Source organism: Schistocerca americana, chromosome 8, assembly GCF_021461395.2.
Source record: "Schistocerca americana isolate TAMUIC-IGC-003095 chromosome 8, iqSchAmer2.1, whole genome shotgun sequence".
NCBI classification, from domain to species: domain Eukaryota; kingdom Metazoa; phylum Arthropoda; class Insecta; order Orthoptera; family Acrididae; genus Schistocerca; species Schistocerca americana.
This window is the reverse complement of record NC_060126.1, coordinates 146057665-146129753: the sequence shown is the minus strand read 5'-3', so window position 1 is coordinate 146129753 and position 72089 is coordinate 146057665. Positions and strand designations below refer to the sequence as shown.

Here is a 72089-nt window from a genome sequence, read left to right as displayed (position 1 = left end):
CCAGGGCATGCAGCTTTACTGGATTGCAGTAGGTACTGTGAGATGAGGAAGCTTGCACTGGATAGAATAGCATGGAGAGCTGCATCAAACCAGTCTCTGGACTGAAGACCACAACGACGAACAACCTCAGGTCATGCAACTCAGTCAGTCAACCCTCATAAGAATAACTGCTTGCGTATGTGCCAGAGATTGAACAACTCGTTTTTGGCTTGCTCAATTTGTGTAACTCTTTCTCTTGAACAAATCTTCCAATTTTTTCGAAATGAGATCTACCGATTTCCGTCCCATTCGGATCATTCCTTCGTGCTGCGGCTTTTTTCTTTTTTGATTTTTCTACTCTTAGAGTGCAGTTCAATACGAGTCATACAGAAAAGTGATTTTGAACAAAACTTGGAGACATATTTTTCAGGGAAGGGGTTAAAACGGTGTCTGTATGGTTCACAAAAACCTGCCCCTTGTAGAGAAAACCATTCAAACGGTGTTACGTGAGAGGCAATTTTTTTATGTCCACAATTAATGCGTTTGTCGTCTTAATATTTCCACTAAATACGACAAATTAGCTCTGACACATGGATCTGCTTACAGAAAACAAGCTGTAAAGGGGAGACTGGAATAAAATACTCTAATGTAAAAGTACTGTCGCTATAAGAACTTTAGAAACCATACATAACATCAGAGGAGAAAGAAAAACGTTGGCCTGTTGTATCCAAATATATGCCTTAGTTTGCTAGGCCAATTTTGAATTACTTTTGCTACATAAAAAGCCGAATTTCGAGGATGCTGTAGCAACGATAACACACGGACACAAAATCCTTCAGTAGGAGATACATTTGAGGCTCCTTCAGTGCGAATGGTTAAGTTCTAAATAAGACTGCAAGATACTGTTGTTTTCACTATTTTATAGAGTAACGAAGCTTTGAGATATCGGCAAGAAAAAATGAATGTCCCAATTAACGCCACGTATTACAGATACAAAGTATTGAGCTGTCTCTGCCTCTGGTTTTTAAGCAACTCACAACACCTTCAAAAACCACGTGCGAGGTTTTCATATTCTCTCGCTCGTTACGTACAAAGTATTTAGTCCTACAGAAAAAATGAAGGTCTTTTTGTAGGCAATTTCGTGTACTTAAATTTTGTACTCTAATACGTTTTCGCAAGGGCGATGATTCCCGCTATCCAAGAAAAACGTACAAATGCAACTATCAAACGCGTTTTCCTGATTAACTCAAATATCGTGGCCGCCAGCGAAAACGTAACCCAGTACAAAATTTAACTACAATAAGTTTCCTACGAAAAGATTGTGCAGCGAGCGAGAAAATTTGAAAAACTAGCTTGTGGAATGTGCAGCAGGTTGCATGCAACCCGTAGCAAGGGGCAGATGAATCAGCCTATATACAAGTAAAATAAAGCTGACTCGGAAAATATTTGTGAGACTGACTTGGAATGATACTTCTTACTTTACAGTAGAAGTGCCCGTCCTAGAAAATGCTGGAAACCATGATTTTCAAGCACTAATGGGTTTCTGACACAGCATCTCCTGCATTCTCTGTCCTGAGTGCTTCACTGTTTCAGTACTCTTCAGTGAGTGTGAGGAGCAGACGGGTTTAGCGAACGGTTGGATGAAACACAAAATGGTGCTCTCGATAAAACGATACGTGATTATTATCAAGTGTTACATGATGTACAGTATGCGGTACGGTCTGCGCAAGACTGGAACCGGTTTAGCAAAATCCTCAGCAAAGTTTGAAACGCAAAACTTAGTGAATCAGTTAACGTAGAGGAAGGTATCAATGATCATAAGGCTGTGATAGCACCCAGGACAACGTGTCTTACAAAGAATGTTAAGAAATTTAGGAAGATATTTTTGCTTAGCTAGAGTGACAGGATATTTCGGTTTGTTTCTGCAGTCGGCATCAAATATTCTGTGCTGGGACGAAGATGTAGTAGAGAACAAACGGAAAAAAATTCAAAGGCATCCTCTAATATGCCCCAGACAAACATGTCTCGAGTAAGGTCTTAATAGATGGGAAAGATCCTCCACGGTTTAATAGGCGTGTTATGAAACTGCTACGTAAACCAAGAGTACTTGATCTCATATTCAAGAGAAGTAAAAAACGTAGGTGACAAACAAAAGATGAACGAAGCGAAAATAAGCGTAAGGAGAGCCATGAGGGAAGCGTTCAATGACTTTTAAAGTAAAACATTAAATCTTTGTCAAACGATCTGAGTACAATCCCTAAGAGGTTTTGGTACAATGTAAATTCAGTAAGTGGGTCAAAATAATCTATTCTTTCACTCAGTGACCATACTGGCACCGAAGCAAAAGGTAACAGAGAGAAGGCTGAAATGCTGAATTCGGTCTTTCGAAATTGTTTCACCGCAGAGGATCGTACCACGGCCTCTCATTTCAATCTCTGTACGAACATCGAAATTGCAGATATTGAGATAAAGATACGGAACAGAAAAACAACAAAAATCATTTTTTAGTGGAAAGGCTCCAGGACCAGATGAGATACCTATAAGATTCTACAAAGATTATGCAAAAGATCTTGCTCCCCCCTAGCAGTAATTCATTGTAAATCACTTGAGAAACTATATGTTTATCACATGGATTCTATGAAAATAGCACTTAAGTGGCTGGCAAACGGTTCATCGAACCACCTCACACTAATTATCCATTATTCCATTCTCGAACAGCGCCCAGAAAAAAACGAACACCTATATCTTACCTTATTTTATAATTATGATCGTTTCCCCGTAGCCGGCCGCTGTGGCCGAGCGGTTCTATGCGCTTCAGTCCGGAACCGTGGGACCGCTACGGTCGCAGGTCCGAATCCTGCCTCGGGCATGGATGTGTGTGATGTCCTTAGGTTAGTTAGATTTACGTAGTTTTAAGTATAGGGGACTGATGACCTCAGATGTTAAGCCATTTGAACCACACGACATTTTTGTTTCTCCATATGTAGATCGGCGTCAACAAAATATGTTCGTATTCGGAGGAGAAAGCTGGTGATTTAAATTTCATGAGGAGATTCCGCCGCAACGAAAAACGCCTTTGTTTTAATGATGTCCCCTTCAAATCCTGTATCATATCAGTGACACTCTCTCCAATTTTTAGCGATAATACAAAACGTGATTCTCTTCTTTGAACTTTCTCGATGTCCTCCGCCAATCCTATCTGGTAAGATTCCCAGGACGCGTAACAGTACAAAAGAGGACGGACGAGCATAGTGTAGGTGTGTCACATTTTATAAGTGTACTGCCAATAAAACGCAGTCTCTGATTTGCCTTTCCAACAACATTTCCTATGTGTTCTTTCCAATTTAAGCTGTTCGTAATTGACATTCCTATGTATTTAGTTGAATTTACGACCTTTACATTTGACTGATTTATCGTCTGAATTTTAACTGATTCCATTTTGCACTCATGTGTGTGACCTCACACGTTCATTATTTAGAGTCAGTTGCCAATTTTTATACTGTACAGATATCTTTTCTAAATTGTTTTGCAATTTGTTTTGGTCTTCTCATGACTTTACTAGACGATAGACGACAGCATCATTTGCATACAACCTTAGACGGCTGCTCAGACTGTCTCTTAAATCGTTCATATGGATAAGGAACATTTCTTGTTTAACTTTCATGAACCCCATGCGAAAGATGCAATGGGTCAGTAAAATGGTCGCACATGATTTGATGAAAACTACGTTTCCTTACTACCTGAGCATTTCTGTTACCCTTTCGCATGGGCTGTAGAGATCGGTTACTAGCCTAGCAGCGCGGTCCTGATTGTCTGTTGTCATGCATACCTAATGGGCACTCCAAGCGCTGGGGGAATAACCTGTACTACACTTACTCACGCTAGCATCTAGTATGCGATTTTCTTTAAAGATGCACTGAATTTTCCCAAAACACATCCAACGAAACTAATTCTTGTATTTGGCTTTCCTAATACCGATTTTATGTGATGTCCCATTACACATCGTCTCTTACTATTACCCGAAAATGCTTACACACTACGACCTGCTCAAAATGTTCACTACTGATCCTTTGAGAAAACTACCACGTTCTTTCTCTTTGTTACAGAAATTATCTACATTTAAAGAGAATTGCCACTCATGATACTAAGCAGAATTTTGTCAGGTTTTTTTTGCAATTACTAACGGTAGCCGGACACGATACAATTTTGTACGAGCTCCAGGGAAAAATCTTAAGACTTTTTACATAAAACAAACGGTATTAACATTCCACATCTGTATTTCTCATGTCTACATGTCCATTTCTCAACATGTTCACCCTGGCGACGAACATATTTCTCCCAACGAGAGACTAGTTTTTTGATATCCCCACCGTAGAATGTTTGACTTTGTTGACGGAGCCACATCCGCACCTCTTTTTGCATTGTTTTATCACCATCAAAAGGTAATCCTTGAAAGTGTTCTTTAAGTTTTGGAAATGGATGAAAATCGGAGAGGGCCAAGTTGGGACTGTGTGGAGCATGATCGATGGCAGTGACCCCAAGGCGTCGGACCGTTGCGCATGTCCTGTGTGGTCTGCCATTGTCATGCTGAAGGATAAGGTACGCCATGTGCGACGGTCTCTTCGAATTCGATACACGATTACAGCATGTCATGTCTGACGCGCCGACATAGTTACGTTGCTCACCACCATGTTACAGTTCGGGGTCCTCTAGCGGTAAATGGCTGCAAATATTTTGAAATGATAAACAAAGGTGTAGAATGTTAATAACATTTGTTTAACATAAAAATCCTTAAGAGTTTTCACATAAAGAAATCGGCGGCATTACTTTTCGACACGCGGTTGTACATAGCAGCATCGTCAGCGAACTACCTTAAAGGGCTGTTGATCCACCCTGACAAATCGTGCGTGTCTGTTAAGAAGCCCAAAGCCCTATTGAACGTTACTTTAGGTTCAGCGGAATATTCGCCTTTCAGTACAACGTACTGGATTCTACACACATCAAAAAACGTTTTGCATCATCCCGGTTCCCAGAACCCCTGAAAATAGACGTTCACTGTGGATATTGTATCACAGACACAGTCCCTTTGACTGTTGAGAGATGTCACTAAACCCGCCCAAAGATGTAAGCAACTATGCACGAGCGGCGCCTATTAGACGGCCGATCAGTTCCAGTCATTCCACGAGGAAGGAGGTACACGGCTCGTCTTGCCTGTAGTTCAACCATGCCTAGGCAGTCAATACTGCGGCTCGATCGCGTCCGCATTGTTACTTTCTGCCAGGAAGGGCTCTCAAGAAGGGAAGCGTCCAGGCGTGAACCAAAGCGATGTCGTTCGGACATGGAGGCGATACAGAGAAGCAGGAACTGTCGATGATATGCCTCGCTCAGGCTGCCCAAAGGCTACTACTGCAGTGGATGACCGCTACCTACGATCATGGCTCGGAGGAACCCTGACAGCTACGCCACCATGTTGAATATTGCTTTTTGTGCAGCCACAGGACGTCGTGTTACGACTCAAATTGTGGGCAATAGGCTACATGATGCGCAACTTTACTCCCGACGTCCATGGCGAGGTCCATATTTGCAACCACGATACCATGCAGCGCGGTACAGATGGGTCCAACAACATGCCAAATGGACCGCTCAGGATTGGCATCACGTTCTATTCACCGATGATTGTCACATATGCCTTCAACCAGACAATCGTCGGAGACGGTCAGGCTGAACACCTTAGACACACTGTCCAGCGAGTGCAACAAGGTGGAGTTTCCCTGCTGTTTTGGAAAGGCATTATATGGGGCCGACGTACGCCGCTGGTGGTCATGGAAGTCGCTGTAACGGCTGTACGATACGTGAATGCCATCGTCCAACCGATAGTGCAACCATATCGGTGGAATACTTGGGAGGCATTCCACTTGGTGGACGACAATTTGCGCCCCCAACGTGCACATCCGTGAATGACTTCCTGCAGAATAACGACATCGCTCGACTAGAGTGGACAGCATGTTCTTCAGACATGAACCCTATCGTACATGTCTGGGATAGATTGAAAAGGGCCGTTTATGGGCGATGTGATCCACCAACCGCTCTGAAGGATATACGCCGAATCGCCGTTGAGGAGTGGGGCAATCTGGACTAAAAGTGCCTTGATGAACTCGTGGACAGTATGCCACGACGAATACAGGCATGCATCAATGCAAGAGGACGTGCTACTAGTCATTAGAGGTACCGGTGTGAACACCAATCTGGACCACCATCTATGAAGGTCTCGCTGTATGGTGATACAACATGCAATGTGTGGTTTTCATGAGCAATGAATAGAGCGGAAATGATGTTTATGTTGATCTCTATTCCAATTTTCTGTACAGTTTCCGGAACTCTCGGAACCGAGGTGACGCAAAACTTTTTTTTTATGTATGTATAAGGAGCGACCAAAACTTTTCTATTTGAGGGAATTGCTGCAACGAAGCGCGATTTCGATGCGATTATACAATCACCAATAAGTAGGTAAAGGCTTAGTGTGTCAATTGTGTTTTAAGACGTGTGTATGGTAAATGAGTGTATGTGAACTATAGCGACGTTATCACTAAATGCATCCAAACAGGACCAATGTGCTGTTGTTCTTTTCTTGGGTGCCGAGGACCAAGCGTCGGAAGACATCCGTTGGAGAATGAAAAACATGCATGGAGTAGTGTGTCTGTCGAAACCACTGTTGTGCAGTGGAGCGCGAATTTCCGTGCTGCTCGCGATTCGATACAAGACGGTACTCATTCTGGAAGGCCAGCCTCATATGTTATGAACAAGTGGGAGGCACTCTAGTACCCGCCTTATTCTCCTGATCTCGACCCACGGAATTATCACACATTCAGTCCCTTAAAAATGGCCTTAAGGGGTCGACGATCCTTGACGGACGAGGATTTTCAGCTGGCACTACAGACTCCTTGTCACATCAGGACACAGTGTTTTACGAAACGGCAATCTTCAACTTGATGTGTCAGTGGGATGTTGCCTCAGTGCCTGACTAGCGTGTGGATTACGGACTGCACAGCCTTCGACTAGAAGCTTTTTGATCTTCCCTTATGTTAGTCAACTACTCCTCAACCCAAACACATATTTGCCAAGACACTCCATATGGTCGTATGTTGGTTAGTAACCGATGATATGATGTAGAGTGGAACGCCTTACAGATATCTGCAAAGACAGGATCTGTGTGATTCAGAAGTTGTCAAACTCCGGAGTAAAAAGTATGGAGGTAAATACTCATTTTGTTCTATAATTATTTTTGTCACATAACGCTTTTTTCGCCTTAGGCAATAGCTCAGAGTCGACATTAAGCTATAGCGCCCCTCCACCCCATCTTCTCTCCCAGCCCCTTCACGTTTGTTCTGGGTAAGTCATCTAAAATACCAGAGGAAGACCAGAGCATAACACAGCCAATAAAATCAAACCTTGTGAAGCACGACAGTGGTCAAACCAATCTTCACGCTGACGACAGTTTTATTTTACTGTACAGTCGGTGATTCAGATGCTTCTACCCATGGGTTTTATGCAGTCTGAAATGCCTTCCAAAACCACATGAAACATTTGCCTACTCAGTCTCTACAGAAACAAATGAGCCTTTTTGTAGGAAATTTAATGTCATTAAATTTTGTACTGTGATACGTTTTCGTCGGAGGCCTTGGTTTCTGAGATATTCAAGAGAACCAAGTTTGAAGCTCATTTATGTACAGTTTTCTTGAATTTTTCATGTTTGTACAGTTTTCTAGAATAATTCGAAAATTACCTCCTCTAAAGCAAACGTATCCCAGTACAAATTGGAAATACATTAAATTTCGTATTGGAAGGTCCTGTTCATTTTTCTGTAGGATTAATAGTTTGCGAGAGAAAAAGAAAATCTGACACATGGTCTTTGAAGGTGTTGTCATTTGCATAAAAGCCATAGGTAAGGGCAGCTGAATCACCTTGTATACATTAGATACTTAGCCAATAAAACTTGAAAATGGCACACGGCCGAAGCTAGCTACTCTTTACGAAATTATAGATTCACATTCTCAACAGTCAAACAGCAGAGGAGCAAACCATAACGGTTTCATAGTGCAAAATTTTTGGAGGCTATGGAACCCAAAGAATCCTTCGGCGAGATCGTAATACAGGATGGTCAGAAACAGACTGAAAAGCTTGGAAGGAGTTTGCATTCTTTGTGGAACTAACATTTCTGGAGGAAAGGATACTGCAGAGACATGGCTTAGTCAAAGTCTGTGGAACTGTTTTTACGAGTACAATGAATTTTCAGTCAGTAGTGGAGCGTGTCCTGACTAGAATCTTCGCGGTAGATTAAACCTCTGTAATGGAGCTGCGTTCGATGCTTAGTCCTTTGCCGTCCGTGGGAAAGCGCTTTACCAACTGAGCTTTCCAAGCCCGACTCTTGACCCTCCCTGAAAACAATCTCCCAGGGTTCTGCTACGACATGTCTCTGCAATACCCTTTCTTCCAGAAAAGATAGTCCTGTGAGGTATGCAGGTGAACTTTTGTGAAGTTTTGAAAGGCAGAATGTGCGGTACTGGTAGAAGTAAAAGTCCGAGAGCAGGGGGGGGGGGGGGGGGGGGGGGTTGGGCTTTGAGTTGCCCTTGGATAGCTGTCGGTGGAGCTGGCCGAGGAAGAAGCGTGCAGTAACAGTAGACTCGAAGCAAAGATAGACAAAACGTACGTAACTATCACCAACCTTCAGCAATAGCTGGAAGCAAAAAGCAACAGTTTCATTTATCTCCTCTATCAGTATGTTCACTTCGCGATATCCATAAAATCTCCTACCCTACAGGACTAGTTCATGTCTCCCACGATGCAGAACTGAAGTATGAGAAAACACAAACATTACTACTTTATAACAGCTACGGTTACTACGGACTAAGCATCTCAATCATCAATTTTACGCCGGCCGGAGTGGCCGAGCGGTTAAAGGCGCTACAGTCTGGAACCGCACGACCGCTCCGGTCGCAGGTTCGAATCCTGCCTCGGGCATGGATGTGTGTGATGTCCTTAGGTTAGTTAGGTTTAAGTAGTTCTAAGTTCTAGGGGACTTATGACCACAGCAGTTGAGTCCCATAGTGCTCAGAGCCATTTGAACCATTTGAACCATCAATTTTACAAACAAAACTAGAAACAGTACCACAAGGCATTTGATACTTTGAACTTCAGAGGTGAAACGATATGCGGCCGCAAGATTTAGAATCATGAAATTTAACAAGAAACAAGAGTTCAAAATAAAAGTAAAGGAAAAGATCCACAAATTATTAATTTGTAATTATATCAATTAAAAAATATTTTTTGTCGTTTGTTATCCGCCGGTCTGTCAATCCATTAAGACTCCCCTTTTCTAAGGGACAGATTAGATACATCAAGTTCAAATTTATGTCACATGTTAAAGTCAACAGTTCCTTGTTGATGTAAGAAATTTAATCTTCTCAGTGATTGCAATCAAAAGATATGACCATTGACGTCACATATTTTGATATTCGCAGAGTCGCTCGTCAAAAACTATAGGGTACTTCCCGTTGACCCAGAATCATGAAATGTGGCAACAAGCAATGTTTCACTGTACAATTAAGGGAAAGTATCCGAAAATTATCTTCGACTTAATCTCGAAAGTCTTAGAATTCCCGGGACCAGTATCTTGCCTGTATCGATATCAATAACAGGCAGAAATCGTCGAGTTTCTAGATACCCAGAATGGATGAACTAGCTATGTAAATAAGTAAGTTTGTATAGAACCCTCGCTGCGGGAAGCTACTCGAACTTAACGGATTATTTCTATTATTATCATTATTCTATTAATTTGCCTTAGCTTCCATTTTTCACTGTCAGTCTGCTGGACTAAGCTGAACAGTATTAATGTATTACGACGACGAATAGATTTAACCTATGTTGGGATGTCAAGAGACCCATGTCTCCATAGTTTAATCTTCCAGGAATCTTCAGTGTTAGATTAATTGGATCAGCCAATCAAGAGGCCCAAATGATTCCGTTCCGCTGAAACTATGTTTTTGTCTAGTGACTTTATCTTGGGGTAATGTACGATGTTTTGCACTGGTTTCGCTTGAGAGAGTGAAATAATTGTAGTTTGACAACGCGGTCATACGACACGGAGCAAAAGCCCATATCGCGAAACGACTTCATCGATCTTTTTAAAGGAAGAATGCATGTACTTGCCTTAAACGATGCAATGACATCAGATGTGCCACTAAGGCGGAAGCCTTCTTTAAATTGTTAAAGAGTATGGGAAGCTGTTCTGGTTATAGTCTACCACAGCTGTTATATGTTTAAAAGGTAGACACGCATGTTTGTGTGAAAGTATTAAGCTGTAATGCGTTTGTCAACGTACTCTGTGACCCAGACAACTAAATTTCCAATTTCCAACTTTTAGTCTCACTGCCACAGACACCAAATTAATCTAATCGTACTTCAAATTAATATAATGAACCAGCAAACTGGAACGTACCTGACGATGGTACCATGAAGCCGAAACACATCGCGCTACTTAAATACTGGTAAAAAGTGACCGAAACAGGTGAAATTACTTCATAAATATACAATAAGTTGTAGACATCGACATATTCCAAGAATATGGATAAATTCAAGACGTTATTTTTATGAGCAACCACATAAAAATGGCACATCGCCAAACCAGATAATTGTGTGAAATAAATGACTGTGATCTTTATACGCCAAGGTGTAAAATGGAATTGTCTTTTAATAAATTTGTGGCTGTAGCATCCGATATGAAAAAACATATTGTGTCCGGTGTACTGACCGCCGCTTCACTTCGCTCGGGGTTCTTCCCGGTCAGCCATGAGGTGTGGAACCGTAGAGGTGACAGGGTAATGCACATTTTGGTAACAGCCTCTTGTTCGACTTGCACTGTGCAGATGTTCTCGTTTTCGCTGGACGGGCAGCGCCTGACGGAGCTGCTGCGACTGCTGGCAGCGTCTCGTCAACGATTCCCGGACAAAGAAGGCCACAGAGCTCGCCACCATGTCACAGCTACGAGGCTGCACCGATTTCTGCAGGTAACTTATGCTCAGCAGAGTATCGCACCTCTAACGATATTTGTTAAACCATACGTCAAGTGTTTCCGAGATAAAAGCGCATAAGGCTGCAATGGAAAGGAAAGGAGCGTATGGCATTGTTGGCCGGGAAGCCCCATCCAGGGAAGTTCGGCCGGACCGAACCCGGGACCGCTGCATGGGGGGCAAGCACGTAACCACCCAGCTAAGCTGGCGGACGTAAGGTTGCAAAAAGGTGTAGATCAAACTTTCGTAATGAGAACGGTAAACTATACACTTACTGACATTATTCTACACTGCTGGCCGATAAAACTGCAACAACATGAATATGGCGGGAAACAAACGTCAAAACGACAAACTGTGAACTACATACTGCTTGGTTGTACAAATGATTATTATCCCTTTGCTACAGCACGAAGTTGGTAGGATTAACGCCGTATACACTATGTGATCAAAAGTACACGGACACCGTAAAAAAACATACGTTTTTCATATTAGGTGCATTGTGCTGCCACCTGCTCTCAGGTACTCCATATCAGCGACCTCAGTAGTCATTGGACATCGCGAGAGAGCAGAATGGGGCGCTCCACGTAACTCAGGGACTTCGAACATGGTTAGGTGATTGAGTGTCACTTGTGTCATAGGTCTGTACGCAATACTTCCACACTCCTAAACATCCATAGGTCCACTGTTTCTGATGCGATAGTGAAGTGGAAACGTGAAGGACACGTTCAGCACAAAAACGTACAGGCCGACCTTGTCTGTTGACTGACAGAGACCGTCGACAGTTGAAGAGGGTCGTAATGTGTAATAGGCAGACATCTACACAGACATTCGCACAGGAATTCGAAACTACATCAGGATCCATTGCAAGTACAATGAGAGTTAGGCGGGAAGTGAGAACTCTTGGATTTCATGATCGAGCGGCTGCTCATAAGCCACACATGTGTCCTCCTTCGTAGCGTAGACATTCTCCTGTAACCATCCACATAAACAGAAGTCTAATGAGTTAAGGTCGGGTGATCCGGTAGTCAAGTTAATGTCGAGGAAATGTATTATTCACATACTGGGATACTTGTCTGGTACAGTGAATCGGTGAACCATCACGTTGCAGGTGCATCTGCCGTCCTTGCTCTAATGCCCTGTCTTCCAAAAGTGCAAGTAGGTCTTCAATCAGTAAATTTGTGTATGCTGCAGATGTCGCACAATTTGGCAGGCACTATCACGAGGTCATCAATCATTCCACACCAAACGTTCACTGAGAACTTAGCTTGTAATCTTCATTCCCTAGTGTCACATGGGTTCCCCATCGCCCATGCATGAGAAGTTCGGATATTAATGATACCATTGCATATAAATGCAAGCTCATCTGCCAGTGAAGTGTATTGCACGACGTTCTATGTACAGCCAACCATTCACAAAATAGTTGTCTGCTTACTGAGTTACCTGGATGGAGATGTTGCACAGGCTGCACATGGAATGGATACCAGCCCTCGGAATGTAACACACGCCACACTCGTGTTTTTGGAATATAGAACTGACAGCTAATGCACCGTTTACTGTTTGTGGGATTCCGTTGTAATATTGCAAAAATATTTTCCCTTTCCTCTGCTGATTAGACGGCCTAACATTCCGATGTTACATGTACAATGAGTAGTGTTCCGGATTCACGTAATGTTTGAAAAACCTAGGAAATACCATGGCACAGGGTTTCATCGATCAGTGGAACGTCTGTGGCATTTTCTCATACCCGCACATTAAAGAAACTGTAGACAAACAACACGTCCGTGTATTCTGCATGTGTGAATGTATTGGTATTCATTGACAGAGTGGACTTGCTCAATTAAACAACGCTCAAGCACAACACGCACAGAGCCTCACGACTGCTCATCCAACTCACGATTGCACGCTGCTTACGCTTGCAATTGTTGCCTCGGTGCAACGTTGCAGTGTTGCCATCTATTTGAGAACCCCCACAGCTCTTGTAGGATGAATCAGTCATCCGTCCCACCATTATTCTGTCCATCACAGTGCCTATACAGTATTTCAGTTAAGTAATACTCATACTTGTCTTCATATCCAGTGATGATAGTGTGAGTTGTGTTGGATCCGTTCCAGTTCCGTAAAGATGGGAAATCGAACACGTGTTCTTAGGACTTTCACGGTTTATTTTCAAATGAGACACCTCACAAATCACAATATTCCTCCTGAATCATCCTGTGTATACACTGAAGATCCAAAGAAGTTGGTACAACATCGTATAGGGCCACAGCCAAAACACAGAATTGCGGCAACACGACGTAGCATGGACTCGACTAATGTTTTAAGTAGTGCTGGCGGGAATTGACACCATGAACGCTGCAGGGCCGCCCATAAATCCGTAAGAGTACGAGGATGTGGACATCTCTGCAGAAAAGCAAGCTGCAAGGTATCCCAGATACACACAGTAACGTTCATACGTGGGGAATTTGGTAGCCAGCCGAAGTGTTTAAACTCAGAAGAGTGTTTCTGGAGCCACTCTGTAGCAATTCTGGACGCGTGAGGTGTCGAATTGTGCTGCCATAATTGACCAAGTCCGTTTGAATGTATAGCGGACATAAACGGATGCAAGTGATCAGACAGGAGCCTTACGTACGTGACACCTGTCAGAGTGGAATCTAGACGTAACAGGGGTACAAACATCACGCCAACTGCACGCGCTCAACACCATTACAGAGCGTCCACCAGCTTGAACAGTCTCCTACTTACATCCAGGGTCCATGGATTCATGAGGTTATCTCTATATCCGTACACGTCAGTCCCCTCGATACAATCTGGAACGAGACTCTTCGGACCAGGCAACATGTTTTCAACCGTCAACAGTCCAATGTTAGTTTTAACGGACAGAGGCGAAGCGTAAAGCTTTGTGTCGTGCAGTCATTAAGGTACACGAGTAGGACTTCGGCTCCGAAAGCCCAGATCGATGATGTTTCGTTGAATGGTTCACACGCTGACTTCTGTTGATGATGCAGCAGTGAAATCTGCAGCAAATTGCAGAAGGGTTGCACTTCTGTCACGCTGAACGATTTTCTTCAGTCGTCGTTGGTCCCGTTGTTGCAGGATCTTTTTGCGGCCGCACTGATGTCGAAGATGTCATGTTTTCGGAATCACGGTAAACTCGTGAAACGGTCGCACGGGAAAATCCCCACTTCATCGTTACCTCGGAAATGCTGTGTCCAATTGCTCGTGCGCCCACTATAACACCATTTAAGTAATTTAAATCTTGTTAACGTGCCCTAGTTTTTTTAAGTTTCTATCACCAATCGCAACGTCAGAATTACCGCTCTGGTGTCCTTACCTGCCCGAAAGCTAATTTGATCGTCTCCTAACGGATCCTCAATTTTCTTTTCCATTCTTCTGTGCGTTATCCTTGGCAACAACTTCGATGCATGCACCTTTAAGCTGACTGCATGGTAGTTCTCACACTTATCTACCCTTGCTACATTCAGGGTTGTTTGGAAGATCTGTATATCCTAGTGTATTGTAACTGTGGTTAAACCGCTATCATTATTCTTATCATTCTGCGAGAATGCGCCGCCTTTTGCAGGTGACTTACCGGATGAACTCGGCCTACTGGAGCGTGGCGCCCATCATCAGGATCGTGGCGGCTGGGAGCGCGTCCCGCGCCAGCAGGGACCTGGTGATCCCCCTGTGGCTGCCGCTCGACACCCGGGCCTCGCCGGCCTACGAGACGCTGTACTGCCTGCAGCTGGCCTTCGGCTGGACCGTCTCCGAGACCACGGTGCTGGTGGACGGCTCCCTCATAGCGCTGATCCTGCAGGTGGCCGCGGAACTCGCCGTCCTCAACGACAGGCTCGCCGCCACCGCAGCGGACGTTGGACAGGATGTGGCGGGGGCCACTCGTGTCCAGGTGTCGCCGGCGTCCCCATCGTCTTTGGTGGTTAGAGAACGGTCTGAGTCTTCAATCACCACCATGTCTCGAAGTAGATATGCGCCCGACGAAATGTATCAACAATTGGTGGACAACATAAAACACCATCAAATGATTATCAGGTAAGGCACGCTTTAGAATCTCTTGTTGCTATCGTCATCCGTAAAATCCATAAACAGAAGCCTAAGGCTTTCTTACAGACCATTGTGGGAGTGATTTCCTTCTTATAAATTTTAAGTTGACAAACCAAAATAACTCGAAAAATAAGCTTCACACGAAAAATAGTGGAGAATCCAAAGTTGATTATTTTCGAGGGTGCTAAAATTGGCCTGCCACCCAAGCCCACTAGGGGTGGGACGTGAGGCAACTTTAAAATTTCAAATGTGAACCCCCATTTTTATTGCAGAATCAGATTCTACATAAAAAACTACGTACATTTAGTCTCAAAACATTTTCTTTTTTTCATTCTTGGTAGTTGGCGCTGTAATTCAAGAAAATCCATGTTCTCATTTTTGCCTGGAAAATGGTTATGGATAAATAAAAAATATTTATTTACTTCGTAAATTTTGATTCGCGAAAACTAAAACTCTCCCTCTCTCCCCATTGTGTGGACTTTCAGAGAAAGGAATTAGAGTTTTACATATCTTGACCCAAACGAAACTTATCCGAATCTGTGGAAAAATTAATATTTGGGTCAACATTTGTAAAACTCTAATTCGTCTCTCAAAGTCCACACAGTGGCGACAGAGGAAGAGTTATAGTTTTAGCGAATCAAAATTTACGAAGTAAATACTTATTTTTTATTTATTCGCAACGATTTTTTACGAAAAAATGAGAACATGGATTTTCTTGAGTTACAGCATCAACTACCAAGAATGAAAACAAATGTTTAAGACAAAATGTACGTACTTTTTATGTAGAATCTGATTCTGCAATACAAAATGGGGGTTCACATTTGAAATTTTAAAGTTACCTCACGTTCCACGCCCAGGGGTCTGGGGTGGCGGGCTGATTTTGGAGCCAGCAGATGTCCCCCTCGAAAATAATCAACTTTGCATTCTACACATTTTTCGTGTGAAGCTTATTATTCGAGTTATTCTGGTTCCTCAACTTAATATATACACTCCTGGAAATTGAAATAAGAACACCGTGAATTCATTGTCCCAGGAAGGGGAAACTTTATTGACACATTTCTGGGGTCAGATACATCACATGATCACACTGACAGAACCACAGGCACATAGACAAAGGCAACATAGCATGCACAATGTCAGCACTAGTACAGTGTATATCCACCTTTCGCAGCAATGCGGGCTGCTATTCTCCCATGGAGACGATCGTAGAGATGCTGGATGTAGTCCTGTGGAACGGCTTGCCATGCCATTTCCACGTGGCGCCTCAGTTGGACCAGCGTTCGTGCTGGACGTGCAGACCGCGTGAGACGACGCTTCATCCAGTCCCAAACATGCTCAATGGGGGACAGATCCGGAGATCTTGCTGGCCAGGGTAGTTGACTTACACCTTGTAGAGCACGTTGGGTGGCACGGGATACATGCGGACGTGCATTGTCCTGTTGGAACAGCAAGTTCCCTTGCCGGTCTAGGAATGGTAGAACGATGGGTTCGATGACGGTTTGGATGTACCGTGCACTATTCAGTGTCCCCTCGACGATCACCAGTGGCGTACGGCCAGTGTAGGAGATCGCTCCCCACACCATGATGTCGGGTGTTGGCCCTGTGTGCCTCGGTCGTATGCAGTCCTGATTGTGGCGCTCACCTGCACGGCGCCAAACACGCATACGACCATCATTTGCACCAAGGCAGAAGCGACTCTCATCGCTGAAGACGACACGTCTCCATTCGTCCCTCCATTCACGCCTGTCGCGACACCACTGGAGGCGGGCTGCACGATGTTGGGGCGTGAGCGGAAGACGGCCTAACGGTGTGCGGGACCGTAGCCCAGCTTCATGGAGACGGTTGCGAATGGTCCTCGCCGATACCCCAGGAGCAACAGTGTCCCTAATTTGCTGGGAAGTGGCGGTGCGGTCCCCTACGGCACTGCGTAGGATCCTACGGTCTTGGAGTGCATCCGTGCGTCGCTGCGGTCCGGTCCCAGGTCGACGGGCACGTGCACCTTCCGCCGACCACTGGCGACAACATCGATGTACTGTGGAGACCTCACGCCCCACGTGTTGAGCAATTCGGCGGTACGTCCACCCGGCCTCCAGCATGCCCACTATACGCCCTCGCTCAAAGTCCGTCAACTGCACATACGGTTCACGTCCACGCTGTCGCGGCATGCTACCAGTGTTAAAGACTGCGATGGAGCTCCGTATGCCACGGCAAACTGGCTGACACTGACGGCGGCGGTGCACAAATGCTGCGCAGCTAGCGCCATTCGACGGCCAACACCGCGGTTCCTGGTTTGTCCGCTGTGCCGTGCGTGTGATCATTGCTTGTACAGCCCTCTCGCAGTGTCCGGAGCAAGTATGGTGGGTCTGACACACCGGTGTCAATGTGGTCTTTTTTCCGTTTCCAGGAGTGTATATATATATATATATATATATATACAGGGTGTCCCAGCTATCTTGTCCACCCAAAATATCTCTGGAACAATAACAGCTATTGGAAAACGACTTTCACCGGTATCAATGTAGGGCTGGGACCCATGAATGTACATATTTGGAAACATTCTAAAACGAAAGCATATATGTTTTTTAACACAAACTTATGTTTTTTTAAATGGACCTCCTATATTTTTTCTTCAGCAATCCATAGCATGACAAAGCACATACACAATGGCGTTGATTGCATCGCAATATTCCCATTACATCCCGAGATATTGAGACGCGAAGTTGACGCTTGAAACACCCGACATGCGCTGCTAGCGCACGTCCTGAGGCTCAGGCGTGAACCCCATGCTGCCCGTAATCGCGATGTGATTGACATGTGTAATCGCACCTCCAAACTTATCTAGAGGTCCGAAACGAATAATACGGTCTGCTGCGATTACGGGCAGCATGGGGTTCACGTCTGAGCCTCAGGACGTGCGCTAGCAGCGCATGTCGGGTGTTTCAAGCGTCAACTTCGCGTCTCAATATCTCGGGATGTAATGGGAATATTGCGATGCAATCAACGCCATTGTGTATGTGCTTTGTCATGCTATGTACTGCTGAAGAAAAAATATAGGAGGTCCATTTAAAAAGCATAAGTTTGTGTTAAAAAACACATATGCTTTCGTTTTAGAATGTTTCCAAATATGTACATTCATGGGCCCCAGCCCTACATTGATACCGGTGAAAGTCGTTTTCCAATAGCTGTTATTGTTCCAGAGATATTTTAGGTGGACAAGATAGCTGGGACACCCTGTATATACAGGGTGGTCAGAAAATGTGTGAAATGCTTGTAGGGATGTTACAGAGCAGGTTGTACTGAGACATAAATGTTAACAAAGAAATTCGATACATTGCTCCGTTTCCGAGTTATTTAGCATAGAATTTAGCCGCTCGGGGCGTTGCGCGCTCGCATTCAAGCGGCCTGCCAGGGGCGGTGTTGCCAAACGAGTGCTTTGTCTCATTAGCTGAAACCTGAATTTACGCGCGCGACGATGTGATTGGCTAACTTCAATACTAAACAACTCGGAAACGGCGCAACGTATCGAATTTTTTTTGTATCATTCATATCTCAGTACAACCTGTCCTGCAACATCCCTACAAGCGTTTCAGACATTTTCTGACCACACTGTATATATATATATAATTTTTGTCTTTGCTGAAGCTGCCACGTATGCATCTAAGCTGACGGATCGAGTGTCAGCACGACATGGCTTGCCATTTTTTAAGCTAAAACGTATGTACTTCGGAGTATTTTGGGGCTATGAAATGATATTGGTCAGTCTTATCTAGTCAAGAATTTTTGTGCAATCCCATCTCAGTAATCAAGCAGCGTAATAATTAGGTCTGATACTACCTGGAGTCTTCCAGTTATTTATTCATTTCTTCATTTAACGTTTGATGCTCTTGGACAGTCACAACTACATAACTATTGAAAACGATGAAATTTTAAAAATCTACTTAATAAACAAAAAGTAAAAAATGAAAGGCCATCGCGAATGTATTTCCAGTTGTTGTGGTTTTGCTATTTCAGTGGATAACTGTGTTTTATTGCAGTAGTCTCCATCATCTGTTACCGAATTTATCGAAAAAGTTTAAAGGTTTTTCTCTACGGAGAAACATGCTTGCTAGAAGTCTAACATAAAGCTCTCCTCATATATTAAAAGAAAATCCCACTGGGACCATGAAATACGTAATCTGCTCACATTTAAATGAACCAACTTCGCACGAAAATAAAGTTCTACCCCTCCTGGCGTGTGATAAGTCGAGAGTACTCCACGTTAGTCGTAACAGTAAAAACTGGCTCAACTCCACGTAGCAATCATTAAATAAAACAGTGAAAGACACACTGCACCCACTTTTGAAATAAGTTCAGTAAAACATCACAAACATCTCTCTGTAGAAGAAAATTCCTATTGAAAGCTGCCTAATTGTTCTCTGTTTATTACCTTGGCAGAAGGTTGCTGAAAAGGAAAGCATACTTTTACTAGTTAGCCATGTCTCTTTCCTTTTGCTTTCCACCCTTACATGAACAACTCTGCCTGTTGCCTCAGGTATTAGAATGAACTAAATCACGCTCCAGTAAACAGTAATCCAAAGTCGCGGAAAGAAATACCGACTTATTAACAAACTGATGTTGGAAAGTGTCTTGGGGAATAGTCGATGCTGTGTGTTTTATTTACCACTAAGGCCGACGACTGACTAATTTTAATCCTTCTCCTTTAAAGTTGTTTGTGTGTTTTTAACTTTTTATGACCTCTGTGTACATCCTAGCTAAGTAATTATTAGCTCTTGCTTAAACCACTGTGTCAGGAAACGAATCTGGTGGTTCCCTGGTTCCAGTGCATAATTTGCTACAGCTGATTTATGCGTGACGAACGGACGTTTGCGTGCTTCCATACAAACAGTTCGACATTCTGACCTCATTTGAACTGTAATTGCTTTCTTAGTTGTTAAAACCTCTGGCGGTGTCTTCAGCATTGGAAGACGAAACGTTAGGCAGAGAACTGTGCCTTGCATCACGACCTCATGCCCTCGAAATACATATCAGCAGTAATGCAAAGTATGCATTCTACGGTGAATTTTATATTTCTCAAGATAAAGTTAACTGGTTCAACCGGCATTTTTATAGTTACAATCAGGAAGCTACAACAACACCGAGTGGTCTTCTAACATGCAGCTGTTTAATTCAAAGAAACACTCCTCTGTGGAGGAACTGAGATAATCATTAACAAACTGAAACAGCATTTTCTACCAAGCAGTTATACTGTACAATAAAATACCCAAGCATTTTAAATACATCATTAAACCTAACTTATTTAAAAAAGTGGTTAACAAGTGCCTATTATACAATACATTCTGTATAAAGTATTACTTATAGAACAACGAGTAGAGGTTTTGTAAGAGATATAACACAAATAAATAATAATAACAATAATAATAATAACGACAAGAAAACCTCTATCATTCCACACAATACTTCCCCACATATGTTTTACCTTCCCTGTTGCTTTCCTATCGTTTGTTTTTTTTCTTTTCTTATTGTCAAAGCTATGCAATATATAATACTAACACTTCATCCTCTTTTTGAGCTCAATATTTCGCTCATTACACAGGGCTGATGAATCAGTTTCTCAGGGTAGCAAATGGAAGATTAAGACTGTGTGACGGACCGAGACTCGAACTCAAAACCTTTGCCTTTCACGGACAAGTGCTCTACAGAGTGAGCTATCCAAGCACAGCTTCAATTCCACCAGTACCTCGTCTCCTACCTTCCAAACTTCACTGAAGCTCCCCCGCGAAACTTGCAGAACTAGCACTCCTGGAAGAAAGAATATTGCAGAGACATGGCTTAGCCACAGCTTTGGGAATGTTCCCAGGATGAAATTTTCACTCTGCAGCGCAGTGTGCGTTGATATGAAACTTCTTGGCAGATTAGAACAGTGTCTGGACCGAGACTCGAACTCGGGACCTTTGCCTTTCGCAAGACTCACGAGCCGTCATCACAGCAAGTGCTCTACCGACTGAGCTACCCAAGCAAGACTCATGAGCCGTCATCACAGCTTCAATTCCGACAGTACCTCGTCTCGTATCTCCCAAACTTCAATTCACAGGAGAGCTTCTGTGAAGTTTGTAAGGTAGGAGACGAGGTACTGGTGGAATTGAAGCTGTGAGGACGGGTCGTGAGTCGTGCTTGGGTAGCCCAGTCGGAGGAGCACTTGCCTGCGAAAGGCAAAGGTCCCGAGTTCGAGTCTCGGTCCGGCACACATTTTTTTTTAATTTGCCAGCAAGTTTCATATCATCGCACACTCCGCTGCAGAGTGAAAATACTATTCTGGTAGCAAATGGAATGTTGCGGTACACAAAATGGAGTTCAGATGATAGTGTGTGTAGTGTACCTTTATCAAACAACTAACAGACTACCTGGCAATGCCCAGGTATTTATTTATTCCAGGCTTCTATCTCCTCCTTCCCCCTCTCTCTGACCATCTCCTTTTTCGCCCCCTCTCTGCCCATCTCACTTTGAACATCTCACTGTCCATCTCCTACTGCCGCACCTCTCTATCAATCTGCTCGTCTCCCTTCTGTCCATCTGCTCCTTCCCCCTCTGTCTAACTCCGCGTTTACCTCTACTTCCAGCCGGCCGGTGTGGCCGAGCAGTTGTAGGTGCTACAGTCTGGAACAGCGCGACCGCTACCGTCGCAGGTTCGAATCCTGCCTCGGGCATGGATGTGTGTGGAGTCCTTAGGTTAGTTAGGTTTAAGTCGTTCTAAGTTCTAGGGGACTGATGACCTCAGATGTTCAGTCCCATAGTGCTCAGAGCCATTTGAAACATTTTGAACATCTACTTCCATGTTCTCCTCCTCCTTTCTCTGTCCATTTCTTCCTCCCCCTCTGTTTGTTCAACTCCTTCTTCCTATCTCTCCGTCCTTTAATCCCCCTCTCTTCATCCATCTCTTTGTCTTTCCGGTTTGTGTCCATCTCCTCCCACCATATCTGTTCCCATTTCCTCCTACGTTCTCCCTGTCTGTCCATCTCCTTCTGCCGCCTCCTCTCTCCACATAATCACGTTCACCCAAATAGGGGGCTGGTGGTCTTTACCCCCATAGTTTTGTTTCCAGACTGTAACTGATATGTGTACCAAACTTGGTTGAAATCGTTCCACGGGTTTAGGATGAACTTCGTACCCGTGGCCTTGCCCACATACGCACATGTTAGATATATTTCACATATATTTAACATATTTCACATGTGTCTCTATTGAATTTCAGCCTGCCATTCCACTTCCAAGTAGCTCAAAGTTTATGACGTCGTATCCCCCGAACAATGTGTTGTACAATAATATAATTTTCCAGGTACATCCAGTCGTATATGTGACTACTGTCTGCGGAATGTGTTGTGAATAGAGTTAGCCGTAAAGAAGTAATAAATAAAAACGTCATACATGATACCAATTTTTCACACATCTCAGTATCTGACGTCATATCTCCTCAACCATCTATCGTACAATGACATATTTTTGCATGGGCATTCAGCGGCAGACGTAGATACTATCATCGAAATGTGTTGCAAATAGAGTAAATAGCAGTGTCTTGCGTGATGCGGCAGTTTCCCATGTCAGTGTTTATGATGGCATACCTCCTGAACTCCGTGTTGCACAGTAACATAATTTTTCTCTTACGTTCATTGGTGTATGAGAATACTGTCTGCAAAATCTATCGCGAATAAAGTTAGTAGCAAATAATTAATAAATTAAAACGTCATGCATCATGAGGCAGTTTTACTGAATTAACAGCGAAAATGTACTAAGCGATAAACTTTTTCTCCTTTCACCATTTTGCAGGGTTCATCAGCGAGAAAAAGTTTCGTAAAGGTTTGAAATCCTGTGCTAAGTTTGTTGCAATCCTCTAAGTGCCCTCATTCTGAAATAACAGGTGACTGAAGTATGGGTATTAGCGTGTAGTGAGCTCCTTTTCACCCTCACCGCATTAACAGGTAGGTAGTTATTACAACACATAGCGCTGATTTCCAAACAGTAATTATTGTGTGTACCAAGTTTCATCCAATGGTTTAAGAGGAGACGTGGAATATGAATAAACAGGTATCTACATACAAGCATTTTTATAACGTGTATGGATGTGTATATAATGTGTGTAGCGTGTGCAGTGACTGAAAGTGAGAAGTGGTTGAACAATATAGTACTAGCCTTTCACATTATTAGACAACTTCTTATTGTTACCTTACAAATTGAAATAAATTCAACATTTTAGATTCGTGGAAAAGAAATATTTTGATACAGTAATGGCATAGAATGAGTAATGAAAATGGTAACTAGAAATAAACAAATCAATTAATAACTCTAAAAAAAAAGTGTTTCAACTGCACTACTGAGGAACATTTCAGTTCTCACACTCATGATGGTTGTTGAATGATTTGTTTACTTGAGGGAGGGGGCCAAACAGCGAGGTCATCAGTCCCATGATCATTGTCAATTACTGGTATTCGCCGCTGCACGTCTGTTGTGACTGGGTGTACCCTCCGCATAGGCCATAGGGGGACGCCTAGTTCGTCCGATTGCTACAGATTTCTTCCTTCCCAGATCTTGACGCTCTTTGTTGCTGCTTCTTGATGTTGATAGGAGCTCATCGGTTTGGTGTTGTTAACCAGTTTGTTAACCAGTGTGTCCACTGACGCTCGTAGTAGTTTATTCTAATGCTCTAATCAGGAAGTTCATAAGAATTTGCTTACATTTTGTTGCTTTCCTTTTTTTTTCGTGTTGGTCCGATAGGTAAGTTACAAATTGTAGTTACTTGGAGTAGCACACGTAGAAGATAGAGTGTACGCGTCTATCCATATGGTGGCTGGTCTCTTGCCTACAGGAGTTATATAGTCTGGTGCTGTGATTATTGCTGCATCACAATGGTTCGACCAGGTTTTGTTGATGAGACTGGAAATTTATTTATTGTTCTGACAAACGGTGCTAAGACAATTTGACCAAAAACCCCGTGCTCCAGAGCGTCTAGTTCACTACACGGGTCGCTGCCGTCTGTCCCGATCATGTGTTTGCCCCCCAGTTTTTCATTAGTCAGCATCGTCCTATTTACAGCTTCGTATCTTTTGCTGTGGATTAGTGGCAGTAAAAAGGTGCTGACACATTTCCCCGCGAGATTTTTTGTGGTGTCACCGCCAGACACCACACTTGCTAGGTGGTAGCCTTTAAATCGGCCGCGGTCCGTTAGTATACGTCGGACCCGCGTGTCGCCACTGTCAGTGATTGCAGACCGAGCGCCGCCACACGGCAGGTCTAGAGAGACGTCCTAGCACTCGCCCCAGTTGTACAGCCGACGTTGCTAGGAATGGTTCACTGACAAATACGCTCTCATTTGCCGAGACGATAGTTAGCATAGCCTTCAGCTACGTCATTTGCTACGACCTAGCAAGGCGCCATTACCAGTTTATATTGAGATTGTAATTATGTATCATCAAGAGCGATGTTCTCCAATTATGGATTAAAGTTAAGTATTACATCAACTACGTACTTTATTTCCTACTATAAATTCCCTTAACTGTTCCAGACCTCACGCCAGTCTGCGTGAGCTTAACGCGTGCCTTTCGGCATCCTCGCATAGTGACTTGGCTCTCTTGCCAAGTCACAACATTTTTCAGCGGTACTGCTGAAATACCTTTTCTTGAGTGCGTTGCTTTCGACGCTGTCATATACTTTCCTTTGCAGTCTTATGGCAGTATTTGGCAGTAGGATGCAAGGCTGAGACGGATTACTGACTTGAATTACAAATTGCAAAAATTTGTACATTTATTTAAATAAAAACCTTCTGAAATGCCCAGCTTAACCCGCATGACAGGACAGATAGAGTAAATTGTGGAAAGGGGCCAAAATAAGGGGCTGTCAGTAACACTCGAACATACAACTTTATTATTTGATCAAACATTACAAGTGCTCCGAAACATTTATTTAAACACACAGCTTTAATTTTTGCGACTCAATAACCGTCTGAAAACCACCTTAATTTAATAACTTAAAACGCAAGCATAATCAGAAATTTAAAAGGTAAGCCTTATCTTAAACAGTTCTTTAGTTAGGCTGAAGTAAACAAGTTAAATTCCAATAGGCTGAAGACCGAACACTTAAAACTCCAAAACATTAATAATTTTTTTTAAATACCAAAGACCTTACGTAAACAGTTCTTTTAATTTAGGCAGAAGGCCTTAAGAACAAACAACTGAAACTCAAACCGGCTGAAGGCCAAAGACTTAAAAATTCAATAGATTGAAGTAAACAAGTTAAATTCAAATCGGCTGAAGGCCGAAGACTTAAAAATTCAAAATTTTTTTTAATATACCAAAGGAGTTACGTGAAACAGTATCTTAAACTAGGCTGAAGGCCTTAAGAGAAAAACAACTCTAATTTAAAACACAAAGCCGGCTAGAAGCCATACAAGTACCAACAACAAGAACAAATTAAAAAAAATTGGGCAGTACAAACAAGGGCACCCAGATGTTCGAGGTCCGGCCTGTACTTCAAACACTAACGCTCGCTTAGGTGAGACAGGCAGTCGGGCCAAACATTCACGATCCGACGACAACCCAACCAACCGACAGTCAGCGGACCCACAGACAGATAACTTCCACTTCACCCGACCAGGGCACAACAGGGAGTTCAATGGAACAACGTAGAAGTTACTGGCGCCCACAACCAATCATACACGGAGCTCTCAAACTACACACTGTGCTCGACAGCCACAACACGATGGGGAAACTATACTGCCTGAAATTTACGTCAACGCCCATGGCAGGTAACCGGAACGATAACGGCCACAAGGTAGAAGATTCCGCTGGTGTACTTCAGTTCAAGTAACCAAATACGGCGAAACTCCACCGGAGGGTGGCTAGCAGTTTCCAACTTGAAAACACCGTTGTTGCTCTCCGGAATATACAACAGCCGACAACGAACTCCAAACGACTCAATGTGAACAGTCTTGACTTGCTGGTCTGTTAAATCAAAACTCAACTTTCGTGTCGAGGGTCGGTGAACCACGGACCTCGTGGCAATGGGAACAGCGCCACACTCTCCGACACCGCGTAGAGACCGCCAGCGGGCCCCGGCCAAACTACGCCCCGCCGAGAATTCCTCACTGCTCCACGCCAACTGACCGACTCCTCAGAGCCAGTTCGACGACAACATTTAAAATAACTTGTCTACATCTACATCTACATCTACATTTATACTCCGCAAGCCACCCAACGGTGTGTGGTGGAGGGCACTTTACGTGCCACTGTCATTACCTCCCTTTCCTGTTCCAATCGCGTATGGTTCGCGGGAAGAACGACTGTCTGAAAGCCTCCGTGTGCGCTCTAATCTCTCTAATTTTACCTTCGTGATCTCCTCGGGAGGTATAAGTAGGGGGAAGCAATATATTCGATACCTCGTCCAGAAACGCACCCACTCGAAACCTGGCGAGCAATCTACACCGCGATGCAGAGCGCCTCTCTTGCAGAGTCTGCCACTTGAGTTTATTAACCATCTCCGCAACGCTATCACGGTTACCAAATAACCCTGTGACGAAACGCGCCGCTCTTCTTTGGATCTTCTCTATCTCCTCCGTCAAACCGATGTGGTACGGATCCCACACTGATGAGCAATACTCAAGTATAGGTCGAACGAGTGTTTTGTAAGCCACCTCCTTTGTTGATGGACTACATTTTCTAAGCACTCTCCCAATGAATCTCAACCTGGTACCCGCCTTACCAACAATTGATTTTATATGATCATTCCACTTCAAATCGTTCCGCACGCATACTCCCAGATATTTTACAGAAGTAACTGCTACCAGTGTTTGTTCCGCTATCATATCATCATACAATAAAGGATCCTTCTTTCTGTGTCAAAATCACACAAACTACACACAGTTTCACTAACACTTGCACGAAACACTAGACAATGCTAACGGCAGTGACTGTACAATAACAGAGACGAATCACGAGTCGTACACACAGCCAACCCATTAGCGACCGCTGGCCATATACACGCCGTTCGACGAGGCGACTGACCGACGACCAACCAGAGTGGTCCCCACTCCAATCATGTGTGTCGGTAACCGTCGGGCGAGTCAAATAATGGTTCAAATGGTTCAAATGGCTCTGAGCACTATGGCTCTGAGCACTATGGGACTTAACTTCTGAGGTCATCAGTTCCCTAGAACTTAGAACTACTTAAACCCAGCTGACCTAAGGACATCACACACATCCATGCCCGAGGCAGGATTCGAACCTGCCGCTGCTGCCGCTCACGGGCAGGCAAGGCGGCATCTCAGTGACACCATTAATTGAAATTAACATAACGAGCTGGTACTGCAGTAAAAACAGGATGTCAAATGAGATATGGCACAAACACGAGCCACGCACTGCTCACTTTCTGATACATAAAAGATCACAATTACAGTTTTCAGTCTCGAAATGTCAAGGAGGGCAAGTGACTAACAGCTTAAACACTTACAATTATGCCACAAAATGTCTAGTAAACAGAAAGAAGATCAAAGACATAAACCTCTTAACAACTCTTAAAACATCAGGCTTAAATACAATACCATTTATAAAATACAGCTTAATGTAGCAAAACTAATATTTAAAACAGAAGTTCAGAACGATTACGGAAGCTGACAATTATACACTGAAGCGCCAAAGAAACTGGTATAGGCATGAGTATTCGAATAAAGAGATATGTAAACAAGCAGAACACAGCGCTGCGCTCGCTAACGGCTACATAAGAGAACAAGTGTCTTGTGCAGTTGTTAGATCGGTTACTGCTGCTTCAGTGGCAGGTTATCAAGATTTAACTGAGTTTGAAGGGGCACAGCAGCTCGGAGGAAGCGATGAAGTGAAGTTTTTCCCGTACGACCATTTCACGAGTGCACCGTGAATATCAGGAATCCGGTAAAACATCAAATCTCCGACATCGCTGCAGCCGGAAAAAGATCCTACAAGAACAGGGCGAACGACGACTGAAGAGAATCGTTCAACGTGACAGAAGTGCAAGTTGCTCCAGATTTCAGTGCTGGGCCATCAAGAAGTGTCAGTGTGCGAACAATTCAACGAAACATCATCGATATGTGCTTTCAGAGCCGAAAGCCCACTCGCGTACCGTTGATGACTGCATGACATAAAGCTTTACTACTCGCGTGGACCCATAAACACCTACACTGGACTGTTGATGACTAGAAACATATTGCATGGTCGGACGAGTCTCGTTTCAAATTGTATCAAGCGGATGGACGTCTACGGGTGTGGAGACAACCTCATTAATCCATGGACCCTGTAGGTCAGCAGGGAACTGTTCAAACTGTTAGACGCTCGGTAATGGTGTGGAGTGTGTGCAGCTGGAGTGATATCGCACCCCTGATACGTCTAGATACGCCTCTGACAGGTGTCTGATCACCTGCATCCATTCATGTCCATTCCGACAGACTTGGGCAATTCCAGTAGAACAATGCGACACCCCACACGTGCAAAATTGCTACAGAGCGGCTCCAGGAACACTCTTCTGATTTTACACACTTCCACTGACCACCAAACTCCCCGAAATGAGCATTGTTGAGCATATCTGGGATGTCTAGCAACGTGCTGTTCAGAAGAGATCTCGATCACCTCGTACTCTTACGGATTTATGGACAGCCCTGCAGGATTCATGGTGTCAGTTCCCTTCAGCACTACTTCAGAAATTAGTCGAGTCCACGCCACGTTTTGTTGCGGCACTTCTGCATTCTCGCGGGAGCCCTACACGATATTAGGCAGGTGTACCAGTTTCAATGGCTCTTCAGTGTGCAACACAATGCTAAAAAACAAACATTTAAGGAAGGTAGCTTAGTTCGCAAATGACTTCGATAGTTCCTAGTTTGGATCCTAGAAAATTTTGTTCAAACGTAGCTGCTATGAAACATCCACCTGGTTCCATTACACCTGCTGACTGGTTACATCATAATTTTGACTGAACAATCAATCATCATCCCTGTATATAGTTTACACCAAAAGTAGGCGTTACTGAAACAGTTCAGTGTTAGACGCAAGACACCACAGCATACTGCATCGTCAATTTAACGCCGGCCCCTCGTGTGTCGTTAGTAATATTTTAAAGACCCGTTCCAGAGTCGCGCAGTAAGTTTTAATCAGAACCCACTGGCCGTGGCAACACTTCAAATGTTTCAAATGGCTCTGAGCACTATGGGACTTAACATCTGAGGTGTATCAGTCCCCTAGACTTAGAACCACTTAAACCTAACTAACATAAGCACACCACACACATCCATGCCAGAGGTAGGATTCGAACCTGCGACCATAGCAGCAGCACGGTTCCGGACTGAAGCGCCTAGAACCGCTCGGCCACAACGGCCGGCTGGAAACACTTCCATAAATCACTTAGCAGCTGATTCTGAGTAGTTGCACCCTTGAATATGCAACGAAAACTTCATTCTCTGTGCATGTAGCCTGATTACTGAAGGCCGGTTCGTTTGACAAAGAAATACATAAGTTTTCAGAGAAATAAAACGGTTTAATCACTACAGGTAAGTGAGGGCGGCATTAGCAAAACACCAGCTTACAGTATCTGACCGAAAATATGTCTTTGCACATGCTAATGACATTTACTTGTGCGTTACATAATGACGCACTGTGTCCAAAATGCCAGAATTCTGATTCGCATTTACGCATTCAGCACTATGGAGCCACGCGTTCCATAACGTCGATTGAGTACTGTGAGAACTCAACCGGATTGTACACGGGGATGTCTCTACTGATGACACCCGTCGCCTTTCGCACTCCGCGGACAATAAGACTGCACTTGGCTCACAGCGAACTTCCTTGACAAGGCTCAAAACCACGATATTACACCTTGTCGTCAGAGGGACTATACACCAGACCTTACCAGCGCCCCATAGACCTACTGTTATGCTAAACTTGTTACATAAACAAAAATAGTGCCACCCTTGGCACATACCCCCTCTCGATTTGATTACATAACGCTAAGCGATCATATCAGTCTCGAGAACCAGCATTCTTTGGAAAAAGTGAGCTGCCACTTCTCTTCCAGTGTGAATATCAATCATCAAAACTGTTGATGGAGATAAAAACTTGCTAATTTCAAAGGGAATTTTGGGCAGAAGCTTTTCGGTGATCAATTTCAGTGGCTTTACTAATAGCCAAACAGTTCCAAACGAAAACTTTCCTCCCAACTCGGTAGATATTGGATCGCCAGCCCACGTTTCACCGCTTAGTTTCCTTTTGGTGTGGTCCTTCAATCTTCCACTTAGAACTTCTCCAATGAGTGGCTACTTCTTGATAGGCCGAGGGGTTCTAGGCACTACAGTCAGGGACCGCGGAACCGCGGGACCGCTACGGTCACAGGTTAGAATCCTGCCTAGGCATGGATGTGTGTCATGTCTTTAGTTTAGTTAGGTTTAAGTAGTTCTAAGTTCTGGGGGACTGATGACCTCAGAAGTTAAGTCCCATAGTGCTCAGAGCCATTTGAACCATTTTTTTACTAACATAGCAACAGTTACTGAATAATCGCGCCAGAGGCCCTTCAGTCAATTCTTACTTTAGAAATGCCACCGCTTGTTATATGATTTATGAGTCACTTTAACGTAATGAACTGATGTAATTGTTATTATTGTATCATTTAGCAATCATTTTTCCTCTGAGGCAAAAGGTTATCAATTGGCCAAAAGTTACACAGTGAAGGAGCTGCTCAAAAACCCAAGAACAAATTAGCGAGGACACATTGCTTGTTTCTACAACGGACATTATTAAATTCCATTGTTAACCACAGAAGCAATCGATCCCAACCACACTGATAGCTGCTGTCATAAGCTATAAAGGCAGACTTCAGGTTACTATTAATGCGCTGAGCACATGAAATATATGTGTGGTAAAACAGATACAAGCGCAGATATCATGAATGAACAACATTGCTTAAATATTTTCTTCATTTTCACACTAAAAATGATAGCTATTACGAGTAGTATGGTTGTAGGTTGGTTATCAGCCACAAATATACATGGTACAAGCAAGCCATTAATGTTTATTTTCCCCTGGGCAGTCGGTCAGGTGTTGAGGTGTGGATATATGGACGCAACAGCATAGTCTATACTGGCTACCCCTAACATTCTCCATTTGAGTTCCCATACTTAGGCAGCATTGTTTAATACTATGGACCATAAAAGATGTAACATTATCAATTACCAAACACTGTGGTGCAGTGAAGGTTTCAAAAAAAGTTGCAAATTTTGTACTACCACTTGAGCAGTAGAAATCTTAGTAGGTAGTAGCCACGGAAAACGCGTAAATGCATCGACAGAAACCAGAATGTAGCGATTACCGAGCTTTGATCTCGTCAAAGGACTTATAAAATCCAAATACATCTTCCGAAACGCTATATAAATTTCTGCCAATTTTTTTCATACGTTTCATAATTATATGCCTAAATACCCCCCGCCACCCCCTTCTGACGATTCGTGAAAATATCGAAAGAGCAAAGGAGACAGCTCCTTTGGAGCAACTACATTATATTTACTATCAGCTCGGGGCTAATAACTGACGACCTTTTCTCTTAAGACATAAGGCATTACCTGCTCATTTCTCTCTCATTTGTCGTTGACTTCCGTCAGTCAACCAGTCATCCTGATGTTGAAATTCCCTGATATCAAGGAGCAACTGAGGAAACCGCATTAAAATCAGACTTATCAAAAGAACCTGACCTCGATCTTTTGTGGCTTGATCATTTACTAGGTTATTATCACGCCAATCGAACATGTGACTCAATCTATCTGCCACCAAATTATCCAACCTCTTTACGTTGTGCACCACAAATCTGAAGGTTACAATGCAGATTACACGCCTGGCATTAAGCCCAGTTTTCTGTTGCCTAGTTCGTGTCCAGCTGAGAGTTTGGTTGCCTGTCTCTAAGGTAAAATTTCGATATTCTAAACAATACCGAACTTTCCGAAGAAATTCTCTAATGCTTCTAGCCCATAAGTGGAGTATTTCTTTTCTGAATCATTCAGTGCCTTTCACAGTTTTTGCGTAACTTTCTTAATACAGTTACAACAAAATACTTTATACAGACAGAAACACTTTTTATTTAATAAACTATATTTGAAAATGATTTAGGAAAATGGGCATAAGGTACTTGTCAGTGATGGCAAGACAAGTTACCGTAAAATGAGAAAAATCATGTATAGTTAAACACCGTAATAATTTATGTTTTTCTGGTCTCTTTTCAGGTGTGTCAGCTTGCTGCAGAAGTTGCTGAGTCGTGCGACTTCGGTGCTCCTCTTCTGCAACACGGTCTCCATCTGCTTCCAAATCATGGCTACAGCTGTGGTGAGTGGCGTTTGGTCAACGAAGGTATCGATGTACAACAGGCGCCGACTGACTCTGCACAACAAAAGCCTAGAGAGAAACGGTGGTAGTAAATACATCTGTTACTACTACGATACACTAACTTTTTAGTGAAACTGTTCACAGCAGACATTGTACTTCTTATACAATACGTTTATTAAACAGCATATAAACGGAGTCGGTGCTATTAATACGTACTGACATGTAGATCTTCGGTACTCAGAGAAAGAGAAAATAATAGAAATGCAACATGTTAGAGAGAAAGATGAGGGAAGACAGACGGATAGAGAGAGAGAGAGAGAGAGAGAGAGAGAGAGAGTGAGTGAGTGAGTGAGGGAGGGAGAGAGAGTAATGAACAAACTGACATACATTTTTTAAAGGAACTTACAGTCATGTGACTGTTTTATTGTTTATTTAGGTACAACCCAGGTTTCGGTCTTTTATGCAATTTTCAAGAATTTGATTTTATGTCTTTAACATATATTGCATGGCATTTAACATGCTGTCAAGCTCAAAGTTGGTCATTATTAAGAAAAATACTGGCGCCCTGCAAATGCCAGACGTAAAATCACCATCTTGTAACAGATCAGTAAATAATAAAATTTTTGTAAGCCTGTTTTTATTAAATATGATGTCCTCCCACGATTATTTACTGATATCTTACAAGATGGTGATTTTACATCTGGCGTGTCGTGGGGAGCCAATATTTTTCTTAAGTTACGGCAACTTTGAATTTGACAACATATTAATTCTCTTTCAATTTATGTTAAAGACATAAAATCAAATTCTTGAAAATGGCATAGAAAGCCGAAACCTAGGTTGTACTTAAATAAACAATAAAACGGTCAAATGGCTGTGTGTTCCTTCATGAAATATTGTATGCCTGTTGCTCAGCAACATTGTCAGGCTGTCGGATTTTACGAACCTTAGATGAGCTTGATCCATAACGACAGGACGATACAGTATGAGATCCTCAAAAAAATAATAATTACATTGTATCAACAAAAGGCAATTGCAGTTAAACTCATGTATCGAAACCGAACAATCTTAACCAATATGGACAATGGTATGGAAAAAAAAAACAAGTTAAAGCGAAATGTATTTTGGAGACGAACCGAGCGGGTGGTTAATGATATCGTAAAACTCCTATTTAGCAAGAGAACGATGGGCTTCAGCGCAGAAAGGGATAAGGCCAGAAAAAATAATTATTCCTTTTAATGTAAATAAACCGAGGGCAAGTTTCTGCACGCATTAACAGGGCTAGGCTGCAGCCCAGCAAGAAAAATAAAAACGTATTCCTCTCTAGCGAGACGTTCCCCATTACATAAAAGCGTTTTGAGACCTAAAATTGCTGTCTCTCTCTCTCTCCGGTCTCGCGGTGGACCGCACAATTGTGTGGAAATAAGCGAGGGTGTTGATAGCTTTGCTTTCTGCAAAGTGAGGACGATACGCTTCACGTATCATGGCGACGGGTAGCAAAGCGGTAGTTAATTATTCCTGTGGTAATTTTTGCGGGCAAAGAAATTGTGCATGTCGCTCCAACCCATAGCGAGTGTGCAACAGCCATTATTTCGACTAGGGAAAGATTAACGCTCTACGGAATGCAGGAAAGTTGCGAATGAGTAAATTCAGTCAAGGCCAGAGTAGGGAATTAGCATTTCTGATCCAGCACGGAGACAATGCTATTGCAAATTTTGCTTGGTAAAGTACCATCGTGCATTCGGCCACAGAAAATGTTGAGTCTAGATTTTGCTCGCTTCAAGTTGCATATCCTTTGACCATTGAATATCAAAAGCTTGTATACTAACCTACCCTCACATTGTGTACATGTGAGTTTTTTTTTCATCGGTTAAAAAAGTAAATTTATTCTCCACCAACTCTCATTGACCAGCTACGAAAACGTAGATTTAAATGACCTGATGAGGATTTTTAATAATCATTCTCTCCTGTGATAAATATTTTCATGTGTAGAGATAACGATTTTAATAATTGTCATCTCAATATGTCCAAAATTAAAAATTTTGTTATTGAGTGTCAAAAGTAATGGTTCATGATTGTTGTTTATCGGCCTCTGAAAGCCACAGTTTATAAGTTATATGTAGAAAAAAAGGGAATAGCTGTGTTGTCTTTCTAGAATAGACCCCAAACTTTCACTTTTATTAATTCATGCATTCTAGGTACGCGATATCAGTATTTAAAATGATTTTTGTTACTATCCACACCTGATATTAGCTGCCTTATAGGGCCAGGGTCATATTTATTTAGAATGTCTGTTTGACACCCTGGGCTTGAGAATAAAATTCAGATCTTTTGTCCATTTAGTAAGCAAAGTTTGCACAAATTAGTACACTCACTGTGCAGATACAAATGTTGGACGTAAGTACTGACATACGTTTGTTTTCGAAATCATGTGCTTCAGAAACTAATAATGGTGAGGTTATGCCCTTATAATGGGTTTGCCCAGTTACAAGCAAAACAAGGAAGATTTCGGTTTACATCGTGGAAACCACGTAATGGTGTGTGATGGAAAGATTTTGTATACCACTGTCACATAGTCCCTTTTTTATTCCAGTCGCTAATAGTCCCAGGAAGAATTCTTGTGAGCACGAATTTCTCTACTTTTATCTTAATGGTCTTTTCGGAGACATGTAGGAGGAAGCAATATATCGGTTGACCATTCTCAGATCGAACGCTCTCGGAATTTTAAAAGTAAACCGCAGAGTGATGTGTAATGCCTCTCTTGCAGCGTCTGCCACTGGAGTTGACTGAGCATCTCCTAACGCTTTCACGCTTAGTAAATGAACCTGTAACGAAACGTGCTGCTCTTCTTTGGGTATCTTCTGTTTCCTGTATCAGTACTGATCTCACAGAAGTCATTTACGACAGATATGTAGCCTTTCGAAATATAAAAGAGCGAAGGCAATAAAACTGATGGTTATTGTACGCTGTTAATTACAATCGAACTGTTTTAAGTTAGTTACGATTATTTACAATGAAAGAGAACATACACCAGTGGCTACACAAACCCGTATCATCATCAGGTTGATGGCGCCTTACGACTTATTATTCAATCGATTGTTAAGTAATTACTCATGGTACAACAGAATCCGTAAGTGTGATCATACAAAGTGATCATGACAACAGAATACAAGCCGTTACAACAAACAGCGCCTTGTCATAGAAATCGTAAAAGAACTGAAAGCATCTGAACTGGGTAGTTTTTGTGCGTTGCTAACAAAATGAAAAGCGAGCTGTGGTTAATTTGCTACATGTTTCTCCAACAAATGAACAGATTCCAAAGCATTCACAAGGTTACATTTACTTAGATGGATAGAACAGTGAGTAACCACTTACACATGTGAAGTAATTGCACGCAACAGAGAAAAAAACCGTAAATGTTCTCATACAAAATGACCGTGAACAACGAATAAAAACGGTTATAAGAATATTTGTTGTCTCTGAAATGTGGAGTGCAAAATAATTAACTAGATAGTTTCAGCCCTGTACTGAGAATTAAAATCTGGCTGTGTTTGACTTTCTACTTGTATGTGCAAGTGGGACTGACGGATGACATTGAAAAAGTACAAAGAAGGGCAGCTCGTTTTGTATTATCCCGAAATATGGGAGTAAGTGTCACAGACATGATACATGAATTGGAGTGGCAATCATTAACACAAAGGCGTTTTTCGTTGCGACGGGTTCTTCTCATGAAATTTCAATCACCAGTTTTCTCCTTCTATTGCGAAAACGTTCTGTTGGCACCCACCGACATAGGGAGAAATGATCATGACTATGAAATAAGAAAATCATGGCTCGCACAGAAAAATTTAAGTGATCGTTTTTCCAGCGTGCCGTTCGAGAGTGGAACGGTTGAGAGACAGCTTGAAGGTGTTTCATTCAACCCTCGGCCAGGCACTTTATAGTGAATAGCAGAGTAATTACGTAGCTGTAGATGTAGATGTACAAGTATAGGATTAATAAACAATAAAAGCCACTATATAGTTAATCCAAACAACTGAAAACAGGTAAGAGCATAGCTTTTTCAATACAACTACGCTCAATGACAATGGATCAGATAACATACCTCACACCAAACTGTACCCTCTTTCCACGCATTTGACCGTAAGTAGGTAACTGTAAAATAAGTTACAAAATAATCAGGAATGATAATTAAAATCTCACAGAACTATCGTATGTCGTGAACAATATAATTACAGAAAACACATTGATGTTACGAACGTAAATGAGCTAATCATCTGTTCTGGTTGTTATCGTGTACTGTTAATAAAATTACAATAAGTTACAATTATTTACAATAGAAGAGACAAATGCCAGTGGTTACCAAACCCTAGGTTGACAGAGCCATACAATTTATTGTACAATTGATTGTAGAGTGATTAGACACAGAATAACAGGACTAGCAATTGTGATTATATGAAAATGATCATGTTTACAGAAGAAAAGCAATTAAAAAAGATTTCATTGCATATGTAGAGGAATAAAAAATCGCGACTGCGTAGTTTTGTGTGTTACTAACAAACTAAAAGCGAGTTGTGTGAATTTTCTAAGTGTCTATAAAATGGAAGAATAAATATCAAAGCTTAGATGCACTAACGTTTCCAGATGAAACAACGAGTAACTGATTTCACAAACGAATACGAAGTGAATGTTCACTACATAGTGCAGGCAGTAAATGTGCTAACACAAAGTGACCGTGAGCAACGAATAAAAGAGATTACAAAAAAAAAAGTTCTAGTACAACGTCCGTTGCTGCCGTACTGCAGTTGCGAAGTGGGGCCGAGGCTGTTTCCCAGAAAAGTTATTCCAATATGACGATGTATTACCCCAGATCACGTAAGATATAGTTTTTAGTTTTTGACGTTGTCCATTATGGACAAATCGTAGTTCCTTTTACTCTGAAGAAGGCTGGGCTATCCCAGCTGAAATCTAGGTAAACATTGCAACTGAGGCTGTTGTTAATTAATATTTATACGGTTGCTGACAGGGCCGCGAAATGTCGAAAATATTAAGATTACAAAAAATCTTGTAATCATTGAAAACGTGGAAAAATAAAAGAACTGAACTGGGTAATTTCAGTCATGTGTTGACAACTAAATCCAGCTGCCATTATGTACGATAAAAGCAGAAATGACCAGTGGTTGCCCAAAGTTACATCATAATTAAATATATACGTTAGTGCGTGAGTGATTAAACAAAAGATTATGACGTAAAACATCTGATGGTTGCATCACCATTGACTTGTGTTAAAAGAATATAAAATATTAAAAAGTGAGATATGAATAAACACAGATCTGCAAGACATAAGCTTTTCGGCCAAAACAACGTTGCACGATTAACGTTATGTGGCTAAAAGTATCAGCGCAAAAAATTTAAGGGTACATAAAACCTAATCACAAACAGAGTAACTAAACTACGTACTAAGAGCTGCCTAAAAAGAAGTTGAATCGTCTCTGTATTGAAGTGGACATCAGTGTACTGTTCAGAACACTAAGACTTGAATGAGGAAGAAAATGTACAGGGGAACTTCAGGGGAAGTGAGTTCAGTTACTCTTGCTCAAAAAACTAGCGCTCATTTAAGAACTTCGGTATTTATTGTTCTATTGTACAGATACGTAGGAAAAAAACATTTCAGTTGTTTGAATTTTTTATGTAGTGGCTTTTATTCTTTATCAGTTTTCTACTTGTACATAATGGTAGCAAGTTAAACAAAGCTATACATTAATTGACAATAAACGACTGAAACTATCCAGTTTAATTATTTTAGCATTCTATATCCTATGTTTTCTTGTAATCGCCTTTATGCATTGCTCATGGTTAATTTACAGTTTTTTTACTAATTTGTGTGCAATTACTTTATAGGTGTAGGTGGTTACTCACTGTTTTATCCATCTATGTAAGTGCAACTTTTTGTAACCTTTGTTATACAGACATGTATCAAATTAACCACCGCTCGCTTTTAGTTGGTTACTAACGCATTAAATCTGCTCTGATTAACTATTTTCTGATCTTTTATACGTTCAATGACAAGACATTACGTTTTGTGTTGGCTTTTATTCTGTTGTCATGATAATTTTGTATGATCACAACACTGGGTTCTCTTGTACCATGCGTAATTGCTTTCGTCAAGCGATCGACAGAATCTTTACGATCAGTCGTCTTGGATTTGGTCTTCAGCATTACATACGACAACCAGACGATTTATATCTTGACTTCAGCACGATTCGGTGGGGATTTGCTAAAGGAGTGTTATCAGTGCGATTCGCTTACTTCATTCATTAAGATGCTGTAACTGTAGCCTAATTTCCTGTTTTGTTTAACTGTGGACAATCCGTAGATATTCAAAGAAACTAAATCGGTCCTAACACAATAAATATATAATAATAGAGTCAAGGTGGTTTTCATTAATTTTTACAGTCAAATTAAAGTTATCATAAAACCGAAGGTTAGCCTGAACACCACAGTCCTTTACCAGACACGGTCATAATGGAGATGGAATGCCTTCCTCCGACTTCCAAATTGACCTAGTAGCCAGTTATGGGCAAAACTATACAGGGTGTCCCAAAAAGAATGACCCGATTTTAAATAGAATTATTTATTAGGAACAAGGGCTTAACACCAACAAATTGCACACTAAAGTACTCATAAAAGACAGAAGTTTATAAAAATCCATCATAAATGTTCAATATGTCCTCCATTGGCTGCATGGACAACATATAGCCGATAACCAAATTCATCCCAAACTGTGTATAATGTGTCTTCTGTCACTGAAGCTACAGCAGCTGATATTCTGGTTCTTAGTTCATCAATGTCACGACGTAATGGAGGAACGTAAACACATTGTTTAACGTATCCCCACAGGAAAAAATCACATGGTGGTAAGTCAGGGGACCTAGGAGGCCACGAGTGTAAAGCCTGGTCTCGCAGTCCTGTACGCCCTATCCAACGTTGAGGCACGTTGGCATTGAGGAAACTGGACACGTTGTTGTGCCTGTGCGGTGGTGCTCCATCTTGCTGATAGATGAAATTGTCAGGTCAAGTTGTGGGAATAACCAGTTCCGTAGCATTGCAAGATATGATTGTCCTGTTATGGTTTCTTCCTCAAAAAGTAGGGTCCATAAACCTTGCTTTGCGAAACAGCACAAAAAACATTCACTTTTGGTGAATCACGTTCGTGTTCAATTGTTTCACGAGGATTTTTGAGCCCCCATATGCGCACATTATGACGGTGAACCTCACCGCTATAATGGAAAGTAGCCTCATTGCTGGATATCAACTGTGCTATAAAAGTGTCATCTTCCATGTCCTCTAGAATAGCATTGTTAAAGTCCACTCACTTCACTTTGTCAGTATCTTGAAGAGCTTGTACCAGGTGTAATCGGTATAGTTTGAGGGCTAAACGACACGGTAACACACGCCACACTGTCATGCGCGGTAACGCAAGTTCTCGGCCAGCACGACGTGTAGACTTGCGAGGGCTCCTCTCAAATGCTCGTCGGATTTGTTCCACTGTTTGTTCAGGAACGCGTGGCCAGCCAGGGTTTCTGCGTTCACAGAGGCGCCCTGTTGCTTCAAACTGTTTATATCACCGTAGAATGTTTTTTGGTGATGGTGGTTTAGCACGCAATCAATATGGAACGCCCGCTGAACTGCAATCACTGAATGGGTACTACTAAATTCAATAACACAATACGCCTTCTGTTGCGCGGAGGCCATATTGCGCAAGGCTGGCTGCATGCTCCAGGTTAGCGCTCGTAGCGACCTGTCAGCGCTCGTAGCGACATGTAGCGGATTTTTCTGAAACTTTAGACCATGCCGATTACATCTAGCTCTGTTTCAGTTCCCTAGTGACATTTGTCCCAATATTATTAGAAGTTAAAATCGGGTCATTCCTTTTGAGAGACTCTGTAGTTTAATGTGGACTCCAAGCCATTGTGCAACTCTGCAGTTTACACATAAAACATTGCCAGAGATGAAACTGGTGGTAAGTGTTGTATACAGATCGTAGACATGTCGTGGTATCGAACACCAGACTTCTACATAAGCAGTCTTGTTCACTGCTATTGAGCAAAGAACACCACTGAAAGACAACAAATATAGGTAACAAACGAAATTGTACTTCAGTTAGAGGATTATACAACAATTAACATTTGTTGTTTCAGTTGCTGCAGGAGGACGTGGAGGTCATCCAGACGGTTAAGATGTTGATGAGCTCCACCTTGTACGCTTACCAGGTGGCACTGTTCTGCCTGCTCGGTCAGAAGATCATCAACGAGGTCAGTCTCACTTGTAACCTTTGCAATCCTACCAAGACCTCACATCGCCATTTGTAAGTCTACGTCTCCGACATGCTCCTTAGAGCAACAAAAGTCTTGAACGTCGTGCATGCTTTCACCCTTAACGCTGCCAGTAACTCCATTTCATGTATCTGAAACGAAATAGCTCTGGTGGTAAATTTACATGTTCCCTTATTGCTGTTATGCTCGTTGGTGAGTAAGGATGATTAATACACTAACAAGAAAAAGACCGCAGTACCAGAAAATAATTAATTTATAGTAATGGATTTCGGGATTACATTTGTCTAGGTAACACATTTGAGTGATGAACATTGCACAACCACAGATTAATGGAAGCACGAGATAAGACATTGCAACAGTGAATTGTAACAGATGTAATAAAATATAACTTACAATTACATTTTACTTGAAAGAATGTTAAATCTTGTTAAATAGAGAGAATATTTTATAACTGAGACGACTTCTATTGACAGTAAATAGTAACTTTTATAAGTTAGTAACATGAAATTTACCTTTTGCAGTTTCTGTAGCGAAGTTCTGGAAGAAGTCATTCAGTGGTAAAAACATTTTTGTTTGTTTGTATACCGGATAGCTTTTAAAGAGCATGGTAAAACTTTACTAAGAAAAATATTTTATCTTATTAGTGTTCAGAAGTGGGGGCGACTAACGATGAAATATAGAATATCTGAGACTCTAGAAATTTAATAAATAATTTTGCGATAACCATCCCGTTTTTATTTTACAGTAATTCAAATTATTATTTAGAAAAACTGTGTCGTACATTTACAAGTTTCATGGCAGACATCTTTTGCAAAGAAAGCACAATGGAATTTGCCAACTTACGGCGAAAATTAGTTATCGTTTACAAAGTTTAGTTCTGTTTAGAAATTAGAATGCTCATCAGCAGAGGGAATCATCGTGGAAAGTAGTAATATCACAGTAACTGCGATGCATGTCATAAGACACAAGGCCTAATTACAATATTAAGAAATAGAACTCACTAGAACTAAAATGTCTGACAAGATAGAATCCCTGTTAGTTCGAAAGGCTAACGGAAAGGCGCTAGAACAATAGAGAGCGCAAAATCGGTCACGCATCGTAATTTATAGTAGTAACAGAGATGTTAATGCCGCGCCGATCACAGTAAGCTTGGCATTAACACTCAGACAATCAGCGTTACACGATCGCTGCAGTTAACGCAAAATATACACTCCTGGAAATGGAAAAAAGAACACATTGACACCGGTGTGTCAGACCCACCATACTTGCTCCGGACACTGAGAGAGGGCTGTACAAGCAATGATCACACGCCGGCACAGCGGACACACCAGGAACCGCGGTGTTGGCCGTCGAATGGCGCTAGCTGCGCAGCATTTGTGCACCGCCGCCGTCAGTGTCAGCCAGTTTGCCGTGGCATACGGAGCTCCATCGCAGTCTTTAACACTGGTAGCATGCCGCGACAGCGTGGACGTGAACCGTATGTGCAGTTGACGGACTTAGAGCGAGGGCGTATAGTGGGCATGCGGGAGGCCGGGTGGACGTACCGCCGAATTGTTCAACACGTGGGGCGTGAGGTCTCCACAGTACATCGATGTTGTCGCCAGTGGTCGGCGGAAGGTGCACGTGCCCGTCGACCTGGGACCGGACCGCAGCGACGCACGGATGCACGCCAAGACCGTAGGATCCTACGCAGTGCCGTAGGGGACAGCACCGCCACTTCCCAGCAAATTAGGGACACTTTTGCTCCTGGGGTATCGGCGAGGACAATTCGCAACCATCTCCATGAAGCTGGGCTACGGTCCCGCACACCGTTAGGCCGTCTTCCGCTCACGCCCCAACATCGTGCAGCCCGCCTCCAGTGGTGTCGCGACAGGCGTGAATGGAGGGACGAATGGAGACGTGTCGTCTTCAGCGATGAGAGTCGCTTCTGCCTTGGTGCCAATGATGGTCGTATGCGTGTTTGGCGCCGTGCAGGTGAGCGCCACAATCAGGACTGCATACGACCGAGGCACACAGGGCCAACACCCGGCATCATGGTGTGGGGAGCGATCTCCTACACTGGCCGTACACCACTGGTGATCGTCAAGGGGACATTGAATAGTGCACGGTACATCCAAACCGTCATCGAACCCATCGTTCTACCATTCCTAGTCCGGCAAGGGAACTTGCTGTTCCAACAGGACAATGCACGTCCGCATGTGTCCTGTGCCACCCAACGTGCTCTAGAAGGTGTAAGTCAACTACCCTGGCCAGCAAGATCTCCGGATCTGTCCCCCATTGAGCATGTTTGGGACTGGATGAAGCGTCGTCTCACGCGGTCTGCACGTCCAGCACGAACGCTGGTCCAACTGAGGCGCCAGGTGGAAATGGCATGGCAAGCCGTTCCACAGGACTACATCCAGCATCTCTACGATCGTCTCCATGGGAGAATAGCAGCCTGCATTGCTACGAAAGGTGGATATACACTGTACTAGTGCCGACATTGTGCATGCTCTGTTGCCTGTGTCTATGTGCCTGCGGTTCTGTCAGTGTGATCATGTGATGTATCTGACCCCAGGAATGTGTCAATAAAGTTTCCCCTTCCTGGGACAATGAATTCACGGTGTTCTTATTTCAATTTGCAGGAGTGTATATTTCCTTAGACATAAATAATGAATTATTTCTACCGGGTCACGGGAGGCGTTATTTCACAGTAACCATAAGAATGTTTGAGTGCAAGCATGCAAACGTGTATCGACTGCGTTCACAGGTGCCGGATGTCAGTTTGTGGGACGGAGTTCCATGCATGTGGCACTCTGTCAGTCAATACAGGGACGGATAATGCTGTCTGCGGACGATGCTGGATTAGGTCGTCCGATGATGTCCCATATGTGCTCGACTTGATCGAGCAGGTCAAAGCAACATGTCGACACTCTGCAGAGCATGTCGGGTTACAACAGCGGTATGTGGACGAGTGTTATCCTGTTGGAAACCATTCCCTGGAATGTTGTTCACGAACGGCAGTATCACAAGTCGGATCATCAGACTGACGTACAAACTTGCAGTAAGTGTGAATGGGATAACCACGAGAGTGTTCTTGCTGTCACACGAAATAGCACCCCAGACCTTAACTCCAGGTGTAGGTGGAGTGTGTCTAGCACGCAGACAGGTTGCTTGCATGCCCTAAACTGGCTTTCTTCTAACCAACACACCGTCATCACTGGTACCGAGGCAGAACCATTTTTCATCGGAAAACACAAGTTGCCTCCACCTTGCCCTTTAGTGAGCTCTCGCTTGACACCACTGAAGCGGCAAATGGTGGTGGTTTGGGGTCAGTGGAAATCACGGTGTAGGGAGTCTAGCTCGGAGCTGTCCTTGACGTAACCGGTTTGTAACAGTTCCTCGGGTGACTGTGGCGCTAACTGTTGCTCATATTACTGCTGCAGATGCAGTACGATTCTCCAGAGCCATACTCGGGACACGATGGTCTTACCTCTCGGCAGTGCCACATGGCCGTCCAAAGCCTGGTCTCCTAATGACCGTACACTCTCGTGAATAACGCTGCCAGTAATCATGTACAGTAGCTATATTTCTGCCAATTCTTTCTGCAGTATCGCAGAAGGAACATCCAGCTACCCGCAGTCCTCGCTCAAACTAAGTGCAGTGTTGATAATGGTGTCGGCAACGCCTTATAGACGTCCTTGACTGACATCAATTCACCACATCCTGTCTCAGAGATAACTAACGCTCACAACCGCTACAGAGTGTATTTAAAGGGAAACTGATTAGCATTCTCATAGAGCCCCACTAGCGCCAGTCTTAAGCGACTGGCGAGAAATTTGAATAGATATCCTCTTTCAGATATAGATACACGCCTAGAGACGTCCGTTTGTGCCAGACAACTCTTTCTTGTAGTTGCAGTTTTTCCGTCAGGTTATGACCTGCTATCAGACCAGGATCTAGGGAGGAGGGGGAGGGGGAGGGGAGGAGGGGAGGGGAGGAGAGGGGAGGAGCGAGGACAAACCGGGGTATCTGCCCCGGGCGGCAATTTCAGGGGGTGCGAAATGCACATTCTTTGTTTCACAAAGCGCCTAGCATTCAGCAGACATTGGTCTGTCGATTATTATACATAAGATTTTGAAAAGTAGCCGTTTGTTTTCTAGCATTTTTGAATAGATTGTAAGTCGATTTCTGAACTAATTACAAGTTGATTTTTGAATGCGTGCATAGTGTATGCTATGTCTCTGCCATGGGAATCCCCGTCGCATCTAGAAATAAAAAACTTTCCAACAGACAAAAGGGGACGGGGCTGTATGAGCTGAGCGATGTTTGCGGTTGATAGGATGCGCGAATGATCAGCGTTGTTATAATTATTAGTGAAATCCATAGATTCAGACTATAAGAGCGTAAATAAAAGACTGGCAGGAATAACAGGTAAGGAAAATTACATACTATCTTCTCGGTGTATATGTTACCGGCCAAACCCGATTTTAGGATGAACTAGTTACCGATAGGATAAAACAGTTTAGCCTAGGTCGAATCGGTTTATACTAGTTAGAATTTACATGCTTTAGGGTAAACTGGTATGTCTTAGTCTGAACTAATTTTGCTTAGTCGGAATCCATGTCGCTGCCTGTACGAACGGGGAATCCCCGAATCATCTCTGGCTCGCCCCTCGCGCCTTTCAACCGCTCTTCGCTCGCACTGTTCTTTGTTTTGAACGGTATTTTGCATCGACGAGTGCGCGTGCTAAGTTGCTGATTACGTTTAAAATATTTTATTATAATCCTAGTATAATTATTGTGAGGCCTTTCATCATGGGTGAACCTTCGTGTAGTAGACAAGCCAATCAGAAGCTGTGGAGAGAAAAGTTTCTGGAGAACGTTTTTCAGAGTGAAAACAAAATGTCTTATCAATATAATGTGTTTTCAGTAGACGAACTTGCGGATTTGGTTAAGAAAGTTGGCAAAAAGAACATCATTACAAAAAAGAAGACTGAATCGATTTGCTGCTTTGAAAATTGGTGATGTGAAAAAACTCATTGCATGGTGTGAAGGGAATATAAAATACTTTGTCCCAGGTGATGAATTTTATGATGTGATTGATGCAGCTCATGTAGCTATTGGTCATGGTAGTCGCGATAGGATACTAGCCGAGACTTCAGAAAATTATGCCAATATCACAAAGGAAATGATATGTCTCTGTTTATCAATGTGTGATGTTTGTCAACAAAAGAAGACGAAAAAGAACAGATTACTAGTTTCAAGGCCAATTCTCCATTCGAAAAGAATAGCAGATGTCAAGTCGTTTCAATTGATTTCCAGACACAACCAGACGGGAATTTAAAATTCATTGTAGTTTACCAAAGCCATCTCACAAAATTTGTTCTCCTTCGTGGTTTAACATCAAAGAGGGCTAATGAATGACACATTCCTAATTGTAGGGGCGCCGTGCGTTCTTCAACCTGATAGCGGCAGAAAATTTGTCAATAATATTATAAGAGAACTCGGAAAGCTTTGGTCAGAACTGAAAATTGTGCATGCAAAACCAACGCTAAGCCAAAGTCAGGGTTTTGTTGAACGTGCCAACCAATACACTGAAAATAGGATGTGCTCTTGGTTAACGGGCAACAATTCGACAAAGTGGTCGGAAGGATTAAGATATGTCCAATTAAAAAAAAAAGGCGAGCTTACCACTCTGGCATAAAGCAATCACCTCACAAAGGATTATTCGGAATCGAACCTAGAGTAGGACTTTCCACTTCCTAGTTGCCTCGAGAAATCATAAATGATATTCAGGATGAAGATGACCTAAAGAAGGCAATCAAACCTGGCAGAAATACTAAACAGGGCGAAGATAGTGATGATGATAACATTTTGAAAACTGACAGAAACGACATTCACAATGCTAGAAAAATTGCGACAGAAAATTTAAAAAAAGAAGCCAAAAGAAAGAAAGCTTCCTCCGACAAATCTCATCCACCAGATGACATTGGAAACAACGTATCCACACCTATTCCAGATGTAAATAAAGGTAGAGGTGACCTTCGAAACATAATTGGAGTAATACTTCAAAAGACTGAGTAGGGCCTCTACAAGGTTGGCCTCAAACATGGCGTACTTCTAACACATTATTGCAGGTATAATTTTATTAAAGTTTTCCATAATTTTTTGTAATAAAATTTTAAAAAATATTTTTTAACTTCTTTTTATTTTTTATATCTAATTTCGACGTCTGCATTCATAAGCTTTTAGATGTGGGAGATATTAGCCAGGGTATTGAAATATCTTTAAGGACATTCTGTTGGATCAGGGCAAGGCTTCGTGAAATGCAATTGCATGAAAAACTGTACAACAAACAAATGCAATTGTAAGAAAAACAAAGTACTCTACAGTTCTAATTGCCACCTAAGTAAATCTTGCAAAAATAAGTAAATAAGCAAATTGCAGATAAGCTGATTTCTGTGGATGGATATATGTAAGTTGATCTAGTAACAGATGTGAAATTACTGATTAGTTAATAAATAACTTTAATGAATCATATTGACTACTTTATTTCTATTCCTTTATTCAGTTTACTTTAAAAAGCTTATAGAAGATACAAACTAGGTGAAATTAGTTCAGACTAGGACGTACCATTTATCTTAAAGCATGTAAATTCTAACTAAGATAAACCGATTCGACCTAGGTTAACAGTTTCGTCCTATCGGTAACAGGATGAACGAGTTTGACCTAGGCGAAACTAGTTCAGCCTAAAATCGGGTTTAGACGGTAACATATCCAAGAGACTGCATTTTTGACAGAAATTTTTTGTCAGATCGCTAAACTACTAAGGATCAGTTGTACACTCCCCGTTTAGCAGCCGCTTTAAGTTCTATTTTGGTAATAGCTCGGAAAACGCATTGTACGAACACGTTGCAACACCAAACCGGAAAATAAACACGAAATAACTGAACCTGTGATTCTGGTAGGGTTAGTGGAGTCAATCGGAGAATAATTTTTGGCAATGGCAGGAATAGTTACAGAATTAGTGATGCCAAGATTGTTTGTTAGAAAGAGGAAGGAGAAAAAACGGGGACATTACACAAATTATATGGAAAAATATGACGATTCCAAATTCCGTACCACTGCTTTTCGACCTCATACTTGAGAAACTTGATCGTATGAAAGAAACGTGAAACTACTTCCGAAGTTAAAACTTTTTGCTTGTAGTAGGGATAATAGACAATTGATATTAGTACTTCATAAATTATGTTCTGTCGTACTATTTACGTAAATGAATAAAAATGACCATTTGTACCAAAACAGTCTGGCTTATTTGGCGTGTGTTATCATTGTTGCGATATTAGAATGTCCTATTTCGCTTTAGCTACCAGACAGTGACAAATAGACGTAATCAAATCGAGAAACCTCACCAGTCTTTGGTACTAAACGTATTAAAAGCTTTCTCAGTATGAGACAACGACCTTTTGATTTTTCATGTAGGAAAACATTTGACGAATTTTAGGTAATAGATTCCTTCGCAGAAAGGAAAGCATACCCTGTAAAGCTGTAGCAAGATCAGAGAGAAAAAAGTGGATTGAAGAAATTTGTACTGTCGTGCCTGTTCTTGCCTTTACTGGTTTTATGTTTCCTTTATTTAATTTTATTATAACTAATAGGCAATAAAAAGTGCAAATATTGTGCAGAGTTCTTATTCTTCCGGTAACAAATAATCCCACCTAGCACTAATCATGAGTTTATTTTAAGGGCTAGGATGTCAAACCAGCCGACTGGGAGCAGGAGAGGCACCACAGGACATTTTAATTTCCACTGTCCTGAAGATAGGTTTGATGGCTTCCATTACAAAGTATACACGCTTGAATTCCACAGGCCGAAATACAGTGATGTGCGATAGAAGAATGCTGTGTGAAGAGGAGTGCCACTACACTTTGAATCACTTAAGACCGCATACCATGCCTTACATTTCCTCGAACATATACGTTTTATATATCAAAATCTTAAACATGACGTGCATTACAAAATGAACACATTTTTGAAAACCGATTATTTAAAATTTTTGACTTCTTGTCTCAAATGCTCGAGGGAGGGCGTGGAAAGGGGGGTCGCCACTATCAAGTTTTTGCCACGATTCGGAAATATCGTACATCCGGGGCTGCCTAATGCACGTTGATTTATAGGCGAAAAGTTACCAACACCAACGTTATTTCAAAACCGTAATAGCGTTAACCGTTGTTATGACTTACTAGTAATAAGTACATGAGTGTCACCTAGAACGAAATTGAATTCCATGCCAGTTGTTATAACAGTGTAGTTTGATTTTACTGGACGATTTCGTAAGGCTGAATTTTCCACACTCTGACCAAGGCCTTACGATTGGCGTTCTCCAAGCAGCTCTTCACAGCATTATAAGATTTCGTTGCAGTTTCTCAGCGAATATTTAGTCTTTGACGTTGGTATTTGAATGTAATTTCCTGCTTGGAGAGTGAATCAGCACCTGAGTAGTTAAATTTGAGACTAAAAGCCCAGAGGATACGAGTTAGTTACAATCAGCGAATTCCGAAAGGAAGCTAACTGCTATAAAGTCTGAATTGCAAGACTTGTCTTTATCACGTGATGTTAGTTGCTTCGCTACACCACTGGAAATTACTTATAAGTTGCTCATGCTGGCAGCTTTTCTTGATCCGTATTCTGTAATATTTACTTGGTCCTCTTTAACGAAATAAGTTCGGGAAATCTGTTTAAACATTCTGGTGCCACTGAAATTGGTAACATTATCATTGCTATCATGTAATGAAGGTACTGAGTGTGTACTCACATCCGACTAGAATTTCTTTGGATTATCTGCCGGACTTCCAGAAAGAGTTTCGTTTTGGAACTATTAAAAGTATCTTACATCGAAGTCCGCAAGAAATTTCGAGCTCCTGTACAACAGCACCAATCTTCGTGATTTTGTGCTTCATTGTTCCGACCTGATTTGTGTACCATGGGGGACGTGTTCCATCTCTTTTTAACTTATTTGGTATGCCATCAGTACTACATCTGTGAGTTTAAGCCACACCTGGGCTACTCATACAGCCATACTATGATGGAACACTTGAGGTAGTTCACCGCCGTTGAAGCTCTTCACCACATACAAAAGAATAACTATCTTGGTTTGCTTTTCTGTAGTGGATTAGAATTGTACTTTCTCACGAACACGCCCTGTACACATACCCGGTAGAAGTGAATAGTACTCAGAACTTACTAGGGCTATTCGGAAAGTAAGTTCCGATTGATAGCGAGATGGAAACAACTGTGATAATCAGAAATATTTTATCTGCAACTGTTAGCTTCCAGCCACTGCTCTACGTAGTCACCACTCCGGCTTAGACATTTGTTGTAGCGTTGTACCAACTTTCCAATACCCCCGTCATAGAAAGCAGCCGCCTGTGCTTCCCGCCAATTCACTACGCCCATCTGTAGCTCGTTGTCTGTGCGAAAATGTTGTCTTCATAGCCAGTAGTTAATGTGAGAAGAGATGAAACACAGAGGGAGCCAATTACTGGCTGTAGTGCGGGTGATCAAACACTTCCCATCTAAAACGCTGCAGGAGCATTTTCATAGCCCCTGCAGACTGCGACCGAGAAATGTCACGAAGTAGGAACCGTATGACAGTTCTGTAATGTGGGCTGCATAACATCAGGCGAAAACTGTCACCAAGACCTCTCACTTGGCCGGAGACACTATTCTCTACGCATCTTTAAGTGCTCACCATGCGCTCAGAACTGAAAAGAGCGAAGTGATGCAACTGACAGGCACACTGAAGACACTGTCGAACACATAAGTGCAAAGCTTTACTAGATTTTCACAGTGGTTTCCATTTCTTGGGCGATCGAAATTACTATCCCTCCTATAACAAATGTGATAGCACAATGTCGCCACTGGGTTACAATCCTGGAATAAAGAGACATGAAAATTTTTGAACATTCATTGATCTACGGGGTCACTCTGCCTCGAGATAACGGAGTTATATTAACATTTTTGTAACCACTTAACGATTACTCTACACGGTCTATAATGTAAACCACTTCACACATAATATATTTTATCACTTTTAATTAAGAAATGTTGTAAATGGTGTTACATACAACGCATTTCCAGAATAGAACGCATATTCAGATGCAGTACTCAACACTTTTACCCAGACACACTAGATATACTGCCTTTTAGAAACACTGCTTGTTTTTTAAACGAAATTATTTTATTTATTTTTCAGTATCAAAATGGTTGAAATGGCTCGGAGCACTATGGGACTTAGCCGGCTGAAGTGGCCGTGCGGTTAAAGGCGCTGCAGTCTGGAACCGCAAGACCGCTACGGTCGCAGGTTCGAATCCTGCCTCGGGCATGGATGTTTGTGATGTCCTTAGGTTAGGTAGGTTTAACTAGTTCTAAGTTCTAGGGGACTAATGACCTCAGCAGTTGAGTCCCATAGTGCTCAGAGCCATTTGAACCATTTGAACCACTATGGGACTTAACTTCTAAAGCCATCAGTCCCCTAGAACTTAGAACTACTTAAACCTAAGTAACCTAAGGACATCACACACAGCCATGCCCGAGGCAGGATTCGAACCTGCGACCGTAGCGGTCGCGCGGTTCCAGACTGTAGCGCCTAGAACCGCTCGGCCACTCCGGCCGGCTTTTTAGTACCTGATCACATAAATTACGTAACCATGTTACAAAGTACAGCACTGGTGACAGTAGGTCATACGACCGTCTACCGCTAAAGTAAGACTTTGCGGTGCAGTGATGTCTATGTGCCAGATGAGTGTACGATATCAGTGCAGAAAAATAGGTTGAAGTGGAGAAATCGTAGAATAGGAAAAAGAAGGTATCGTGATTTCACGTACCTATCTTTGAACATATCGAAAATGAAGTTGCCCCATTTATTAATGTATCAATGTGTAAATATGTACAAGGAATGATGTGTAGCTCGCAGCCACGTACCATTGTTTGGAAAGAGTGGAAATAAAAAAAAACTGACCGACGGGGACCTGAGACAAGTGGCACGCCTTATCAACTACATTGTTTGCAAACAAGACAGAAATTGCTGGTCATTTAACGTAGTGTCGTTAATTATCAGTGAAAACCACCTCTGCTGTATTATTAAACATTCGATGAAACGATGATAATTTTTTTTGTTCGTTTCAGTTGCATGAATATACAATTAGCCCCGCATGGGTTACAGATTTCGGGCTGATTCACCCATTCTCAAACCACATACCTAAAAATTACGAAGTACATGTCGTACAGAAATAATTACATACAGTATGCAGGTTCATACTACGAGTACTCATATGATTATAGATATACCTTGCAATTAATCGTAACTAGGTGTCCAACATTGTGCCAGATACAAATGTCTCTGTACAAGAAAGTTAAACTGTGTGCAACATATAACCTCATTGATAAGTTAGCCTATGCGTCTACTGTTACACCTGAATGATACAGCCAAACTGACAAATAAAACTTCCAGTAGTCAACAGGACATCTTGGTAGCCGTCGCCCTCATACATATGCGAATGTTCATGTGGCTCTCTATTAGTTTTCTATGGTGCTCCAGCACCTCTTGTCATTTATTTTCTAGCATTTGTATAACATAGAAAACTACGAGTTTTACATTACAAGAAATGTCATTCAAGGTACATATTAACCTTTGGCCTCGAATGCGGCCTTCGCACCGTGGATAATGATTGTGTCGGATGACGCTTAGTATGGCGTTGAGCAAAGTCATTCATTGCGTAACTGGAGGTTTGTTACCAAAGGTTACATAAATAAAAAAGATATAAATTTTAATATATTTCACCTTATTTTTCTTTCCTCTTATTGACTGTGAATATCATATAAAAAGGAAATGATATTTCAGATTTTAGCATTGGCTTCCTGTATGGAATGTAGCAGCTTTTAATGTTGCATTATCTCAAGAGATGGCTAGAAATATTGTACTTTGCGATGAAAATACAATGTTGTATACGGGAGGGCGTGCTACTCGTCACCTCCTGGCTTCGTACGTTTCATTTAGATGATACGTTATTTTTTAAAACAAACTTGTTAACATTTCTTGTAATGTGAAACTGGTAGTTTTCTACGTTCTACGAATGTCGTTAATAAATGACGGTTGGTGCGACAGCACCATAGCAACTTAATAGACAGTCGTATGTCTATGCAGGTAACTATGAAAGCGATACATACCAAAGTGTCCTGTTGACCTCTAAAAACTAGATTTGTCAGTTTGGTTGTGTCGTTCAGGTGTAACAGTAGTCACATAGGCTGTCTTACCAATGAGAGTATTTGTTACTCACAGTTTGACTTTCTTGTACAAAGCTATTCCTGTCTTTTGGCACCACGTTGTATAACTAATTCCGGTTAATTACAAGGTATGTCTATAATCATGTAAGTACTTGTAATATGGACTTGCATCCTGTATGTAAATATTTCTGTACCACATGTACTTTGCAATTTTTGGGTGCGAGGGTTGAGAATGAGAGAATCAGCCCGGAACAGGTAACAACTGCAACAATTAATTGTATATTCAAGCAGCTGAGACGGACAAAATATACATTTAACGAAGTTTCCTCAATACTATGCAGTTGCGAATCTACTACCCCCGAGCAGAATGCCTCGAATCAGCCAGTGTTAGATATTTACTGTGTTACTACCGGTTTCTTTCGTAGAACATCTTCAGGTTGCCGAGTTGTGCATAAGTCATGACACAAGTGGTCTGGTTGTTGCATGTAATGTTAAAGAGGAAATCCAAAGCAATGTTCGTAAACATTGTACCAACCGCCTGGCAGAAGTGTTCTGCGTAGAGTTTACTGTAAATTTTCGTTATTCTTTTCCAGTATACTTTCGGATGTGCGCAAGTGATTTTGATATTTTGTCTACAAGTCGCTTGCTCACCACGTGGAGTGGAGACACGAAGGATCTATATTTGGTTAAATATTTCTCAATCTCAATGGCTTAGATATATTGAAGTGGTCTATTTTCACATAACGTGGTCTTGGAGTACCAAATATCCCTATTTTTTAACGGACTTCGTAATTGGCTCTTTGTTTCAACCACATTTCGTGTGATACTGTGATAGAGTCGGTGTCTTTTGCTTTCGTAGTCTTTCATAACTGTTCGCACTTTCAGTGTTTGTCTAGAATGTCGGTGACTTTCCACTAAAATGTGTTTTTGTCGCTACATAGCCGCGTTTCGTACATCGTAGTTTCGTCAGGGTTCTACCAAGTTCTCACTATTTTGTACTGAGATGGCTATTCGTATTCATCATGGAACAATATTTAATTTTCTTCAGAAGATGAATATCTATTTGTGTAGTTAAATTTCATCTGTTTTTCTGATTTCTAATTTACTGCTTTCTCATGATTTTCTTATGTGCTTCTTGCTTCTGTTCTCCCACATGCATATCAGATAATTCTGCGGGGGGCTATAACTTTCTGTAACCGATTGCTTTCTTTCTTTGATACAGAACTAGTTTAACAGATTTTTAATTTTCTCAGTTTTACAATCTTCCTTTTTTTTTTTTTTTCTTACCTGCTCATTGTGATGACTTGCTTCTCTATCGAACTTCCACTATTTCTTTATGACTACTGGAATGTTCCATTCCATATTTAATTATTTTCCCGCCGTGACATTACGGTGGAATGATTCCAGATTCTGCTTGACATAAACTGGAGCACATTCCCATAATTGTATGTTTATGGTTAATCTTATTTTGAGTATATATTGTTGTCTTATGTAGAGTATTGACTATCTCATGTCACATTTGGTTCCTGCATTGAAAATAAATTGGATTCATGAAGTCTTTAACGAACCCTAGGCTTTCTACACTCCTGGAAATTGAAATAAGAACACCGTGAATTCATTGTCCCAGGAAGGGGAAACTTTATTGACACATTCCTGGGGTCAGATACATCACATGATCACACTGACAGAACCACAGGCACATAGACACAGGCAACATAGCATGCACAATGTCGGCACTAGTACAGTGTATATCCACCTTTCGCAGCAATGCAGGCTGCTATTCTCCCATGGAGACGATCGTAGAGATGCTGGATGTAGTCCTGTAGAACGGCTTGCCATGTCATTTCCACCTGGCGCCTCAATTGGACCAGCGTTCGTGTTGGACGTGCAGACCGTGTGAGACGACGCTTCATCCAGTCCCAAACATGCTCAATGGGGGACAGATCCGGAGATCTTGCTGGCCAGGGTAGTTGACTTACACCTTCTAGAGCACGTTGGGTGGCACGGGATACATGCGGACGTGCATTGTCCTGTTGGAACAGCAAGTTCCCTTGCCGGTCTAGGAATGGTAGAACGATGGGTTCGATGACGGTTTGGATGTACCGTGCACTATTCAGTGTCCCCTCGACGATCACCAGTGGTGTACGGCCAGTGTAGGAGATTGCTCCCCACACCATGATGCCGGGTGTTGGCCCTGTGTGCCTCGGTCGTATGCAGTCCTGATTGTGGCGCTCACCTGCACGGCGCCAAACACGCATACGACCATCATTGGCACCAAGGCAGAAGCGACTCTCATCGCTGAAGACGACACGTCTCCATTCGTCCCTCCATTCACGCCTGTCGCGACACCACTGGAGGCCGGCTGCACGATGTTGGGGCGTGAGCGGAAGACGGCCTAACGGTGTGCGGGACCGTAGCCCAGCTTCATGGAGACGGTTGCGAATGGTCCTCGCCGATACCCCAGGAGCAACAGTGTCCCTAATTTGCTGGGAAGTGGCGGTGCGGTCCCCTACGGCACTGCGTAGGATCCTACGGTCTTGGCGTGCATCCGTGCGTCGCTGCGGTCCGGTCCCAGGTCGACGGGCACGTGCACCTTCCGCCGACCACTGGCGACAACATCGATGTACTGTGGAGACCTGACGCCCCACGTGTTGAGCAATTCGGCGGTACGTCCACCCGGCCTCCCGCATGCCCACTATACGCCCTCGCTCAGAGTCCGTCAACTGCACATACGGTTCACGTCCACGCTGTCGCGGCATGCTACCAGTGTTAAAGACTGCGATGGAGCTCCGTATGCCACGGCAAACTGGCTGACACTGACGGCGGCGGTGCACAAATGCTGCGCAGCTAGCGCCATTCGACGGCCAACACCGCGGTTCCTGGTGTGTCCGCTGTGCCGTGCGTGTGATCATTGCTTGTACAGCCCTCTCGCAGTGTCCGGAGCAAGTGTGGTGGGTCTGACACACCGGTGTCAATGTGTTCTTTTTTCCATTTCCAGGAGTGTACATTACAAGCTATATCCCCTGATGATCCATTCAGATGCTACTAATGGATAAAGAAGCAGTTGACCTAAATGTATAAAGAAAATGTTGCGTTTGGATCGTCTAAATAAAATATGAATGTTGATACATCTTGATTGAATTTGTTCCCCAATAGCCCCACGATAATTATGTTACAGATTTCATAAATAAGGTTTAGTTAAATGAGAATAAGCAAACGGCATGTTTCACTAATAAAGGGACCGTACGAACTTCCCCTCGTTGATTTGATTCATGTTGGTACGATTAGCACTCCAACATATGTAATTACCAAGACACAACTCTCAACCGTTTTCGGGAAAATCGAGTTTTTACATCATTTTACGCATGCTTACAAACTTCGTATGGCTGCTAGTAACCAAGGATCCCGCAGCTAAGGGAGTAAGCGCTTGGTTCCATAAGCGCGAGGTCTGTGGATAAAACCAGGCTTCCGGTTTTTTATTTTATTTCCAGGTTATTCTAACAACAGATACGCGTGGTGCGCAACGAAATTTTATGATAACCGAGAAACGCGTATGAATGTAACCCAAGTGTGTTCTTCAACAGTGAAAAAACCGAGCACATGCAAAGGTTCTGCTTTCATTACAAGTGCTGTACGTCGCAATAACTATTGTTTGCCATGCTTCTATGATCAGTATCATCCTGATTCGTACAGTGCTCCATAGCTTAGACATTAAACTTGCCATACACTTAGAAAAAAATAATATAAATGAAATGATTATGATGATTTGATTGGGTGTCCTTGCGTATCCGTTTTTTTTAATCCCATTACAAAAGCTTTTTGTCTTTTTTTCATAATAAAGCTTATAAAAATAAGAAAGGAATCATTCAGTAGCGAGAGTCTGCACAGTCGTAATAATTCCGTAGGAAGAAAAGAAAAAAACAAAACAAAAAATGAAACAGAAGCGCAGGCAAGAAGGGTATTCAATCCATGGACCTCCCGCTCCTGAAACTAACCATTTAATACGCTTTTTTAGTCATTATTCTCGGCATTTGGTCTGGGCGGACGTCACACGACCCCCCTTTAAGTTCATCCTTGAATACTACACTCTGGTTTTTTATTTTTTTATTTTTTGTTACAGAAGGCAGCCAGATCTTTGAACGAATTTGCCTAGCCACCGTGCGTGCAGTCGGCTGCGGACTTCTTGAGTGTTAGCGACCTTACAAAATATATAAGAACGCGTAAAATTTTCAAACTCGATTTAAAACGGTTGATAGTTGCGTCTTCCTTTTCACACATGTTGAAATATTAGTCGTGCCCTAACATTCTGTCAGTATGAAGAAGTCGGTGAGAGGAAGTTCATACAGTTCCCTTGTAAGCCACAGAGCTCAGGATAAATTAAATTCTATAGCATGCAGCAAATAGGTATCTTTCAATCCTTCAATTACAGTTCTTCATAGGAAACGTCGACTGTTCTTCATTAGTAGTTATAAAACTAAAACACCACGAAAGAACCGTCCGCTCTTCTGTTGAGGTCTGGACAGGGGATTAGTGGACTTTTCCTCAACCTTCTCCAGCCACAAATTTCACTGCACACAGTTCAGAGCACCAGTGTGAACTGCTTGCACTGTTATTAACTCTCCTGAAAATTTTTTTGTGTTCTCCCATAATCTAATCTCTCTTTCTAAGCATTAATCCCGACATGTGGGGTCTGCTGATTAATCAGATGCGGCAAGTTAATTTTAAGGGGTGGCCAGGTGCCCCTCCTGTCGCCACCCCGTACCCTCCAGGAAGGAATTAGTGGACCCCTAACTGTCTGCAACTACTGTAATCCACGGAGTAGTGCGAATGTATGCAGATGTCTGCGAGCCATGTAACTGAGGCGGAACATGGGGACCAGCTCGGAATTCACCTAGTAGGATGTGGAAAACCGCCTAAAAACCACATCCAGGCTGGCTGGCACACCGGCCCTCATCGTTAATCCGCTGGGCTGATTTGACCCGGGGCTGGCACGCCTACCCGAGTCCAGGAAGCAGCGCGTTAGCGCTCTCGGCTACCCTGGCGGGTTTCTCCCATAATCTAATATTGTGTTAAATTTTGTTTTGTCCTGCAGCATGTTTTCCAGTGAATGGGACTGGCTGTTATCCGACCAAAGTGTTAAGCCGCCCATGCAAAGGCCGAAGAGTCTTGGCCGACCCTGCCCCTCATCGCTGAGCAGGCCACTGATTCGTCTGGTTGTGTGTGGGAACACTGTGACTGCATGGCAGACCCCCCCCAATTTTCACCATACCAAAATGGAAGAGAAGAGGTGGAGTGTGCAGTGGCAGGTAGAGGTCGTGGTTTGCAGGTAGTGATGTGGCTGTGGAGCCGATGTACCCAGGCCTTGGGACCCGACACGTACAAAATCGTACAATATAAGCGAACGTGTCCGGGCAGACCGGCTCGCCAGGAAGGTTGGTCCACTGGTCGGCCTGTGGGTGGCCGGCTTTAGCCTGAGTGGCCGTCTGGTGTTGCAGAGCGAGCGCCTGCCGCGGTCCGCCTTCAGCTGCGGATGGCCGGAAGCCGACACCCACTGTTGGCGGCTGCTGGTCGCCCTCTGCCGGCGATCCTCGCGCGCACTCAGCCTCAAGGTGTGCGGCCTCTACACGCTGTCCAGGGAGACTCTGCTGCAGGTAGGGACCATCTAGCGGCCATCTAGCTTTTCTAAGCTCACCAATCTAAATACACACATCAACAAAACTTTTGCATCACTGCAATATGTCATGTGGGTATGTTGCTATTGTGACTTTTCCCGTATCAATAAGAAGGCTAACCCTGAAAAGAACGTCGCGCTCCCTCCAGGAATTCCTGTTCCTGAAGAACTCTGTAATACCTGCATGTTGTTCGAAGCTACCAGTAACAAATCTAGCCCACCTTTGGATTCATTCAATGTCTTCCTTTGATCCGGTCTGGTTCTCATCCCAAACACTCGAGCAGTACTCAATAACAGGTCGCACTAGCAGTATATGCAGTCTCCTTTTCAGGTGAACCACACTTTCCCACAGCTCTCCCAATAAAGTGAACTCGACCATTCCCCTTCACTGTTACAATCCTCACATTTTCGTTCCATTTCATATCGGTCTGCAACGTTGCACCCAGGTATTTCAATGACATGACTGTGTGAAGCAGGGCATTACTAATGCTGCATCCGAACAGTATGGATTTGTTTTTCCTACCAATTATTGGACTGCATAACCATGTTACGTGAAGGAGACTCTTGAACCAGGGAAGTTGCTCGACGTGTGAACTGGAGTCTCGGGCAGACATTGAATCGGTTCGGACAGATAGATAGTGTTGAGGACTTACACATCCGACCGGTGCACACGATGATCGATACCTGCAACTTTTGAGTCAGAGAAACAGTGAGGTGAGTGCTCCAGAACTGAATTACGCTTTCAAAGTGGCTAGAGGACATTATGTGTGGCATGTTAAGAGACAAATATCTCCATTCCTGAGAAGCAAGGTGAGAACCATGTCGCGAACAACTACGCCATGGACTCGCAATACAAATGGGGAATAAATCACGCATGGTCGTCGCACCAGGATTGGTGTTGGGTTCTGTTCGAGAACGAAAATCGGATGTACCCTCACAGTCACATATCATGTGTTTGGAGACAAGCTGGTAATACAGAACGCCTCGAACACTGAGTCCCGCAAGTAGATCAGGCGGACTGGTGATCTGGGGTGGCATTACGTGGTAAACCTATCTTGGCTGCTCAGAGCAGTCTCCACGGAACAGGGAGGAGATTCTGCAGCAAATATTGGAACCGTATCGCCAATATTTTGGTGTCAATTTCATCTTGATGGATGATAACTCGTGTGTTCATTGAGCTGTTCTCGTGAAAACGTTCCTTCATCGTGCTAGGATCACCATCACCAGAACGGAGTGAACTGCCTGTTCCCCAGGCTTGAACCCAACCGAGCACGTGTGGGATCAGTTGCAGCGAGTTTGTTTTGGATACCAGTAACGACAGTGTACTTGTGCGGAACTGCCTTTGAAGAGCGGGTACAATTTGGACCAATTGATGATGTCATAAATGGTATACCACAATGGATTCAAGCCTGCAACAGAGCAAGACGACGTTCCGTCACATATTCACTTGGCTCGGGAGAACTGCAAAGAACCTCCCATGGGAACAGATGACTTTGTCGTTACACAACAATAATTATTATTATTCCAGAATAACATTTTCGTTCTGCAGCGGAGTGTGTGCTGATATGAAACTTCCTGGCAGATTAAAACTGCGTGCCGGACCGAGACTCGAACTCGGGACCTTGCCTTTCGCGGGCAAGTGCTCGACGATCTGAGCTACCCAGACACGACTCATGTTCCGTCCTTACAGTTTCAATTCTGCCAGTACCTTGTCTCCTACCTTCCAAACTTTACAGAAGTTGTTCTGCGAACCTTGCAGAATTAGCTTTCCTGGAAGAAATAATATTGCGGAGATTATTATTATTATTCTTTCTTTTCTCAGACGTTATGTCTGGTCAAAAATGGAAAGTGACGCGGACCTTAATCAAGCGTGACTTTCTTTTAACTGTACGGTATATCTTACATTGCATTTAGGAAGTTTCGGGTAATTGAACTTGTATCAATAATTACAGATTTCTGTAGTTGTATATATAAGTTTGGATGTAGCTGTATTGCGTTGATATATTGGTGGATATTGTGTGGTATGACTCCTGTAGTTGATAGTATAATTGGTATAATGTCAACTTTATCCTGATGCCACATGTCCTTGACTTCCTCAGCCAGTTGGATGTACTTTTCAATTTTTTTTCCTGTTTTCTTCTGTGTATTTGTTGTATTGGGTATGGATATTTCGATTAGTTGTGTTAATTTCTTCTTTTTATTGGTGCATATGATGTCAGGTTTGTTATGTGATGTTGTTTTATCTGTTATAATGGTTCTGTTCCAGTATAATTTGTATTCATCATTCTCCAGTACATTTTGTGGTGCATACTTGTATGTGGGAACGTGTTGTTTTATTAGTTTACGTTGTATGGCAAGTTGTTCATGTATTATTTTTGCTACATTGTCATGTCTTCTGGGGTATTCTGTATTTGCTAGTATTGTACATCCGCTTGTAATATGATCTACTGTTTCTATTTGTTGTTTACAAAGTCTGCATTTATCTGTTGTAGTATTGGGATTTCTAATAATATGCTTGCTGTAACATCTGGTGTTTATTGTTTGATCCTGTGTTGCAATCATGAATCCTTCCGTCCCACTGTATGCATGTATTATTATTATTATTACTATTACTATTATTATTATTGTTATAACACACTTTAAGCCGTCCGTGGTGGCCGAGCGGTTCTAGGGGCTTCAGTCCGGAACCGCGAGACTGCTACGGTCGCAGGTTCGAATCCTGTCTCAGGCATGGATGTGTGTGATGTCCTTTGGTGAGTTAGGTTTAAGTGGTTCTAAGTTCTATGGTACTGATGAGCTCAGATGTTAAGTTCCATAGTGCTCAGAGCCATTTGAACCATAACACACGTTAAAGGCCTTTTATCAGACAGCGCGAAACATTCATGACTACTTGTTCTTCCTGTTCTTCGAGTACTCCTTCATTCGTTGACTAAAGGCACTCTTCCTTTCTTCTGTCTACTTTGGCCTTTGGCCTTTAGGTGCTGTTTTCTCTGACATCACTTCCCGCTTTTACACCTTTTGTCTATAGACTCCTTTGTCCATGACGTCCGCTGAATCCATCTGAGCTCTTTCCAGATCAATTTTGACTTGTGTCATCCAGGGTATAGTCTCTGGATGTACCTGAGGATTCTTTTGTTGAGTCTGGTCTGTGTGAGTCTGCTTATGTGTCCATAAAATTTTTGTCGCCTCTTTCTAATGTCCGCTGCGATGTTGGAGAACTTCTCTGTGGTGTCTCTGGAGTGAAGCCTATATCCATCGTCGGTGAGTTTTGGCCCAATAATTTTCCGAATGATTTTTCTTTCCTGTGTGAGAATGTTCTCAAGGTCGGCCTTTGTGTGTAACATCAGTGTCTCACGGGCTTATGGCACCTCAGGCTTGATTACAGTGTTGTAGCGACGAATTTTGGAGCAGGTGGACTCTTATTGTAAATAGCCTGTGTTTTGTATAAGGCTCTCTTCATTTTCAATAACCTAGCGTTCTGGGCAATTCTTTCCTGTCGGTTCAAGCACTTCACCTAGGTACTTAAAGTGTGTGACCCTGTTGATCTTGCCATACTTTGTGCTCAGATTTGGAATGTTTAATATCGTGCAGAAGAACTCGGTTTTCTGAAAGGAAATCTGTAGCCCTACATTTTCTGCGCATTCTTTGAGTATTTCTATCTGTCTGATTGCTGTAGTTTCGTTATCTGTGAGTAGTGCCAGATTGTCTGCGAAGGCTAGACATCCCGCCTCCAGCTTGGCTCGTCCAAGTCGCACTGGCTTCCAATGGCCTTGTATTTGCAGCTCTTCCTCCCATTCCTTGATGACCTTATCCAACGCTAAGTTGAAGGGGAGCGGTGAGAGTCCGTCACCTTAACGAACGTCTGTCTTGGTCTCAAAGAGTTCGTAGATTTCCCCCTTGAACTTCACCTTAGATGTCGTGTCTGTCAATGTCTGTTTGATCAGTCACAGTGTCTTGCTGTCCAAACCTTGTTCATGTAGAATGTTGAACAATGACTGGCGGTCGATGGAGTAATATACCTTCTTGAATTAAACGAAGGTGCATATGACTGGACTGTTTCTGAGGGCTCTGATTTTCAGGGTAGTCTTCAGATTGAAGATTTGTTCTGCACAGGAGCGACCAGTGCGAAGTCCTCCTGGTACTCGCCGATCTTATGTACCACTTGCATCCGTGTTCTTTGGAGTAGGCACGCTGAGAGTATCTTGTATGTGACTTGTATCAGTGAGATGCCCCTGTAATCGTTCACATCTGTGGGTCACCCTTTTGTGCGCATTTCTGGCAACTTTTCTGACGTCCATATGTCTGTGATGATCTGTGTGAGTACTCTGAGTTTGGTCTGAGGTTTCTCAGTAGTTCGGCCACTATTCCGTCTTCACCAACTGTCAAAAATGCTGTAACCTGCTTACGGCTGTCTCTAGCGCAGTGACCGTACAGTCGGTCACTAGACTGGTACATAAATCAAGCAATATCATTTGTACTTCAGTACATTACCCTCCAGTACAGCACTCTCACCTACTAAGCATTTTAAGAGTCTAACGGAAAACTGCATGAAATGGAAACGGTAATTACATACAGTAAGCACACTGCACTTATTGCTTCAGACTAGGAGAAAACTCAAAATAGCACAAGACATTGACTATATGTTGTTAATTTGGAGTCACACCAAAGGACAGAGCAAAAGCTGATACAGTAAATTTCTTCTACTTCTTTCTTAAGCTGCTAGACATTTGTCTGTTCCGACCTCTTGTTCAGCGCCTGTGTTGTCCGTGGTTAGTTTCTATTTGATCTTCCCACGCCTTTCTTGATCTGCCAATCGATAGTTTCCCTGTTTGTCGATAAGTCATTATCATTATAGGAAATCTATTTTCATTCGAGTAAAAATCTCTTCATTTATTTCGGTACTCCTTTTAAATCCTAGTTCTTGCCTCATTGTTGTATTGCTTGTAATATCAGACAGACGAAATCCTTAGGAACCCTGTAAGTAGTTACCAACATGTGAGTGAAGAAATTCAAAGGCAAGTGATGGAAAAAGCAATGAAAGCGGTTAATTCTTGTGGTGTTTTCTGTGTTGAATTGTAATATGATAACAAAAAGGCCATATAACGCAACACTTTGTACAATACACGCTAAATATTTAAAAACCATACATTTTTAGCGATTTTCGTTATGTACATACAGTCCCTCCTAAGAGTCGTCAGGCCCATTTTCTCTGGTGTTTCAGCAGAAATTTGAAACTTCGTTTTTACAATGGGTAGATATAGTCGGCGACTGCTAGTGTCAAAGGAAAGCGTCGGTTTGTTTCCAGTTACAAACAAAACACTTTTAAACAGGAATTTTTCGAGCCCACTCGATTGTGCGATTCCCAATTAGTCCAGTACGCTATTCGGTTTAGCGATGCATATGAGCAGAGATAGCAATAAACGAAGAGTAACAAGTACTCCAGCAGCGACTGAATAGCACTGCAACATGGCGGTAGAGGACAGTTCGGGCCAGGGCGGCACGCGAGGCGGTGACTTCCGGCTGCCGAGACATGGCGAACAAACGTTTTACTGTGTTGTACTATCGTTGTTAATACGTATTTCTTAACAAAGTACCGTACTAGACTAATCTGACACCGCTCTATCAAAGGCGCTCGTAAAATTGCGCTTTTGTTTGTAATCGGAAACAAATGATCGCTTTCCGTTGACACTAGACGTTGCATGAAAGACATGATGAGTAGTATTTATTTGGACTGACCCCACCTACACATTCAAAGAACGAAACTGCATGTATCTGCCAAAACACTGGAGAAATTCCACCTGGCAGTGTTTAGGAGAAACAGACGATATATTTCAATAGTTTTTCAATTAACAACATGAGTTACCAATGGGACGGTAGGATAAGGGATGAATATTGAAGTAATTCGATAAAGCCTTGTGCGTAGGTGGAGAACGTTTGCAAGATGTCGGTAAAAAGTTTCTTCTCCAACCAGAAGTGAGACAGAAAGAAGACGCTTTGGCATCAATCAAAGAGGTTGCTGTTAATTTCTTAGGTAACAAAACAGATCCTCATTGTATTTATGTTACAGTCAACATCCTGGAAAAGATAAAGGAGTTGAAATGTTTTCCAAGCCTCAGGATTCATGTCTTGATTATTTACCTTGATTTTGTTTTCATGAAGATTAGGCTGATGTCTGGAAGGAACAAAGCGATCGTTTCATCAAGACATTCAGGTCATGGAAAGACTGTATCAGCAGTGATTGGGTGCGAATATCGCGGAAGACTATTGTTGGTCAATTACCCAAAACGTGCAACAGGCAAGTTCATCGTAGAAAATTTATATTAGAATTTTTTCAACTGCGAAAAGGAACTTAAACCAATGGGCACATGATTTCTTCGTTATGGAGAGATGTTCTCATGCTTTGATTCAGTAACAGAACTCAATGATCTTGGGATTGAAAAATTAAGTTACTTTTTATTTTGAGTTACATTTGCTTTGCTAATTTTAATAAGGCAGCATGTGAAAAAACCGCACATAATAGACTAAAAACGAAGACAGACGTAGACTCAGTGCCCAAAAGTATCTTGATATTAAATTATGTTGCCTGAAAGAAAACGTTTAAGCGCCAATACAGAGAGGAGCAATCGCAAGAGTATGTGATGATATTTTAGTGATTATCGAGTCAAATTTACAAAGAACTTGGCAGTATAAATCCACTTTTCATCATCACATTGTACCCCTTCTGACCTGGATGCGTGGACCGATTCTGCTGGAAAGGGTGTAGTGAAGCCGTTTGCATTGTCTCCTGAGGCAAGCTAGCACACACCTGTTGTAACTGGTCTTTGATTACTCTGAATACTGCCACTAGGACGGAGTTGGCGTCAGAGATGGTACACACATGTTCTGTTCGGACAGATCTTAAGGATCTTGTTGGCAAAGGAGAGAGTACCTCAGCATCATGCAGACATTTCATGCAGTAACGTGTCGTGTGCAGACGAGCATTGTGCGTTTGAAAACTGGCACCACGATACTATCACAAGAGAGGTGACACATGAGGACACATTCAGGGTGTTTCAAAAATGACCGGTATATTTGAAACGGCAATAAAAACTAAACGAGCAGCGGTAGAAATACACCGTTTGTTGCAATATGCTTGGACAACAGTACATTTTCAGGCAGACAAACTTTCGAAATTACAGTAGTTACAATTTTCAACAACAGATGGCGCTGCGGTCTGGGAAACTCTATAGTACGATATTTTCCACATATCCACCATGCGTAGCAATAATATGGCGTAGTCTCTGAATGAAATTACCCGAAACCTTTGACAACGTGTCTGGCGGAATGGCTTCACATGCAGATGAGATGTACTGCTTCAGCTGTTCAATTGTTTCTGGTTTCTGGTGGTACACCTGGTTTTTCAAGTGTCCCCACAGAAAAAAGTCACAGGGGTTCATGTCTGGCGAATAGGGAGGCCAATCCACGCCGCCTCCTGTATGTTTCGGATAGCCCAAAGCAATCACACGATCATCGAAATATTCATACAGGAAATTAAAGACGTCGGCCGTGCGATGTGGCCGGGCACCATCTTGCATAAACCACGAGGTGTTCGCAGTGTCGTCTAAGGCAGTTTGTACCGCCACAAATTCACGAGAATGTCCAGATAGCGTGATGCAGTAATCGTTTCGGATCTGAAAAATGGGTCAATGATTCCTTTGGAAGAAATGGCGGCCCAGACCAGTACTTTTTGAGGATGCAGGGACGATGGCACTGCAACATGGGGCTTTTCGGTTCCCCGTATGCGCCAGTTCTGTTTATTGACGAAGCCGTCCAGGTAAAAATAAGCTTCGTCAGTAAACCAAATGCTGCCCACATGCATATCGCCGTCATCAATCCTGTGCACTATATCGTTAGCGAATGTCTCTCGTGCAGCAATGGTAGCGGCGCTGAGGGGTTGCCGCGTTTGAATTTTGTATGGATAGAGGTGTAAACTCTGGCGCATGAGACGATACATGGACGTTGGCGTCATTTGGACCGCAGCTGCAACACGGCGAACGGAAACCCGAGGCGGCTGTTGGATCACCTGCTGCACTAGCTGTGTGTTGCCCTCTGTGGTTGCCGTACGCGGTCGCCCTACCTTTCCAGCATGTTCATCCGTCACGTTCCCAGTCCGTTGAAATTTTTCAAACAGATCCTTTATTGTATCGCTTTTCGGTCCTTTGGTTACATTAAACCTCCGTTGAAAATTTCGTCTTGTTGCAACAACACTGTGTTCTAGGCGGTGGAATTCCAGCACCAGAAAAATCCTCTGTTCTAAGGAATAAACCATGTTGTCTACAGCACACTTGCACGTTGTGAACAGCACACGCTTACAGCAGAAAGACGACGTACAGGATGGCGCACCCACAGACTGCGTTGTCTTCTGTATCTTTCACGTCACTTGCAGCGCCATCTGTTGTTGAAAATTGTAACTACTGTAATTTCGAAAGTTTGTCCGCCTGAAAATGTACTGTTGTCCCAAGCATATTGCAACAAACGGTGTATTTCTATCGCTGCTCGTTTAGGTTTTATTGCCGTTTCAAATATACCGGTCATTTTTGAAACACCCTGTACCTGATGTATCGTTGTGCCTTCAGAGATCCCTCAGCCACTACTAGCTAAGGTCTGAAGTCATACCTGATGACTTCCCTCACTACGACGCCAGGAGGAAAACCGCTGTGCGTCTCCAAAACACTGGGACAGTGGGATCTCTCCCAAGGTCGTCGCCATACTCGCCGACATTGGTCATCTGGAGCAGTGCAGAACCGCTATTTACTACCTGACACTATGCGACGCCATTCATCAGTAGTCCATGGTTCCCAGCCACACCATCAGGCCCATTACTTGCTCTCGGATGGTAGGCGCAGATGTAAAGGCGTTCGATTTGCTTGGTGATCCTCCGTTGTGGCCGACCGAAACCTTGACGATGAGTACGCTTGCCCTGACGTTCCGGAGTAGTCCAGCATAGCACCACTGCACACCAAATCTGATTACCGCGTGAAATGACCTGTCGTCCAAATGGAGACACACAATGAGGCCTCTTTCAAACTCTTTTCAATTGATACAACTGATAACGCTGTCTCACATGAGTACGTGGCATCTACAAGCCCTTCACAGTGATCACTCAAGCTCTAACGCTGTTCATGGACCTTACAGGCCCTACGAAGCCTGTTAACGAAACTAAACACGGACAACACTAATATACAGGGTGATTCAAAAAGAATACCACAACTTTAGGAATTTAAAACTCTGCAACGACAAAAGGCAGAGCTAAGCACTATCTGTCGGCGAATTAAGGGAGCTATAAAGTTTCATCTGGTTGTACATTTGTTCGCCATTTCAGCCAATAAAGTTTTTGGTCCCTTTTTCTTCGAAGGTGCTACTGTAACTGGACTACAGTATCTGTAGATGTTAGAGAATTGGCTGTTCCCTCAGCTCGAACAAGAAGCACAACAATACATATTTCAGCAGGATGGAGCGCCACCACATTGGCACTTATCTGTCCGTAACTACCTGAACGTCAACTACCCGAGGCGATGGATCGGCCGCCAGGCAGCCCGTGACAGAGCACTTCATCACTGGCCTTCAAGAAGCCCTGATCTTACCCCCTGCGATTTTTTCTTATGGGGGTATGTTAAGGATATGGTGTTTCGGCCACCTCTCCCAGCCACCATTGATGATTTGAAACGAGAAATAACAGCAGCTATCCAAACTGTTACGCCTGATATGCTACAGAGAGTGTGGAACGAGTTGGAGTATCGGGTTGATATTGCTCGTGAGTCTGGGGGGGGCCATATTGAACATCTCTGAACTTGTTTTTGAGTGAAAAAAAAACCTTTTTGAATACTCCTTGTAATGATGTACAACAGAAGGTTATATTATGTTTCTTTCATTAAATACACATTTTTAAAGTTGTGGTATTCTTTTTGAATCACCCTGTACTTTGTAGTCACTCATCCGGTCGCAGAGAACTGCAAGTCTAGTCATTTATATACCCGGCAATGTTGTGTACATTTTCGAAGTTACATTCACACCTGGCCATATCTTCTGGCCGCTTCATTTTTTTGTTAAACAGTGTATTACGTAGCAAAAAATAATAAAGGTATTTTTTTCGATGACTTGAAATATTAGCTACAAAAATAGGACCAACATTCTCTATAGGCGCTAAAATGTAAATGAAGGGCTATAAATTTTGTTACTTTCCTTAGGAATAAAGACATAATCAAATACATTTGAAAGGTAAAGAAAACTCGTAAAGTACATCATTGTCAATAAAAGGCACAATAATATCATTATGGGTGATTCAGCTGCCCCTACTGGTGCGTTTTATGCAACTCATAACGCGTTGACAATCCACACGAAAGATTTTCATGTCATCTCGCTCGCTATGTGTAAACTATTAGTCCTAACAAAAGACGAACAGAACCTTTTGGTAGGAAATTTATTGTAGTTAAATTTTGCTCCAGGATGTTTTCGTGGTAGACCACGGTTTGCGTGTTACCCAACAAAGACTCGTTTGAAGGTCACATTTGGACACTTTTCTTGACTAATTCTAAGACTATGGGTTATAGCAAAATTATTTCGCATTAAAAACTTTAACTGCAATACATTTCCTTCAAAAGGACTCTGTTCATTTCTCATGTATGACTAATAGTTTGTACATAGCGAGCCAAAGAATATAAAAATCTTACATGTAGTATTTGAAAGCATTACATGCTGCATAAAACCCATCGGTAGTAGCAGCTCAGTCACTCTCTATATTTAGTATCAAATTATTCTCTGGTTAAAGCAAAGGTGGCAGTGCCGTCTCGTCCTGCAAAACATTGTAAAAACCTAAAGCGTAAGCAAGTAAAAATTTCAAAATACGAGAAATTTCCAGACATCTGTATCAGATGGGGCTTACGAGGTATATTAAAACGTCAAGCGAGTAATGGAACAAATTATGAGATATGCTGCGAAAGACAGCATGTGTGTTTCTTGCCAAAGAAAAAAAGGAAAGGAAAGTCTAAAGAGCAGATCTTTAGTCGATTCTATAAATATCAGAAATGATAGGAAGCCTGTGGAAGTCCATTTGTTCAATCAGCAGATCTTACTCAGGAACTCAACAACAATCGACGACTCACCAGGAGAGTCTTGATGGTACTCGTGAAATGCTGTTATCTTATGATGTCGGTTGAACAATGTCATGATGTAGCGTGTCTTGCTCCACCGTGAGGTCTACCGGTAATCTTCCACCATTCGGAACAACCATTGTCGTACTGGACGAGACTCTTCCATGGTTTTATAAAAGTTATAGGCACAGCGCAATTTCCATTTCATTTGTATAGAAGATTTCAAAATATTACCTTGTTAATATCTTGCCATAATTTTACTCTTAGCCACACTAGTAATATGATTTTCTTGCAGATACTGAACGTTTCGTACAGCCTGTTCAACTTCATGTACCAGACGGATAAAAGTGCGGCATCACGTCACTGAAATGTTTAGTGTCAGCAAACGAGAGACATAATGAATGGTATGTCATTATTTATGTTTCACTGTCTGCATAACCTCGTCACAAATAAAAACAAGCCTTAATCATTATCCGCTGGAAACTGTAGTATTGGTAAAATATACATGAATTGTACCTTTTGCCTGTATGTATATCTATTCTTCCAGTGCTTAGGTATTAATTTAATGACATCGTCATAATCCTCCTCTAAAGCCTTGCCATTGCAACCCATCCTTATTATCGCAACCAGTTGGCTTCGTTTTTTGTTATTTATTTCGTGCAGTGAATTCGTTATTTCGCGGAATGCTTGAATTCCCGCCTCGCTCAGGAAACGGGCACCCCACTCGCGCCAGAGGGCGCGGCGATCGTCGATTTGGCAGAGGCAGCTCCTCGCTGAGGTTGGCCTTAGCGGCGCGATAAGGCGGATGGCAGCCAGTGGTGCAACAAGGAATCTCAACAACTTCTAGCCAGCTCTACCCTCATTGGCTGCAATGGCAGACAGTCTTTAAGTGGGGGGCCACGACATGCGTGTCGTGCCACCTGGGCTTGACCACCCACCAGAGTTCCATGCTCTGGGAGTTGACCACCGAGCAGTGGTGCCTGGAACGCTGCTGGCAGTTGTCTCCCGTTGGTGTATGGAGTACAGGACAGCTATGGTCATCGTGGAGCGGCTTGCTTGGAACCACAGTGGAGTTGGCCTGTATGCGGCGGACAGACAGTAGTCGTAGTACACAACTGGTGTGGCAGCTTTCGAAGTGGGAGCTAGCGCCTGGCCATGGGCTATGGCTCACATGGCTTCAGTCCAGGTTTATGCTTGACGAGCTCGCCAGACTTGTATAGCATTAGTATGACTGCCCTATGGGATGCCGCAATGAATGCAGTTAAATGTAAACAGAGAAGCCCGACGGAGTTAGAACGCACCATCTCCTGGTCTCCTACTATGAAGAACTGGTCATCAGCGGATAGTAGTGTGTACAAAATTTTGTCCCCCACCGCGACTCCCATGCCCTTACATTTGTTCCTCCAGTGTTTCCCCCACATAAATTTTTAAAATAGTATCAATGTTGTAGTACAGACTTGGGGTAGACGTTTGGTAACAGGAAACTCTAGTGACACTGAATTTACTATTTTGACAGTATTCACACAATCCATATACACTCATGCTCATAAATTAAGGATAATGCTGATACATGGTGAAACAACGCTCTCGTGGGCAGTTTGCGAGTTTAAATCGCCTCAGGGCATGACCATGTGGTGCATTTGGCCTGCGATCGTCGTAAGGTGGCGCTGGCAGCAGTCCATATATGCAGAGGTGTGTTGGTGCATGTCAGAGTACGGTGCAGCGAGTAAGTGTGCAGGCATTTCAGACGTGCTAATGATGACTGTGTGTTTAAAATGGTCAAAGAACACATATTGATTACGTTATGAGGGGTAGAATACTAGGGTGACTGGAGGCTGGTCAAACACAGCAAGTCGTCGCACAGGCCCTCTTCGTGCCATAAAGTGTGATCTCAGGATTATGGCAACGATTCCAGCAGACAGGAAACGTGTCCAGGTGCTACAATACGGGACGTCCACAGTGTACAACACCAAAATAAGACCGATATCTCACCATCAGTGCCCGCAGACGGCCACGGAGTTCTGCAGGTAGCCTTGTTCGGGACCTTACCGCAGCCACTGGAACAGTTGTCTCCAGATACACAGTCTACAGACGACTGAACAGACATGGTTTATTCGCCCGGTGACCTGAAAGGTGCATTCCACTGACCCCTGGGTACAGGAGAGCCCGTAAAGCCTGGTGTCAAGAACACAGTACATGGTCATGGGAACAGTGGTC

At 42.8% G+C, this 72089-nt stretch overlaps 1 protein-coding gene across 1 annotated transcript; it reads left to right on the top strand.

The window, feature by feature from the left end:
- Positions 1 to 15012: 15012 nt before the first annotated feature.
- LOC124545635 (odorant receptor 46a-like) lies at positions 15013 to 58738 on the top strand. Its single transcript, XM_047124581.1, has 4 exons — positions 15013 to 15092; positions 32374 to 32473; positions 40672 to 40785; positions 58568 to 58738. Exons 1-4 carry the CDS (start codon positions 15013 to 15015, stop codon positions 58736 to 58738), a joined length of 465 nt encoding a protein of 154 aa, XP_046980537.1.
- The last annotated feature ends 13351 nt before the right edge of the window (positions 58739 to 72089 follow it).

Excerpts from the sequence above, each read along its gene's own strand:
- LOC124545635 (XM_047124581.1), top strand. The coding sequence starts at position 15,013 with ATGTCTCGAAGTAGATATGCGCCCGACGAAATGTATCAACAATTGGTG. Across the intron at positions 15,093-32,373 it reads CACCATCAAATGATTATCAG|GTGTGTCAGCTTGCTGCAGA; the intron begins GTAAGGCACGCT and ends GTCTCTTTTCAG. Across the intron at positions 40,786-58,567 it reads GTCAGAAGATCATCAACGAG|AGCGAGCGCCTGCCGCGGTC; the intron begins GTCAGTCTCACT and ends CTGGTGTTGCAG.